The sequence below is a fragment of the Pinus tabuliformis genome, chromosome J (genome assembly GCF_031772625.1).
Source record: "Pinus tabuliformis cultivar Carrire ecotype Pingquan chromosome J, CPIR1, whole genome shotgun sequence".
Lineage (NCBI taxonomy): Eukaryota > Viridiplantae > Streptophyta > Pinopsida > Pinales > Pinaceae > Pinus > Pinus tabuliformis.
The window spans coordinates 178,802,563-178,874,651 of NC_142295.1; the positions used below are offsets into that span (position 1 = coordinate 178,802,563).

Below are 72,089 nucleotides of genomic sequence, written 5' to 3' on the forward strand. Positions count from 1 at the left end.
TTGAATGCTAAATGGAAATCTTTCAAAGATGAAATTCTTGAATGAGGCAGAGACCTGAACCAATCCCTAGCTTCTACGTCCAAAGAAAACATAAACAACTTCATCTTAACATCTTCATGAATGATGCCCTATTGTTCCATGCATTCATGAAACTCTTGGAGATGTTGAGCTAGATATTCATATTCCTTTCCACTGAATTTTGGAAGATACTCATCTCAGACATAATATGAAGGCATATCATGAGGATAGCCAGTGATCCTAGTAAAATCAAATGGATCAAATTTATGGGTTAATAATGCAAGGAGAGCCATTAAAACCCAGAAAATATAACTTTAAAGTACAGTGGAGTCACCAATCAATGTTGTAAGTGAGAATCATAGGTGTGAATGTACAACCAACTACTAAAACTTGTCACTCTTAGGGATCAACTTCAAACTTAATAAATCTATGAAAAAGTGTCCTATTCTATTACTTTGCAGACTGTGGTATTTGTTACAATGAAGTCACCTTTTATTTCTTTTATTCGAAACAGCCAAGTATTTCCTCCTCACTGAACAACCAGAGGAAAATATTGAAACCCGGGGAAAATTCTTATTGTCTTCTCTCCCTAGCAACAGTGTCAATTAATGTTGTTCCTTATGAAACCAATTTCCTAGCTATGGGTAAATTGTGCTTAATACATTAATAAATATTATTTACTGTCACTTATTGTTTGTTGTGTTCTCAAATGAAGGACCTGGACAACTTGGTCTTTAACTCTTAATACATGTATGACTAGAACATTTCAGAATGCCATTTGTTGCTAGATGTAAATGATGAATGAAGAAAGTTAGAAGGAGAAGCTAAAGATCATATGTTGATCTTTCACAAAAACTATTATCTGTAACTTAGAGGAACTATGATAATGAGAACTAAATCATAGACAATATGCTGGTATTTGATAGAAACTATTATCTATAACTCAAAAAGGAAGTGAGGACTTATAGGAGTGCTCTTTTAAGGAATTTCAATTTTATCTACATAAGCAAATAAAGACCTGCAGCTTCATTACTATACTTGAAAATAAGAAAATATAGCATGACACATAATAGAGAAGCTTACAAAATTATATGCAACAACTCATGGAAACTTCTGATTCTTTCATTAACCAACGATGATATTAGGAATACAATGGCCTAGTCTCCGGGTTCTCCAAAATTCCAACCACCAACCCTTTCTCTGTAAATTTTCCTCCTTTTATACATTTGTGAAATAGTTGTGAAACTGTCGAACTACTAAACTATTTCCCTAATTATCTGAATTAAAAATTATTACATAATTCTACAGAGGTTTAAAGACACCTCAAAGAACATGAAATAACAAAAAACCACTGAATTTAGAAGGGGAAAATAATTGCTGACTTGCTCTATAATCCTAGGCTTATACATATATCGGATGCATTTTAATTGGCCAAAACTCCAAGAAACCCAACCAATTTCCTTTTCTTCAAATTCGGCTTTAACATTGATTTTTTTACTTACACAGCAAAACCGACACAAAACATGCCAAGCGAAACTGAAAGGAATTAATTCTTTTCAATAAATCAATCGGATATGCCTTTTCAACAGTTTTGGCTTCCCATCGCATATCGCAATCAGCGAATGAACTAATCACATATGCATTCAGCGTTTTCCACTATAATTTTGGACTTACACATAATTCCTTTATATACACGCCTTTCTATTAATAATGAAAATATACCATAAAGCATGCTTTTTTTGCTTCAAATGCAGGCTCTGCACAACTGTCGAGGCATACTTTATCACAATCTCAATCAGCACTTTAAGTGGTGTATTAACCCAATCATAACAATCTGTGATATGGCAGACCTGATGATAGTATAAAACATGGTGTACATAATATCGGGTCCAACCATCGCATATCGCAATCGGCGCTTTCCCTATATACATATATATATATATATATATATATATATATATATATTATATATATATATATATATATATATATATATATATATAATATGTTACTGCTATGACAGACCCGCCACAATTATAAAACGCAATATATATTATATCGGGTCCGGCCATCACAATTGCAATCGGTGGAACCAACCTCTATATGCATAAAGGCTTTGCGGACCCGACGCAATTATAAAACGCAATATATATTATATCGGGTCCGGCTTACCCATATCGCAATCAGCGCTTATTTCTATTATAATCCCTTTATAATAGAAATATATAAAAATGCGTAATCATAATGTATATGAAGGACTTTTTGATATGGCAGACCCGTCGGGCTTTTAAATATAACATAGATATGTTTCGGGTCCGATGTTAACTCTTTAACACTTGTTTCCTTTGTTATTTCTTTATTTCAATATGCACATATATATATATATATATATATATATATATATAGATATATATAGATATATCAGTTATGGCTCCATTTATGTTGCTATTTAACATTATCACATGGGGCAGTTCCTTTATGCTTGTTCCTTTTGCAATTTTGATATATTATAATGAATAAATACCGCATTAATTTTAGACTTTGCGCATTCATTGAGGTTGAACCCCCTTAATGATTTTAGGCCACACATTGTGATAAAATTGATAAATAAGGCTTAAGTCACAATATAAGCGACAACAATACCTATGGTCTATCACACCATCCATTACTTTGTTTTTGGGTCAATGATGCCAATTCATTCAGTGTTGTTGATATGTTCAAGAGAAGTCATTCAGTTCAAACTTCATCCTTTGCAATACCGTAAACCTTCATTTTCATGACTACCATTCCTGAACCTTCTGTCGTCAGTCGATTTTCATCTCCAAAATCATTTACCTCCTTTCCTGTCGTTGATGTGGGATACATCAAGCCCTCCTTTGATGAGTCTCTTCTTGTCGACATCAGCACATTATCCAAGAAGTTGACTTAGAAACACCCCTTTAGTACCTTGAGGCTTGCATACATCAATGGCAGGCTTCTCACTTCCGACGATAGGTTGACATCATTGGCCTTTGACTGAAAGACTTTATATGGTGTTCGACATCAAGTCATTTATTCACACCATGTGAAATGTACTATAGTACCTTGAGGGTCATCATCATTATCAGTGGTTCCTCTCATGTCTGTTAACGGCTTACATCATTGGCTGGTAATCAGACAATGTCTTCCCATGTTTGACTTCAGATCTTCTATTCACATGGTTAGACTTGTACTTGAGAAAAAGATTGAACAAGAATGAAGACCTCGGATCTAGTTTCATCCATCCGAGCTGCGATATCTGTAGATGACTATATTTGTAAATATAATGAAATTTTATAAGTTGAGCATGGGTATGCCTTCCTCAGCGAGTTCATGAGAAAAAATCAAATTATCATGATATACGTATTGTAATTGATGCGGGTGACCTTCTACTTCGAAACCTCCTCTCCACATAGTAAATCATTTCACTCGACATACATATTTACGACTTCATGCTTTAGGGGGAAACTGTTACAGATCCATTTGGGCACATCAACCTCGACTTACAGATCAGTACTATTAGAGACAATAAAACCCTATTTCAGTTGTTACATGCCCTAATGAAGTCAACCATCAAGAATGCCTCCTTCCCAATAGATTCCATGACTGAAATCATCCAAAAACTACCTCTAAGAAGATCAACGTAGGAAGGCCTTTATCAGGATGCACTGCAGTGCATCCCAGTACAATGCCAAGGTGCATTGTAGCGCACTTAAGCCCTCTTTGCGTTGCACTAGGCGAATTTGAGTGAAATCTGCATTGGGGTTTGGAATATTCTTATCCATAGGATGCCTCTAGAAGTTTCCTAAGGCTATCCACTCCTTTGGGCTCGAAATTGGATAAGGGAGGGAGTTAAGGAACATCAATCCCTTTATCCCTTCCCCCATGGAACTAAATCCTAAGTTTGGGAGGGCATTCATTATCACCATTTATGGCATAACTTCCTTCATTCACCTATTAAAAGACCACTCATCTAAGTGATCAAGGGCTGGAAATCATTAAGTTATAGGGAGATGTTGTTAGTATGAGACTTGAGTTGGTTACAAGTATTGTAATGATGTCAAAATGTGTTTCTTGTTATGAGGAGAGGATGGGATTGAACTAGAGGAGTGACATTAAATCAGGTAAATTGGGTTGTAACTCTTCCTTTTACTGATAAAGTGTTCAAAGCTTTTTCCATATGTTTGTATTATTCATTGATGCTTTCATATGTGTATTATGAACTTGATTCCATTTTATGTTTAATCAATAGTTCATTATCATATGATCTGATCGGTTTTTGTCTTCGATCTGTGTCAGGTACTTTTCAAGTGGATTAAGTATGGAAAGGAGCGACAGAATTGGTCAAGGGAGATAATGAGTAAGCGAAAGCTTCGGATAGGATTCTTTACTGTCTTATTTAATCTATTGGTTATAGAAAAAGTAGAGAATGCTTTGCACTATTTTTCTAGACATAGCTACTAGTCTAAGGGTTTAAGAGTTTATCCGCGGACACTAAAACTTCCCAAAACATCCTCGGTTAACTAGGACTGCTAATCGTGGAAAGAATATAACACAACCCAACAATTCCTTTTTGATAAGAGGAAAACCAAAACCAATTTTTCTAGACAAATAATGACATTACAGTTGAAAATAACAGTAAGGAAAGGTTGTCAGGTTTATATGGTGCATGTGGAAGAAGACAGACAACAGACATAAGTTGAAATGATAGACCATTTACCTGTAATAAGAGTGTTCAAGGATGTATTTCCTGAAGAAATTCCCAAGTTAACCCCTTGAATAAACATAGATTTCTCGATTGACTTAGTGTTAGGTGATGCACCTGTGTCGAGAGCCATGTATCAAATGAGTACCCAAAAGATGTTAGAATTGAAAATGCATCTACAAGAGATGCTAGATAAAGGTTATATCAGACCGATTGTGTCACCGCGGGGAGCCCCAATACTATTTGTTAAGAAAAATAATGACACATTTATAATGTGTATTGATTATAGGCATCTAAATAAATTAACCATTAAAAACATATATCCCCTACCTCAAATGGACAATCTCTTTGATCAAGTGAGGGGGGAAATTGTCTTTTTAAGATTAATCTATGAACTGGATATCATCAATTATGCATAAAGGACAAAGATATACATAAGGCATGTTTTTGAACAAGATATGGTCATTATGCGTTCATGGTATTACCTTGCAATCTCACCAATGCACTTGTGACTTTCATGTGCCTCATGAATAGTGTGCTTCATAAGTACTTTGACCAGTTTGTGTTAGTCTTCATTAATTAAATCCTAGTGTACTCTAAAAATGAGGAGGAACACCAAGAACATCTTAGATTGGTCTTTAAAACACTAATGGAGCATAGTCTTTATGCACAGATCAGTAGGTGCGAGTTCTATAAACCAAAAATCTAATATTTAGGACACATCATCTCCAAAGAGGGATTTGCAGAATACCTAAGAAAATTAAATCCATTACGAATTGGCCAATGTCAACATATGTATCAGTATTTCATTCCTTCATGTGGATTTTTTGGTACTACTAAGGATTTGTATAGGGGTTTTCAAAGAAAGAAGGGGGTGAATTTTGAATGGATGGGAAAATATCAAGAGATGTTCAATAGACAAAAGAAAATGAGGAAAAAAACTGCTATCTTAAAGATATAAGACCGAAATAAGCAGTTTACAGTGTGCAAAAATTCTTTTCTAGAAGGAATAGGGGGTATGCTACTGTAAGATAATGTTGCCATAGCCTATGAGTCATGAAAACTGAAAAAAGCATGAACACAATTATATTGTTTATGACCTAGAGCTAGTTGCAGTAATTCATGCCTCGAAAATGTGGAGGCATTATTTGCTGGGAAAGAAGTTTTTGTTAGTCACTGATCATATTAGCTCAAAGTATTTCTTTAGTCAACCTGGTCTAAATGCCAGACAGGAATGGTGGTTAGCATTCCTTGGCAAGTCTAAAATGGAAATCAAACACATTAAGGGAAAACAGAACAAAATTTCTAATGGACTAAGTAGATATTTTAATTCTCTTATTGTAAGTGCAGAAAGAAGTGTGATTTTTTTTTGAAGAAAAAATATAGTTAATAGTGCGACAAGACCCGGGTTATGAAGAAATGAAAATGAAATTATAGCAGGAAGAAATCTTGGGTTATGCTCGAAACTCAGGAGGTTTAATTACATATCGAAATATGTTGCATATCACGGATGTAGTTGTATTAAAAGAAATGATTCTAGATGAGTTTAATAAGAGACCATACATTGGTCATCAGGGGTATCAAAAAATGGTAACAACCTAAAGAAAAAGATTTTTTTTGCCAAGAATGAAGAAAGAGGTGGAAGTCTATTTAACAAAATGCCCGGAGTGCCAGTAGGTGAAATTGGAACACCATCATACAACAAGATTACTAAATCCATTGTCGATACCAGAATGGAAGTGGGAGGTGATATCCATGGAGTTTATAACAGGGTTACAAAGGACCAAGCTTCAACATGACTTAATTATGGTGGTAGTTGATACATTGAGTAAAGCAGTGCACTTTATCCTACTACAATCCACTTTTGGCATGTCACAAATTGTTAATATCTTCATGAAGGATATTCTCTGATTTCATTAGGTATCAAAGATGATAATTTTGGATAGGGATGCAATATTTACCTTACCTCCAACTTCTGGAAGGCCTTGGTCGGGGGTTTGGGAACTAAGTTGGACTTCAGTATTGCATAACATTTGTAGATGGATGGGCAAACTAAAAGAACAAATCAGACTCTAGAGGATATGCTCTGAATGTATGTGATGGACAGGCCCACAAAGTGGGAATAGTTTTGACATCTAGTTGAGTTTTCCTATAATAACAGCTACCAAGCTACAATCAAGATGAACCCCTTCAAATCTATATATTGCAGGAAATGCCATACCCCACTCAGTTGGAGCCAACCTGAGGATAGGTTGATTCTTGGAGTCAAGGTTCTACAGGAAACAGAACGTACAGTGCGAGAAATTCAACATAATATTAAGACTGCCCAAGACTGACAAAGAGTTATGCAGAAAGAAAAAAGACTCATAAGGAGTTCCAAGTAGGAGAGCATGTATATTTGAGGGTTAAGCCCTAGAAAATAAATCTCAGAACCGAAGGATGTGTTAAATTAGCACGATGATTCCGCGGGTCATTTGAAATTCTGGATCGAGTGGGTCCGGTACCATACTAGTTTGTTATGCCTAGTCATGTTAAATTTCATAATATATTTCATGTATCATTACTGAAAAATATGTTCATGGTCCTTCTCATATTATTGACTGGAATGTGTTATAGGTGGAGCCCGAAGGATACTTTCTACCAAAGCCACTCTGTACCTTGGAGTGGAAAGAGAACGTTCTCTGTAATCAGGTCATGGCATAGCTTAAATTGTAGTGGAGGCACTTTACTCCTCAGGACAGAACTTAGGAATTGGAAGACAAAATGAAAACTAGTTATCCAACTTTGTTTGACAAAGAAATGCCTGAGTAATAAACACTAAGGCCGATGTTCTTTATTTTAGGGGCGAGACTTAATTCCCTTCTATTTATGAAATTATTATAGTTAAGATGATGTTATTTAATAGTTGAAGTATTGTTAGTAATGGCATGATGGCCGATAATTGATTTGCAGAGGAAAAACTATGATAATGTAATTATTTGAATTTGAAATAAATTAAATATAGCATTTGAAGAAACGAATTGGAAAGAAAAATAAATGAATGAGATAATTATCCTAATCCATAGTCTACGATGGATAGATTGGATCAAAGGAAAAAAAATATTCTTTCCCAAATCACTTCAAAAATCCCTCGAGTCAAATCATGTGATTTACTAGATAAGAAGAGAAAAATATGGGAAAATCATCCAGTGTGGGGGAAACAACAATGGAATGGGTAAGTAAGCACCGCAGTAGAAAAATATGAGCTTTAAAGGATGAAAATTAATACTTAAAAAAAAAATAAAAAATAAAAACATAAAAACATAAAAACATAAAAAGCCTGGGATATAGGGATTGGCAAAACCCAAAAGAATAGGATGCCATTATAGAAAGTATTCTAGGGAAAGTAAGGAATAAGAATGCCTTCACCATGACATCAAATGTTGTTGATTCTTGGGGAAAAGAAAAGGGATATCTTAGCACTAGGGAGAATAAGTAGAGAAGGTTCAAGGTTGGGAGGCAGAAATTGTTCTTTTCAAGTTATTTTCATCTAATACTGTAAGATGTTTTTTTTCTGTTTCTATGATTCTGTACTAGAGAGGAATGTTTCGATTTACTTGGACGAAATGATGTATATGATTTTAATTCATTGGCTGAAGTTACATGTTTGAATCAATTATGGTAATGAGATCATAGTTTATTTGGATCGAAGTACTTATGGTGTATTACTAATTAAAATAAAAATATACAGATAAGTTAGAGGAAGTTAATTACTAGTTGAATGTATGACAAATGAAAAAATGATAGTAGCAAACTAAGTATAATGTATTTTTTCAAGTATTCTATATGTCAGTTTTATTTCTTATAAATTAGTTAGCTTTTAGTAAAAACTATAATGTAAGTATCGTATTAAAAAGAAGATATGGTTGAGAGAAGGGCCTAAATGATGTGTGTAGATATATTCAAGAGAATTATCAATGAAGAGAGAAAACCTCAGAATATATAATTGATAAAATATCCCTTATAATGTAGGGACTGGTTTCCTAAAGTAGAACAACCTCCTAGTTTGCTGAACAAAATCCTATAAACAACCATAATAAATCTTCATAACTGGAAATGTGTTCATATACTGAGGCACTAAATAAGCGTAAATAGACCAAGAAATTTAATTCGAATTTAGTTAGCATGGAGAGACTGTTGAAAGCGTCCATTCCAAGCAGGCTTGGAAATGTCACGCTCACAAGCTATGCCTGGGAAAAACCTAACAAAGAATTGTAGGAACGGTTTTGAAAAATAAATAAATATAAAAGAACCATTAACAGAGATCACCGTAACCATTTTTATTTACAGCTTATGGTACAAATAAAAACAAAAAATATGTTGGAATTCCATTGGGTTATGTCTGATCCAAGTACAAGTCTAGAATAAAAAATAAAAAAATAACTCTCTGCTCAATACCATATTTGTGATTTAATCCCTATATAATCAAGAAATTAATGGAAATAAATCTCTCAAAATGACATTAAAACAACAAGCCAATTTCTCATAGTAAAATAGATAAATTATAAGTGTGTTCAGGTATAACTGGAAATCCCAGAAATTTAACGTTTGATACTTATGGATACATAAAATTATATACATAGGACATACATGTCACCATTTTAAATCCAGCGAACTTGTTTAACCTCTAACATCAATCGAGTTCACCATCCATGCAAAGTGGGTAGACTAGTAATAAATAAAAAGAAAAAATATGTATCTCGAAATGTACAGTCCTTCGTGAAATGGAAAACTTGACCCTACAATAATACACTTAGTCTCTGTTGTTTATCACAGAGGACAAGAAAAAAAACAGTACCATGTGACATCACAAAGCACAGGAGTTGTGTGCCACTAGCATTTTTGAATTATGCCTTGATAATTCCTGTCCAACCCTAGAATTAGGGGCAACAACCAACCTAGACGGTCCACATAAATGTTTGTGTGCCATACCATTACTTCTTCCAAGGAAGACCCAATGAAATTAGAATGTGGGTATTGGCACCTACACACACCATTAACCAAATTAGAAAACACATGATGTATTCTGGGTTGAATAGAATTGATGCCAAGCAATTAGAAAGGTAAGAGAGGAAAAATGTACTCAACTTATCTGGGCGACTTGAGAACTATATATGGAAGGCTAGGAAGGAGTTGACCTGTGCCACCTTACCCAATACATACTCTGCCACAGCGGAATCAGAATTTACCCTTAAGAATAGGAGCAAAAGAGAGGAATTACGAACAGGAAGGGGGGAGATTAGTCTAGTAAATCCCCTTTGGAATTCTACAGCCACAGAGGACAAGCATCTGAAAGTAGGACTACACAGTGAGATGAAGGGGGCTATGTAGGTATGTACCTGGGTGTAGCATGCATGGTGTTTTCCAGAGAATGGAGTCCATAGCTAGGGAAGTAGTGTATCATGCCCCGTACACAACTAAGAGGAGAGTGATGATAACCGTAGTATCTTATATGCTCAACCCAAGTAAAAATCACAGATTATACCTAGAAAATGTGAACAAAAAATCCATAAGAAAATCTAATAAGTTTTAAGAAATTGTAAGCAGTAAAGCGAAATGCAATTAGAACAAAATATTATCAACAAGTTACTTGTTTCTCAGAACAACTCGTGTGCGAAGAAAAGTTAAGCATCATTTATGTTGACTAACTAAAGCTATGTCAAAAGCAACCAAAACCCTCATAGCAGCATCGTGAACTATCATTGTGGGCTGCCCAAAATTAGAAATTTCAGAGAATTCAAGGCATCGGGTGTAAACTTGAAGACCAACCATCTCTGTGCTAAGGAACCAAAAGAAATGGTGGAGAAGGAATGACATTAAAACCAAACAGAACATGATGGGAACACCAAAAGAAAAAACTTACCTACTAAACCTGCTTTGGGATGTTGAGACTGTGAGAGAAATAACCTCAAACAGGTAGAACCATTCCTCCATTCACATTCCTTGGGGAGATAAACTGAGAGGAAAATTACTATGGAATAATAATTATACAAGCCAAACACCCGAAACCTTGTAACCAGGGACAATAGGGAAGAAATATAAACAACCTATATATGTAGAGGCAACCTCAATAACCAAGCCAAGTAATCCACACTTTTCCCCACGACACTGGAGAATTGCTAAGAAGATGATCACAACTGGTAAGGAAGTTCCATGGTACTATTAATATTGTTACATCTGTGTGAGCACTACAGTCTAGGGAGTGTTTAGAGTGAGCTAGGATGTAACTGGGAGGCTATGATGGTGGGCATAACAACAACCACCTTGCCTCAGGGAGACGCCTCCTTATAGTCTTGAATATTCAGAGAAAATTTGAGCGAGACTTGGCACATGGACCTTAGGGTTTGTGAGGAGAAGGCACCACCATCGATCTAAACCAAAGTAATGACGGCCATCAATCTCATACAAATAATTGAGGTGTACGTTGGGTAGAGGAGAAGCGCAGGACTTCACATGGGAGAGAAGATGTGGATGAACCGAATTGGGGGTTTATTTGTCAATGTTACACGAGGCACTTTGACAGACAGTTCACACAGTCACCCTAAGTAAAAAGGGATACCCAAAGAACTTATAGTACCTCCATGAGTAGGAATATTGGACACCAAGTTTAATATTCACATCAAGCTTAATAATGATACATTCAACCCCATTCTATAAAGCACGTGAGAATGAAATTTTACCATTCAATAATTCCAGTGGTAATCATATATCACACCAATACTGTAGGAAGATTTATAAAGCGCCCAAGGCCTTGATTAGAGAACATTTACACCTTGATAAGAGATCATTAATATAGGTCTGCTTGCATATTAAATAATTCAACAATAAGTGTTTTGGTTAAAAAACTGTGTGGCAATGGTCCAGTAAACCTAGTTGGTTACCAAAATTGTAAATGTAATACAAGAATAAGTTTTTGTTAATGGAACTTGGGAGTTCGTGACAAGAGATGCTTTATGTTTGTAGTTCTTATCTTAGTTCCTTTTCAAGTATTGTTAATTTTTGGACCAAAATGCTTTTATTTTTCCACAAGTCTATCATCTCTACTTGTATATCATGGAAATAAAATGTGTTACATGGATGTAGACTGTGGTTTATGTTAATATAAGGAAAGTAAAATTAGAAAAAAAAATAATATTTCACAAATTAATATTAACATATATGCTTAGATGAAAAGTCGCATTATAGACAACTCCCATATGATATCCTACAAGGAAGCACATGAAGCACATGTTCATAACTATTAATCCCAATGAGGCTTTATAATTTTATTTGCAACTTATCATAATAGGATTAACCATAAGACCAAATCAATCCCTTGGAGGACCTAAAGATTTAGCAACATTGATATATACTGGTAACATAAAATTTTAGGGGCTAATTTTTAAAGGTGAGCAATTTTCCATATATTTTTCCCAAAAAATAATGTCCATTTTCCATTTTTACTAAAATTGATTCGCCCAAATTTTGTATTATATATTTTTTGACGTTAAAATTCATTAGAAATTTGAATATTTTTGAAAAAATATAGCCAACCATTTTAACTTATAATATTTTCACAAAAATGCAATCAAAGTGTTTCAATTATAATAAATCTTTTAGTTTATATTTTATTATATACATAAAATTGAAATTAAAGTGATTTAATGAAAATGGTTATTTGGAAATATTATATTGATGGATGACATTGAAATATTAATATATTATTTTTAAAAGTTAAGCCTCTATTTACACATCTCCTTCATATTAGAGTTTGATACCTCCACTTAGTATATGGAATAAGAGTTTTTTTCATTCAATTACTTTATATCTATATATAATTAATTGATATTAATATTTTATTCAAAAAATTGTTTAGTTCTTAAATTTTTTTTGTAACGCTAAATATCAATATTATGTTAAGTATTTAAAGGAATTACGGATGTTAGGATGTAAAAAGTAAAAAGCATTAACAGATGGAATAAAGTATTTTTATTATATCAAATTTGAATTTGAACTTTTGTTTCTTTTCTATAAATTGTTTTATTTAATTGGATGAATAGACAAATAATTGTTTTATGTATAGCCACATTGATACCAAGTTAAATGAATTAGGATCTAGAAGTTATATATATATATATATATATATACACTTTTTTATTTATGGTAGACATTGAAATAATTTTTTGTTATTAATAATATTTTTAATATTATATCACAGTTCCATTTTCAGCATGATAATAATTAAATGTCTCCCTTATACTAAGAAATGAAATGTTTTCTAAATTACAAATGAAATTGGAAAAATAATGAAGGAAATTATATAAATATAAAAGATCATTAAACAAAAAAGAAACCTTAAAGACTTAAAGAAAATTTCAATAACATATTTTACATATTAGGAAAATCTTAAAGTGAAAGTAGTTTCCCAATATCTATCATGGATCATTTTCTTGAGGTGAAAACTTGTTTTTCAATGAAAAAATTGAAAAATGATTTTCGCTAGTGAGATTTTATGCTCTCAACACTTCATAGATTTAGGGTTAATGTGGATCTACACTACTTCTTTATTACACTAATGGGAATGTAACTTTAGAATACAATTTTAAAACATTAATTCAACTATCAATAATTATTAGATGGGTGATAGGAATTCAACCACCACAGAATATCCATGAAATATTATTAATAACATTGAACGATAGAAGGTTGATATTTATCTGGAGCTATGATTTTGGTCACTATGCACTTTTTTATTTTCAATTTAATTTAAAAAAATATCATGTGCACAATATTCTAATATAATTTCCATTTAGCTTCAAATTCATTGAGGGAATTTCAAGAACATAATTAAGGATCTCTTCCCATCTTACAACTATGATGGAATTGCTTACAATATCAACAACTACACATTTGTTTTTATTTAAGTGAATATTACATTACAATGTGAATTTGTGTTTATACCTCATGAACACAAATATATTGAGTGTGACTAAGGTGAAGCAAAAAAGGGTCCTAAAACATATATATGATACAAAAAAATGTTGTAGAGGATTCCATGGGCCATTAGTTGCAATATTGTTCCAATAGAGTCCCTCCAACTAGAATTTTATGTATCCACACACGAGTCCCTCCACACTTTGTCCTTTATGCTTCGTACCCAATTCCATAATTGCAGCAATTCATAGCCTCATGGTGGAGAAAGTTTATAATGAAAAATTTATGTATTGGGTTTATATTTAGACTCTAGAGAATGTAGGTTTCCTAGTCACTAACCTCACAGAGTACTTCAATACTTGCCTTGTGCTAATGAATTCAATTCACCTTCCTTCCCATATTCTTCTATGTTAGGAGGGAAAGGGTAGGGGTAGAGATAAATACCTAACCCAATAATCGACAAAGTATCCCCATAACTTCTTTAATGATGATGAAAATAACAATAATGAGGGCTAAGATCTCTGTTTTGAGGATTCTCAGAGCCCATCCATTACATTTTGTTCTAGGAATGATGGAGTATCCATTATGTTGGTGCAACTATTGGGGTTATGTTCCTCTTTGTTGTTATCTATTTAATATAATTTTTTGTAACTAATATAGCCCAACAATGCTTTATAATTTTTTTTATCTAATGATCTCTCAGAAATTCATGAAGAGTGCTTATATAAAAGTTGAGCTAGGTAAACATACTAAGACAAGTTTATTTAGACTTACATTAAACCTCAAAAAAACATTATTGTGTCTTAATATTCCACACATGAATTATTGGCATCCAACATCATAATTTTACTAGTAAATGGTTTGGTTTTCTTATCATATAGATGATGTTTTCCTTCTATTTTTCACTAATATCATGAAAATTTTATTCCATGTGTTAATTGAACTGAATGTATCCATAAATATATTCGATATGACCAAGTTTATCTGTAGTATGTTACCTGGTTTTGAAAAATGAACTTAGCACTATAGAAAACCTCACTAACGGATTGTTGCCTACTAACATTTACAATACATTTAATTTATGTGGTTATGATATAATATATGTATGTGTATTGATGTCATGCATAAATTCCATAGTGATAATGGAAAGAAATATAGACTTTCTACATTTTGAGTAAAGCACTCATAAAATGTTTTAACCATAAGAAAAAATTATTCTTGTATGTTTTATGTAACATATACATACATGACCATGAGATGTTTTACTAAACATGGATATTGAATTTTTTTTTATGGTCCATATTTTCCACATTAATTTATTTTTTGTTTAAAGAAAAAGAGAAAGAGATATTATATCTAAATTAGTGTACACATGTAAATGTATGTATCAAATGATGTATATTGTATGGCATTCAATAAGTAACAAAAAATAATATTTCACAAATTTGTATTACCATATATATTATGATATTATATTATGTGTGACATCTTACAAAGAAGCACATGTTATATACCTTAAATCTCACTAATTTTATAAAAGTTTTTCTTCGCAACTCATTTCTATTATCATAATGGAATTAGACCATCAAATCAAATCATGTGAGAACCTAGGAGGATTTCATCTATGATAAAGATAAACAAAAATTTAAGAGGAATATGTGATAATCATATAAGGAATTACATATTATCACAATGAAAAAAATATATATATATGTGTGTGTGTATGTGCACACACAACTCATCTGCAAACTCCATGTTCAACAGGAAGAGACTTACCCATCATTTTGCTCTTGACAAATCGAACCAATATGCTTTGATTTCGACAAATATTTTACTTTCAGTTGTATAATACATATATATAGCCAATATTGAAGTGATTTAATTAATCTAAAAATTGAAATATTATATTTATGAATGAAATTATTAATTTTTACTTATTTTTTTTTTAAATGTCACACTCCCACTTATACATTTCCCTCATATTATAATGTCACACCTCCACTTAGCATTGGAATAAGAATATTTTTCGTTATTTATATATAATCCATATCACATTTTTTTACTCAACAATGAAATATTTAATTTATAATTTATATTGATTTTTTTGTTCTTAATATTATTTTTTAATGTTAAATATTTGCCCAAAGATATTGCATTTATTGGGGAGATTTAAGATTTTTTAATGTTGGGCAAGGTTCAATTTCCATGAGTGCCTTCCTCAAGCAATGGGGTACTTGTAGTGGTAAAATGTGTAATTGCACCTAATGTGATTATATTGAATGGTCTTACAACCTGTGCATACATAAGTTGATCAAAGTCAAGCCGAATGATCTTCAATTAATAAATTCCCACAGGGATATCTCGATTGGTAATAATTATGATATCAAGTCTTTTTAGACGATGTGGTTTAAGTTTCAAATCTACTTATCTACCATTGTGTGCCCTATTTTTGGGCCTGCATGGTTTGAGATAGAGTTTTAGTGGTAATGATCATAATCAACCTTGTGTCAAGCAAGTCTTAGACAAAAAAAAAAAAATCCTAAAGATTAATTCCATGTTAAGCACTAAATAAGTTACAGATATTGTAGGTAGAGGTTTAGTAGTAATGATCATAATCAACCTTGTGTCAAACAAATCTCAAACAAAAAAAAATCCTAAACATTAATTACATATTAAGCACTAAATATGTTAGACATATTGTGATGCATGGTTTAAGGTAGAGGTTTAATGGTAATGATCACAATCAACCTTGTTTCAAACAAGTCTTAAACAAAAAAAACCCTAAACATTAATTCCATGTTAAGCACTAAATAAGTTAAGTTACGCATATTGTTATATCAAAGAACCATTAGGTGAAAGACTAAGTTTTTATTTTATCATATTTGGATGTCAAAACTGCATATAGATAAAATGATGTTCCATTCTTAGCTTTGAAATATTTTATTTAAATAAATGAATATATAAATAAGAAACTAAATTAGTATGTCAATGAGGGTGAAACAATAAAACAATTATACATCTAAATCATTCTTAAAATTAAAAATATAAAAAATTACTTTCATAATTTTCAAATTTGATATATAGATAAAGTCTCTAGCTAAAGTAGCATTTTTTAATAAATCTAGCAATTTACAAAAACACATCCCTATACAGCTCCTCATAATAGCTTAATACACCATAGAGTTCCTCTGGACAAAACATTTGTATAATTGAAAGCCTCTATCTTTAGACTTGCTGTCACTCCGTTACTAAAGAATCTTGTGATCTTCATAATTTCAATGGGTAACAGAGATTCAACTTTTGTAGGTTGACTTATCCTGATTAAGAATCTTAGAGTTTGGGCAGTAGGGTATGCTATAGACGTCAGTGAACGTGCTTAGTGATGCGGAGGATTAAAATTAATTAGAAACACCAATTTCCTGGGCACTTGTCGCTACGACACTTCATTGCCATTACGCGGCTTTGTTGAAACCCTAGTTGGCGTTACGCATAACAATTAATTAAGAAACGTCCATCTAATGTAAACGAAAGGAATCTTTCAATCCATGCGACGATTCAGAACGAATATTGAATGACGTTTGAGAGATCTAGAGTCAAAGTTTCATGTGCATAACCTATAACTAATATACCATAAAATACTGAAATGAGCTGTCCACCCTCAAAATCAGTTATCGAAAAACTTAAAAGAGAATTTAATATAAAGCAAGATAGATTAATGGTTAACCATTTCTTATATCCATCAAATTGTCTTAGTTCTCTTTTTAAAATAGACAAAGCGGTGGATCCACTGACCCATTCGAGCTATTGGAACGAATAATTTTTATAAGTTACCAAATTCGAATGGTTGATTTATTTTATCAAAGTTTAAGTTTTTGTGATAAATTACATTGGTAAATTTAGGTCAAAGCTTTTTGTTAAAATTAGAAAGATAGATTAATGGTTAACCATTTCTTATATCCATCAAATTGTCTTAGTTCTCTTTTTAAAATAGACAAAGCGGTGGATCCACTGACCCATTCGAGCTATTGGAACGAATAATTTTTATAAGTTACCAAATTCGAATGGTTGATTTATTTTATCAAAGTTTAAGTTTTTGTGATAAATTACATTGGTAAATTTAGGTCAAAGCTTTTTGTTAAAATTAGAATTCTATAAAATTCAACAGGGTCAAAAATTGGAGAATGCCTATTTTACCATTCCAATTTTTTATAAATAAAATTTATTATCCTCAGTAATACTTTCATATGAACCTGAAATTTATTATTTTCTGTAATATTTTAATATTCCCGTATGGAATTTATTGTTTTTAGCAATTGCATTTTTATTTTTTTAAGGTTTTATTGTTTTTATATTTTTTTAATATAAAAATGACTATTTTTTTAATTTTTAATATGTAATTTTTAGTAAATTTATCGAATTCAAATAACCAAATTGATACATCAAAGTTGGTAATTATGGACTAAATGGCCGCATTCAGCAAATCGCAAATTTATTTATCATGTCAATTTCAAGGGTTAGCTTCATTTGACTTTTTCACGATAGGAAAGTTTAAATTTTTTGTTTTTATGAGAATGAAAAATAATTTTAAATTTATATACTTTACACGTCATATTTTTTATATTTTTATTGACTAAAGTTGTGTATATTTTAAATTAATAATTTTATCTACAAAAAGATACACTTGTCACGTAGACAGAGATGATATTGGTTCATTAGCATGATATTTTACATAAAAATTATACGGGGGAATTTAATAAGACAGTTTACTTATATTCTACATATGTTTTATATAGCCCCCATAAAGAGGGAATTTAATTGGAGCATTTATTTCTAATTTATATGTGAATCATATGTAGGAAATTTAATAAAAGCATTTGCTTTTATCTTATATTTTCACATAAAATGAAATTGTTTTACACTGAATGTGTTATTTTTCTTATAGAGTAACTATCGAGATTGCTCAAAGAATTTCAATTTTTATTTTAAAGGTTATGAAAATCTATCATTATTTTATGTATATCATTGAAATTTCCAATAAAGTAAAAACATAAAAAAATTTATTTAAAACTTCCAATAACATAATTTTCCCTGTATTAAATATAACTTGCAACATTTTTTCAATAAGAATTATAACACTAATAATTCATGCACATATGCTAGACACCAATCGCAAAAGAACATAAAAATAAAATATTTTTTTTGTCACTAAAAATGAACTTATTTAGCATTAATGTTATACTTTGGAGCCACACTTACATCTGTTCAATTTTGATCCCTATTGCATATTTTGGCTTCTTTATAATAAGTGAGTAATAAAAGTGCAGAAGGAAATAAGGAAATTAAGTAGGCAATAAAAGTGGAGAAAGAAATAAGAAAATATGCGGGTGCCCTCATGGAGGATTGGTAGGTAACATTTGTAAGCCCAGGGAGCACTAGTACGGTAATTTGATTCAATTTAATGTTGATTTCAATTGAGCTTATTCATCCTATATGAACATCAAAAGAATCTACAAAAACCAAAGCTTTTAATTTTCAATGTTCACTTTTAAAATATTGTTTCAATAAATAAGTGCTACATATATACACTAGTTACATAACAATATGATTCTAATGTATAAAAATGATTATAGTTGTTTCTTTGAACTATCATTATATGAAGAATTTGTATTTTCCTTTTTTCTATTACTGTAATGATGTATAGAAAAATAACTAATAAAAAAAAATAATTACAAAGTAAAATGAAAATTTAGAAGAAAAAATAAAAAACAATTATTATTTCAAATTTGACCAATAATTCTTTTTTAAATATTGATCTGTATGAAAATAATTAAACTACAAAACTAATAAACTACACTAACATCTTCAAATTCAAACCCCTTCTGATGAGTTCAATTGCAATAAGAAAGGACAACAATAAATACATACATAATATTAAAACACTTTAGTGCAATTTCTGCCCATACTGAAATGGTGGACCAGAAGGCATTAACACATTTATCTGTTTTTCATTCACTTTAATAACGGTAATTATTGGATGAGTATCGGTCTGAAAACGTTGAAGATTTCAAAATCTACAAAAATTTTCTTCGAAAACAACTCAAGTAACAAGAAACTAGATCTTATCATTACTACCTCCCTCCTTCAAATCTCAAGACTGTAAATACTATTCGACTGGACGAGTATATGACATCAAAATCTCAGCTACCAAAATCCCATAGAAAATTGGAGATTTACCAGATCAGATATAAGAAAAGCAACATTTTACGGACAAAGCAATAACTTCAGCCTTCTCCTCGTGAAAAGTGTACTTTATTTTATATATTGTCAACTTAAACTTCATCCTTATCATTGTTAAAGAGTATGATTTGTCGGGCTTTTTCAAATGGAGTGGCCGTGTAGGTTGTTGAGAGGGACTTAGAACGGGGAATCCGAGAAACAGCGGGGCGTGAAGGGTGGTGGGGAACACACAAGCCCCACGCATTCAATTGCATTGAAAAAGTCACCCTGAATTCCGTTTCAACTCTAAAGATTCTCAAGTATTAAACCATATTTTTGATTTCCGGACAAGCTTTCGCTATCTGACCGTTCTTAGAATTGGTGCAATGTAACTGGCGTCTTCGGTATTTTGAAGAAATGGTAAGCAGGGTCATTGGTATTTTGAAAAAAACATTGCATAGGGCACTTTGGTGGCCATGGATGGGAGTAATATTATGCTGAGGAGACCCAAAACTATGGAAAGCTGTGATATATACAAGCTCTTTGGCTTTGATCAATCCAGAATCATTGAGAGCTCGGAGACGATTGAAGAATTTAATGAGGATGAAATATGGGGCGGTGCTCTTGATGCAGAGACCACGCAGGAGGGCTTTCAGGAGAATGCGTGTAACGGTTTGGAAGAGAATGTAGTAGGAAAGGAGGGGAGATGGCAGATTCCTAAATCTCATGGAGGCAATAATAAGAGGAGAAAGCATTGTTCTTCGGCTCCTGTGAATATCCCTGACGTGTGTGAGATGATATGGGAAGAGAGGAAGGACATTGGCAACTTCTGGAGGAAAACGCATGGAATGATATCTGATATAGGTAACAGTAGCGATGATGAGAATGGAGATTTTAATGGGAATATGATCATTCCACCCCATGAACTCATTGCCATGCAGCTTGGCCGGAACGAAATAACTCCGTTGTCAGAATTTGAAGGCGTTGGGAACACTCTTAAATGCAGAGATGCGATCTGGACGATGACAGGTTTTATTGCTTGAAAGTCTTCCTTTTTATCGGACATTGGACAATCTGTGCTTCTTTCTTCTTGTTGTGGATGATGAGCTGTAATGTAGGAAGTCAAACTGTAATAGTGTTTGAATTGTTCTTTCGGATGATTTTAGTGATGCGTAGGGTTTGCTTTTCTGATAAACTGAAGAGTATGATTTTAGTGAGGCCTAGGGTTTGCTTTTCTGTTAAACAGAAAGCTATAGGTTTTCGACAATATTTTAAACCAAAAAAGAAACAGATGAAAGGAAAGGAGGGAACAATGTGGAGGGTAATCTATGTTTTTTATTTATTTCGTAAAATAAATAAAATAAAATAGTTTACTTTCAAGACAAAATAAATAAAAACATAGATTACTCTTCAATTTTTTTGCAAAATAAATAAAAAATAAATATTTCTGGTTTAGAAATTTTGAAATAAAGATTTTGAAGATAGAGATTAATTTAACATCCTTAAAAACCTTAGAATACCTAAAATTCTATAATTTTATAACTGTAACCTGAACTTCGACCTATTTCAAATAGATTTTTCCACAACCTGAGGTAATTTTTCCAAAACATGAGGTACACGTAATGAGACTACTCTGTTAAAAATAAATTAAACAATCAGAAACTGGTTTACTACACATGCGTAAATACAAATACAGTTGTAGATTCTCAATGCTTTCTTACCGAAAGTTGCAAAAGCAAAATGTTTAATCGCATATTTACGACGTATATGATTATGTAAAAAATTATAAAAGAAATTTCATTCAGAATTTTAATTCTATGTTTTACGTCTTCATATATAATGCAGTATTTATTTTTAATAGAAAACTTGTTACTGTTATTGACCATGGCCTTTTATCTGTGTGACATAAAATTTTCTCATCATATTGGGTTCATAATGCAACGTTTAATATTTATAATCTTCAAATAAAATAAAAATATATAGAAATGTTTCTCAGTTATATATTGTATATACTCTTTTGTACTAAAAATATGTTTTTGATATTGACGTTCATTCCAGAAGTATCATTTAATTATGAATTACTTTACTACACTTATAATTGTATATTTTTAATTATTACGTTCATTCCAACAGTATCATTAAATTATGAATTACTTTACAGCACTTATAATTGTAGATGAGTTTCGTAATAATAAATTTAATATAATGTGTCGATTTTTTTTTTATAATTTTTTTAATAATTTAGAACAAATTAAAGTGCTTTTGAAATTGAGAGTTATCTTTTTTTTGGTATATATATTTAGAGACCAGATTATTGTTTTGAAGAACAAGTTGTATCAACACAATTTTTAATAGGACAATTATCATTCTTTTTCATTCTAATCATGTTGCTTTTGTGAAAAAGACGGTTAATAATCTTCGCAAAAAAGTACAGAGAGAAATATATATATATATATAGATATATATATATATATATAAAACAATTTATTAATATTTTTATTATTAGGTATTAATTATAAAAAAAATGATAATAATTAAATTTAATAAGATCATCTATTATACCATGGTATATAACAATTACAATTTGGGGAAGTTTATTTATACAAATATCTCAAGTTGATATCCATCGCAGGCTAAAGTAGATTAAAGCATTGAGAAAAGGGTAAATGGATAGTGAAAGATTATTATGGGACTTGAAAACAGTTTTGAATTGGTGGATTTTTGGATATGGTATAATAAAAAGATTATCTTTGTTACTTTCATTAATCATGTTATTTTATATGGATGAATTGTGGAGAAAGACACAAAAAAAAATACATATAACTTACAATCTCAAAATTAAAGGAAACACATCTTATTTTACCTTCCTAATAGAAGCAATTCTTTCCCACATTGAGAACATAGCTATGACTTAGGTGCCTATGTGTAAGAATAGAATAAATAACATGGCAGGAAGGAAACACTCTAAAATTGTTTTGAGATTAATGAAAACCTATCTTTGACTCAAGGTGGAATGGTATAAGGATTCCCACTCTTGAAAAAAGCATTGGAAATAAGGAAGAGATTATTCTATAAAATAAGCATATTGTGAAAAGTATTATTATATGATAAATTGAGATAATGCAATGCAATAAAGAGTTTTATTGAAGAATAAAATTAATATATATTAAGGAGTTGGTGAACTCCAAACTAAATCATCAAAAGGAACCCTCTCTTTATGAAACAATTCTCATGGGTACCATAGTGAAAATGGAAGTTGGTAAATTCCATAAATACCTTGGGATGAAAGAGACTATCACCTTTCTGATACTAAGAGAATTGGAGATGAAAATTACATTTTGGAGATGAAAATTACATTTTGTTAGAATATATTTTGTATAATAAAATTAGATATAATTTTCAGAAGATTTTCTACACAACTAATCTTCATAATATTTTAACCCGACAAAACTATATTGACCTTTGAATACTGCACTAATTTTTTTAATAAAAAAAATATTATAAACAATTCGAAATAATCCTTTACCTTCTTAAGATAACATAAAACAATTTAATATTAGTTATGATTATCATCATAAACAATAAACTCCTAACTTACCTAAAAATAATATAACCTTATTTTAGAGGTAAATTTTCTATATAACTACGAGTAAGGATTTAATAAATTAATAAATTAAAAGCATATTTTGTTATAAGTAGTGCAAATAAGGAAACCAATATTATTGAAACAAGAAAAAAAATCTCACTAATATCATAATTAAATCTGGTATTGTATGGTTTCGAGAACTCGTTAGCATGAAAGATTTTTTTCATATTTATGATACTATAAATATTTGAAACGAAAATAACTTTATTATGGAATATTTTATGTAATATTAGATTAGGCATATATGGAAATCATAAGCATATCAGGATCAAATATCAATTTCTAAAAATCGATAAGGCTACAAATATTTCTAAATTAGTAAAATAATATTTGATTACCTTTCTCACTAATTGCGAACCATGGAAATAAATTTAAAATAAATCTAAATCACCCCTTATTTTCATAAAGTATAATAAACCAATTTTAATTGCAATATATATTAATCACCATCACCATAATATACATAAAACTAAATATTATAAAAATATTAAATATATATATATATATATATATATATATATATATATATATATATATATATATCTCGTTCGAAATTCTATGGGAAAAATTTAGTCATGCTAAGGGCTAATGTGGTGCAAAGAATGTGCGATCCTTGGGTGACTTTTATGGTTTATATGCCCCTAGGTCATGACTACTCAAAACATATATTATGCATGTCAATCATCTTAGGACTCACATTACCTAGCAACCAATATGTGTGTGTGTGTACACACCTTGCAATATTATATTTTTATTTGTCATACAAAAAGGTCTAACCCATCAATACTAATAATTATAAGGTTAAAAAAAACATCTCATTCCTCGTATTTACCTCTAGCTTGGGTTGTTATCTTGAGGTTAATTTTACTTGCTATGTCCTTTGTTCTAGTAGGTAGGGGAACCCTTTCTAAGGCAATGTTGTCGAGGATTCTTTTACCCTAACTCCCACTTATTCCTCTTCTTCTATTTCTACTAAATTTTGATAGCATATCAACATGCGACTCTGAGTGAAGATATGTCTAGGAAATCTATCTATGTTTCAATGTAACTATGTATGACACTATAGTACTTTAGAACTAGGTGCTTCTTGAATTTTTTGTGATCATGTTGGATCATTGTATTGTCCTTCATCGATATCAATGCTTTCAAGATAAAAAAACAAGGAACTATGTTACAATATTAGTTTTAATAGTGGGACACAGTTTGGAGAATCGAGATCAAAAACCTTTTGGGGCTAGTTTTAGGCCTTAGGTGATGTTATTTCATGGTAAATTTTTCATCTTAAGAATCACATACATTAGCTCTATTATTTACATATATATCTTTCCAACATTCCAAGAAAGACATCAATAGGAGTTTAGATGAAAACGTTATGACTATTGGAAGTTGACCTATCATCATTGAGCAAGATAATTCAAGAGTGTGCCATGCATGGTGCCATGTCAACCAATGTTACTTATAAAAAATGTCTAGCCACGTGGATATCATAAATAAGACTCTCTAAATTCCAATTTATAACTCATATTTAGGGTCCAATGGGTCGAATTTAACTTCTAGTTATTTGTGAAGTTGTGTTATATCTAGACACTAAAAGGAAGGGGGTTCCATTATATTTTCTTGCAGGTTTTTCCATAGTAGATAAGAGTAGCTTTTTGTAGATAGGGAGAGATCATAACAAATGGAGTTTGTGTTTTATAATAGCCCATGATCCACGAGTCCTAAGAAAATCCATAGGAACTCCATAGTCCTTTGTATTTTCATTATTTCAATTTGGAAAAAAAGAGTAAAAAATCCTCATGATCAACACTAGTTTCCTCCTGAGATGGTTTCCTAGATCATATCGTGGTGTTCATTTTTTATTGGTGTTCCATTGTAATCCATTTTCTTTTATTTTCCACATTTAATCTATTACATGCATAAACAACTAAAATAGGTAATAAGAAGTTGAAATTTAAAGGAATTAACCCTTCATAGTATATATTTCAGCTTATTTTAATGAATCTATTATGACATGGATTTTACAAAGAAGAGGCATGCATTTCTCGAAGCATCAATTTCAAATTATAAATCATAATTTCAATCTCCGCATGACAACCATAACCGATAATATTGGGTTTTTCAAATATGATGGATTTTCCAACATAGAGATTAAATCAAAGGAGAAATTGAAACATTAGAAAGAACTAGAGAAGGAATTCGAGATGTGGAAAAAATGAAATAGTTGAGTTTGAGTTCCATGAACCATTCACAATTTCTCTTCAATATGGGAGAAAAGGAGGATATCAAATCATGTCAAGGTCAAGTAAATTCTTCAAATTTAAATCACTAGTTGCAGCAATTAGAGTGTTCCTTCACTATTCACCACATCAATGAGGAGCAAGAATTTTCATTTTGTCATATGCAATTAGAAGGGTATTCCTTGAATTGGTGGAAAAATAACATGGAAAAAATGAGGCTAGAGGTTAGGATTATAAAACTATCACAAATTAACAATTTCATCTTATTGGTTATGTGAAGGACTAGTGGATCTCATGGGATTAGTTCAGATAAAGAAGGGGTAGAGTCTATAGGAGTTCACCATATAATTCATAAGGATGGAAATAATTTTGGGTATTTTTCCCAAAACCTCGACATACTCCTCAAGTATCTATGAGGTCTACCAAGTGATGTTATTCAAATCTAGAGTAGTGAATGAGGCTTTTTTGAAGTGAATACATGGAAAATATAGGACAAAATAAAGGGCATTCGAGTGTTTCAAAGTAAAAGGAACATGAAGGAACTTTAGAATAAGGGAGAAGGAAGAATAAGGGTGGGGAGCAAAATAATAGATAAATAATGGCACACTAGTGCAACGATCGTAGTTAGAATTTCAACCTTTATAATAGTCATAGTAACATAAAGGAGCAGTGTTAACAATTACATGTAGAACTTAACTCGAAGAACTATAAGAAGTATGGGAGTAAGAATAATGTCATAGTAAAATATTTGAGAAATCAAGTGGAAAGAATAATGTATGTGGATAACAATATTTTCTATACATTAGTACATAATGGGGTGAATCAAATTATCCTTTAGCAGCAAGAAGAGAAGGAGATGGCTAGATTATCCCATATAATGATATAGATCAACACAAAAATTTATGATCTATTCAACCCAATATCACAAGAGAATATAATTAAAGAAAGGATAATAAAAAAATTAAGGTTAGATGATCAAGATCATCCTACACCACATCCATTGTGATAAGTAGACAAGAGTGTAGAAATAAAGGGATCAAAATAGTGTGAAATTAAAGTTGTTATCAATGTTGAATTTAATAATGAAGTAGAATTGGATGTCAACCTACTTGATGTATGTGGAATTGTGTTTGGGGTTCCCTATATATACATGCTAGATGAAATATTTGTGTTGATAGCTAACCAATAATTCTTGCTGAAGGATGTAAAGTCCTTCATAATTAATTTGGATAAGGGAACGTGAAATTTTGTTGGTAAGTGCAAACCAAGCCAAGAAATTGATTAGTTATAAAAATAATTATGTTGTATTTTTTTAATAGAGAAAATTACATTGTATATGAGTTAACAATAGTTAAGACATCCTTGGAAGGGTGTACAAACTAACAAATATAATAACTATAAGAGTTAATATAAACATATATGGGAGTCTTCTACATGCCTAAAGGGGTACCACACAAGAGTGAAGTGGATGATCCAAATTTTTGGATCATTGTATTGTTTTAATTCATATAAATTATTTTAGAGTGGAAAACATGGATGAATCAACTCATTTGACCATTTTTACCAGTGGCACCCAATTGAAAAATTGGGGTCTGAAACCATCTCAAAGAATTTGTAGGTATGAAATGACATTATTTTGTGGTAAAATGATAGCACTTTAGATCCACACATTTTCCCCATTCAATAGATAGAGACTTTTATAATGGTGCAAGAATCACCTCATTCAAAATGTGTATGAAAAAATTATACTACTTGGATGTTGACCTTCCTAATTTGTCCACCATTATTTGAAAGGATGTCACATCAACACCCATTACAAAAGAAAAATGGGCTATCCACGTTATCAAGATAAGGAAGACTATAGAAAATTCCATATTGTAACTATGGTTAAGAGTTGAGGGAGTCAAACCTAACCACTAGTAGGCTATCGAGTTTTGTTATAACCGAGCCACAAGGGGGAAATGGGGTTCCATTATTTTTGCGTTCACTTGTTCCATAGACAAGAAGAATAGACGAGAGTGATAGGGAGGTAACACTAGAGAAAATTTGTTCATTTGAGTAGCCCAAGGGTCATAGGACTTACTTATTTGTACTTGTAGCTATTGTTTATTTAGAGGAGACCAAAGTGATGCCATCTTTGAGTTGCGTTTTCTCCCGAAAGGATTCCTTAATTTATGTTGTGTGAAATCGTGGTTTGTGAGTTTTTTATTTTGTTGTTCTATATTTTATGCATAATAATAATGTACATGAGTATGAAATAGATAGTAATTTAAACATCCATAATTCTAAAGATAAATAAAACCTAATTGTGTATATTCTGGGTTTTTAAGTATAGTTTACCAAATCTTTTGCGATAAATTGTGGCGGTGAATATTCACAATAGTTTATCAATGGAAAAGTACTAGATGCTTCCAAAATATCCATTTTGAAACATCCATTTATACAGGAACCCCATTCTAGAATAAAACAAGGTGAAGAAGAAGTGACAACGATAGTGAGCGTAGGATGTTATTTAACCAAGTACCTTACGCATGGATCATCCATTATAATTTTTCAAATGAAGAATGATACATGGAAAATGTGAATTGATTATAGGGAAGCAAAATAAATACACAAGAAGAGGTGTTCCCCACCTAGGATTGATGAATTTTTGGACCAATTGCAACATGGAAAAAATTCACCAAGCGAGATTTAAAACTATCATATCACCAAGTTCGAGTAAAAGAAGAATATACCTGGAAGATTGCTTCAAAATCATGTAAGGTTTGTATGATTTGTTATCCATGCCATTTGGTATATATAATGCCCCACCTATTTTCATGGGATTTTTGAATAATATAATACACCCATATCTAGATTCATTTATTATTGTTTACTTAGTGATGTAATGGTATACATTTCCACCTAGGAGGAGCACATAACATATTTTATGCAGGTGCTAGGTACAATGAATATGTACTAACTCATGAAAAATCTCAAGAACTTTGATTTTTCACAACAATATTCATAATACTTAGGCTATGATATTGGTGGAGAAGATGGAGTCCATCATGAAGTCGAGTATTACTATGATTCCTTTAAAGGTTAGGCATAATTTTTTTTGACATCAAAATATCTCAAAAAAACATAGCTTCATTATTATAAGTAGACAGGCCACTACATGCCATAACAGTGAGTTGCAATATCTTTTAGTGGGGTAAGGGTCAAAAAAGGGCCTTCGAAGAGTTAAAGAAGAAAATCATTCAAGCACTATTCCTTGCATTACCACACTTGGAAGAACCCTTTCAAATGGAGGATGGTTCAAGTGGGCATGTTAAGTTAATGGCATTGATGTAAGGAGAAAGGTTTGTATGCCACCATTCTAAAGTATTTCATGGGTCAATTATAAATTAGCCTACCTATTACAAGGAGCTTTGTGCCTTCATGAAATCTATCAAAAATTAAAAACACCACTGAATGTGAAAGGAGATAGTCACCCACATTGATCCCTATCCACTAAAGAACCTATAAAACCATACTAGGTTACAATATACTAGTCATTGAAAGTGGACCAAGTATTGATAGTAGTTTCATTTATTGATTAAGAGGAATAAGGGATGAATAAATAAGTTGAAAAATGTGCTTCCAATGGCACTCACATAAAAAATTATATCTTTGGGAAATATGAAAAAAATGGGAAATTTCACCATTGATGTATATAGAGAGGCATGTACATAGTAACAAGACATCAAGTAGGTGTTTCAAAAGTTATAGAGCTAAAATATTGAAGACAATGTAGATAGTGGAGATGACTGTAATATCTAGAATGGGTTACTCTACAGGTTGGATATGCCATTCTTTCTTAAATTTGAGTGATTATAGCTACTAATATAGGTTCTAACTTCTAAGTTTGTAGGGATTTTTAGTGTAGGGAAGACAATTGTCAATTTGTATAGGTATGTGTACTAGCATAAAGTGGAAGAAATTTTACCTAGGTTCATAAGGGAATGTATGATATATCATACCAACAAGCCTAGTAAAAGGAAATAAGTTCTATACCATCCCTTACCTATACCCACTAATACTTGGGAAATAATTTATATAGATATTGTTCGAAGTTTACTAACATCCAAGAAGGGACATGACAACCTATCCATTAAAGCTAAAAGATTCAGCAAGATATACATTCTCATGTCCTATAAAATTAGCTTCAATGGGAAATAAGAATAAAAATTGTTCTTTGGATAGGTATACGTGGACCTTTAGATTGTAGGTTTTAACCTCGTACAGAAATTACCTGCATATGAATTCTAAAAACAAAAAATAGACAATGGCAAGAGCTTAACACATAAAACAAATATACACAGATATTTTCCCTTGGATCCCAAAACCGGGACTACCAGATTGATTTTTCATTATGTTCCTTTCAATCTTACAATACATATATATACATGCTGAGGCATCCATAAACACCAATACATTAACCCTGGATTAGAACATAACCGTAGTTCCCTTGACTGGAACTACAAAATGCCATGGACCAATAACCATCGTGCCCAAAACCATGTGCGAAATCCATGCACAAAACCATAGGTAGGTCTACCCACCTAATATAGGGTTGAAAAAAAAATAATTCCCAAGGTGGTGCCCCGGATCCCGTAGAGGGGGGCTACCCCCCCCCCCCCCCCACCCCACAAACCTCTAGACAAGGGGAGTTGTCACCCCCCTCTAAGCCCCCGGTTTAACTACTGGGGCTAGATGTGGAAGGAATATTAATATAATATAACCCAACATAGATACCTAGGACCATCATTCTAAATAGGGAAACTATATTTATTAGTGTATTTTTACTACATTTCTTTTAGGTTCCCAACCTTCCTAATCCCATCTTAAGGGTGTGTGGTTTATCTAGACCTACACTTAAATATTAATTATGAAGATGAGACTAGAAAAAATTCCTCTTTCTAAGACCACCTCTAAATTGATTTTTGATAGCTCGATCACATTTAACTTATCAAGAATTTTCTAACAATGTAAACCCCATCCAAAAAAAGTCTTGTACGAGTTATGCCCTTTTGAAAGGTTTCTCTTTATGCCACCCTAAGTCAATACTTCCATGCGGCCCCACCTTTCTAAGCATTATGGAAGGCGTAGCCAACATAACAACTTGACTATTAACACTTAGACCATCATATTTCATGCTTATCCTAACCTCTCTTTTCCTTAACCTGATAGAAACCATTATTTGATAGGCCCTAACTTCATTGGTTTTTTTCCATATATTTTCTCACTAATCCTTTCCTAGGTATACCAAAATTGGCTATATGAAAATGGTTCATGGATGATATCCAATAGGTCTATGACCCAATGCATAATATAATGATGATCGATGTCCCATTATTTGACATAATAATGGGTCGATGGATCGAGATATTTCATATGCTATGGAGTCGATGGCCCAATAGACACATCATTTCTAGCATAGTTTCTGCCCAGAAACCTGCATGGTGTCATATCAATGCCATAATGGTGTCATGACAACACCGTGTTAGAACCTGAACTCTTAGTTACTTTCCAAGTGGAATTTCCACAACACATCCACATACAAATGTGATATCATCAATAGGTTATTCCATGCCATGCCATCATGACATGTTATCATGACCTGTCCTTCCCTATTAGTGCCACATCAAAAAGATATTCATGCCACATGGCTAACATGGAAATACCATGTTTTATTCTACCATATTAGATCCCTTATTGAGGTCAATAATATTTGGAATAAATTCCTGATAGACGGTCCTTAGTAACCTAATAAATATTACACAACGTATCTCTTCATAGTTCCTAAACTTCTCATTAACAAATGGAAGTGTGGGTTCTATTTACATTAAGAGGTGTTTCCATGTAATAATCTCCATCTCATTCCCTCGATAGTTGAATGTAGAAAGTTTCATATATATTAGGTGAAGGCCTAATATCCCTTTTAGATAGGCTCTTTATCATGACCCTAAGTTGCATAATATGACTAGGGGTTAGGGCTAAATATCATGAACTCCAAATTCCATAACCTCATGGTACCTTTGTGAATTTGAATACCACTCGATGATAGACAAAAAGTGATGGAACTATCCCAATCAATCAACAAAATAATTGGGGTATATTCATATAAAAGAGTTTGTTATAGGTCTAGTTCAAAAAAATCGTGATACCGTAAGGCTCAATAGACTGATAACACAATACGTATGGCTTGAAAACTCGATAGATCCTTTTATGCCAACTTTTGTTCCCATATTCTTATGGGCATGAGACTAGGGAAAAAGCTAAATAATTATGGCCTCAATATCGCAAACTTTAGCCATATAATCTTATAATCGTATAGGTATTAATCCTTATATTTATATAAGATACGATAAGGTCTCCTTACATATTTTAAAGGTATGCAGAGATGAATATCACACGTTTGAAAAATACCTTAAATACTTTTGAAGGCATAGAAAGCTTAACCATCTCTAAGAGCCCCCTTATATAAAGAAAATTCATCTAGGATTCTTTTAGAAAAGGATAGGAAGAAGGCCAATGGGAAAAGTCTTAACATCACCCAACTAAAGAGCTCCTTCTTGATCCCTTAGGATTGCAACTTTGCACCCCAAACATCTATTAATTTCACATAGAGAAGACAATAACCTAGCTCATCTCTAATGAGATAAAGTTCCTTCAAACAAATAAGTACATCCTTTTCCTCTCACCATAACAGGGTCACAATCATAATTATTTCATCCCATAACTAGCTTGAGAAATACTAACTAATCTAAAAAAAAACAAGAGGATCCTTATGATCAGATCATCATATGCATTCCACTCAAAATTATATGTCTCACAAATTTCTCTAGATACCCACTTTAGAGGACTACCTTTGCATAACATATTTATTTATCAAGAGAGTATTGGTTATTAAATAAGAAAAAAATGTGTTTGTTCATCTCATCATTACAACACATATAGGAAACCACCACAATAGTTCAGATCATCATTACACTATCGATAAATTAAGTATAACATCATTCAACTTACTACTTTTACACATTCATTAAATCATCACAATCAATTTCGAAATATATTATTTATAACTAGGTTTAATAATATAGTGATGCCACTTCCAAGGAAGTATGGGCCTACAACAATCATTACAACCAATTGTAGTCTTTTCATTTCATGAAATGGTAACACCTATTTATCACAAGAAACATATGTCAAATATTAAGTTAACATATAACATCATTTCCTGAATGAAGTGTTAGTTATCCTTCAGGTACCATATAAATACACCTATCTCTTTACTATTACATATACAGTAAAACATCACAACATTTTTTTTATTATCACTACAACGTTCATAGTAGTCCAACGTTATAGAAAACAATGATTAATCCATAAATAGGGAATTTAGGAAAAATTATATGAATCACTTAAATAGAATAGAAACTAAAGAAGGAAAAACCAATATCCACCCTATTATATGTACAGCCATAGAAAAGTTTCTTGTAGATGGGCACCCCCAAGCCAGAATTAATGCCTTAAGGGAAACTTTACTCAATTTTCAATAGAGTTCACCATAGAGTATGTGAATATCAGTCTCCTTCACATATGTGGTTGTAGGATCTTCTTTCATCCCCCTCTCCCTTTTCACATATGTCAATGATGAATTTGTATTTTTTCTATGCCCTTTGAACTCATGTTTGAAAAAAATGATTTTTTATCTCATTTCCATCAATATTTGTGTCTCTTTTGTCTCTTATATTATATGATTCACACTACACTCTATCTTTTGCAAGATTTTTATCTTGTCTACAAATACTCCTTCCCTTGCTACTTTTCCTTCTTTTTTTTTTAATTTCACATGTTAGAATATTTTGAAGACTCTATTGATGATTTTCCATCAAGTTAGATTAGAAGTTTCTAATTAAATTAAAACAATATTCTATTGGGAAGCTTCCCACACCTTTGAGAAGTTTGGTATCACTCTCCACATCCCTTCTTAACTATTAGCATTTTATGTAGTTTAGGTATAACATCAAGCGTTTATTTAGATAATCAATTATATAGGAATTCCATATAATCCCCCTCACAGTTTTCACCTTAGTTATGTTTCCCTCCTAGGCATCATGATCCATGTAGGTTGTCCCTTCCTTTAGCTCTGAAAATATATAATTGTAATCAAAATAATAACTTTGTGATAATGATGTTTAGCATAATATTCATGTTAATTATCCAATTTTAACAATCTTAATTACCTTTGCAAAATCTAGGGCTTGAGAAGGGGCCTTGCAATTGATGGTTAAGATGAACAAAAATGTGAAGAGTTCTAAAACATTCCATCCATATACGGATGGATAAATAAGATTATTCAATAGGACTTTGGTAAAACAATTAAGGAGTTACAATTAAAATGATCCAAAAACTTGGGATGAAACTTCGGTAAATAAATAACACTTTTATAACAAAGCACACCACACTTCTACTAGTAAGTCCCCATTTTTTTTTTTGGATACTAACCACTTTCGCCTTGGGATATTTCATATGGAAAGGAAGGAGTGAATAATTAGGATCTTATAAGTGATGCTTTAGTGGAGGATAAATTGGTTAAGAAGACCAGTAAGATCCACATGCAAGTATAGCATACACTAAAATGGTCATAGTAAAAGTACAAGGCTAGGAATGATCAACATAGAAAGGATAAGTTATTTAAAATGAGTGATAAAGCATGTGTAAATTTGAACATGGAGACGATATATATTCCTAGTAGAAAAATGAATGATCGATGATATGGTCATTTCAAGATACTATAAAAAGTGGTAGATAATCCCTATATACTTATTCTACCTCGATATATGAGGATTTACTAGGTGGGGAATGTAGAAAATATCAAAATCTATTATCGTTCGATGTTGAACCAAGAGGAGTAGTAGATTCTAACATCCATTGAGGATTTAGAACTATATTCTTAGGAAAGGTTAACAAAGGATGTAGTTTGTAGAAGAGGTCAAGAACTGAAATATAAGACAACTTATAGGAAAGGCTAAATGGTACCAAAATCCTCCCAAAATGGGAAGTTATTATCAATATTGAATAATTATATTATTTTCATCCATCTTGAAATTTTTTTTGGTGGAAACATTAAAGAAATTAGATTGTAGGAGTAGTTTTAGTGGTGGAATTGAGTTTGTAGAAATGGGGTCAAAAACCCTCCAAGGCCTTCAGGCATTGATTTTTTTTTTTTTGGGAGACAAAATTTTAATATCAAGCATCACACCATGTGCTATTATTACAAACATAGATACCTTTCCAATAGTCTAAAGAATATTCCAATTAGACATCGAATGCAAAAGTTATGCCTCCAAAAAAATCATCTATCATGGTTGACAATATAATTCAAGAGGATGCCACATAATAACTGATTACACATGGAAATGGAGTTAGCCATGTTCGTACTAGGAATAATACATTATAATTATTTATTTGTAACTAATGTTTATCATTGAATGGGTCAAATTTATCTACTAGTTTGCTACCTGTTTGTGCTAAAACTAGGCCACAATGAGGAAAATAGGTTCAATTATGTCTTCTTACATTTTACTCCATACTAGATAAAATCATCTCAGTGTGAATATGGATGGAGCATAGTCAAATGGTTTTGTGTTCTATACCAACCCACAAGATCCAAAACACATATACCTCGAGAGAAAGTGCTTTCTGCTTTGTATTTTTATCCTTTCCATTTAGTCAGAAGAGAGTAGAGAAACATCACATTCCAAATGGATTTTCAACTAAAAGGGTTTCTAAAATCACATTTTGGCGTTCATTGTGATTTCCATGTGATTGTCATCCAGTGCTATCTATTTTCCACATTTAATAAATTACATGCATAAACAATAAAAGTTAGTAATAATGAAACTAAGATGTAAAGGAATTAACCTTCCATACTATAGATTTTGGTTTATTTTAATTAATATCTCATAATGAAATATCTAGTATAATATCCATGGAAGTTTATACATCACTCTTATACCTATCTTTGGTTGAAATAGAAGCAATGTACTAGCGTGATTCATTATTTTCTAGTCTCTATTTTCTCGTCGACTTATTGAATTCATGTACTAGTAATCATACTACTCCATAGAATAGAACACCTTCTAGAGGGCTTAAACAAAACATATGCATGTGGTTCCTACATTGAATATTATATAATTATCTTCATTCTGGCTCTAACAATAATTCTCGCATTAAAATTTGACACGGGGATTGGGTTTAAAGAGTGCAAAGGTGATCTTTTAATTCTTGGAGAAAAAATTCATATAGTAACAACCCTCTAATAGGTTTAACCATTTCCCAAAAGAGTCCACGACTATTTGGACTTTAAATAAGTGGATATCAAAGCTAAATTATACCTTGAAGGGTGCCACGCCAGCAAAATTGCTACTTTTTGAATCTTCCTTCGCCACTATTAGTAGTCTTTGAAGGATCTCGGTAAAATTGTCCATCGTTTCATTATGTTATCATGCAAGTGCTTCCTCAAGACACAAGTTTATATGATTTCCCTCTCTATGCTTTATATTTTTTCTCAACCTAGGAAGTCACTTGGGATGCTGAGAGGGATTCTCCTTACGTGAAACTAGCTTGATATCCAACTTTCTATACCCTAACTTCGTTAAGCCCATACACTAAGAAACGACCAGGAATAAAATTTTATGATACCATTAATCTAAGTTTCATGAAGAATGAGATTAGGTATCAATTAAATGATACATATCAAGTGCATACAAAATAATGGAGAATAAATCATATGAAAAATAACTTAATTATTTTATTAAATGGTAAAATATAAAATGTATACAACATGAGAGACTTCAATTTATTTTACAATGGTGAAGGCCCATTATTTATATTATTTATCATGCCTCCTTACCTTGATTCATATCTTTTCATTTATTTATTTTATTGTTAAATACCTTGGGTAAATAACCCAATGAATCCCATGGGTGGATACCATGGGTAATTACCATGGCTAATACGATGGTTTAATCCCATAGTTTGTTAAAACCATGGGCTTGTAACACATAAATGGTAAAATAAAAGATCTACTATGTTGATTAAATGGAAGAGGTTAACAACCACTATTTTTCATTTGAATCACATTGCACTATAAGAGTGAATTCATTCATTAGTATATACTTATGTAATGGTAAAGTGTGGTAACTCAAACACAACACAATGTAACCACCCTAGTTAAAATTGCATGTAAAAAATATTATAAGACCAAGGTCATGGGACACGTATTCCAAGTTGAATGGTGGGAAAAAACCATCCTAGGGGGTATTCATTTGGGTTAGTATGCCTAAGGAAATGGAAAAGGCTTTCGAAAGGCATGAGACATTTATTTGGAATTTTATTTATGAAAATATTGGAAATTAGCAAAAAAGCAAGGTGAAAGGTCAGAGGTTGCATGTGAGGAGGAAAATGAAGGAAAATAATGGAAAATGAAACAAATAGAAGCCTCATTGATAAAATTCCTTTTAAGGATCAGTTGAAAAGCTTCTGATAATTTGTTGTGGAGCTCTCTTCTATTCTCTCTCTCTCTCTCTCATACTCTTGGACACTTGGAGTTTTCATGGAGCACTCTTGGAGGAGTGTGGCATACTTGGAGTTTTGGAGCAAGAACACAAAACAAAAGCAGGAAAGCTTAAGAGGACATCTGGATCAACAACTATAATGTGTTTTTCTTGAAAGTACCAAGTTGCATGTATGTATTCCTCACCAGTTTCAATGCATGGCACATGCATGTGGTTTCTTGTTTATGATCTATCATTGGCATGGAGGATTGCCTAAAATGATAGTGAATTTGTCTAGCCTTCCCATTTCCTGGATAGCCACTATGTTGTAGGTTCATTTATTTTTTTTTTAGTTGGTTCCCATGTTTCCTTTAGCTTGGGTTGAATTATTAGTTCCTCGAACCTTTTTTTGGACGAAATATCTCAAAGCTCTATAACGACTTCGGTTAAATTATTAGTCTTGGATCTTCGGTTGGAAAAATGATCTGGAAGACCTATAATAGCTTGGGTTGAATTACTAGTCCTGGAATATTTGGTTGGAAAAACATTATTGAAGCCCTTGGCGGGAAGAGTTGCTAGACCTAGAAGCCCTAGTTGGACTAATGCTCTAGAAGCTCGGAAAAGATGTGGGTTGAGTTACTAGTCCTCCAGCCTTGGTTGGATAAATGCTCTAAAGCCCAACAACAGTTGTGGGTTGAGTTACTAGTCTTGGGAGATGGGTTGGAACAAATACTTTGGAGCCCTTGAGGGCTTAGGTAGACACCACTCTGATGATGGTTTTATGATGTTCGACCATGAGGTGGAATCACTCCCTTTTGGGTTGAGGTGGTTTGGCCTCTGGAAGCCCTAGATGGTATGATCGATGTGTTTTATGAGATCTCACATTAATTCTCGGAACATCACATGGGGGTGATTGGCTGAATATACATCTAGCTCAGGCAATCTACAGTCGGGTGGAACGTGCTAGTCACATACCGAGTTGGCATTTACATCATTAATATGAGATTATTTCTCCTTGTTATCATAAGAGTTATAATGGTTTATATGTGGATGATATGGTTGTTGTTTCCTTGGTATTTATATTGGTAATATGCATGTTATGAACATGTATTATGATAATATGTTATGAAACAAACCCACAAAAAGATAGAAAAGATAGATCAATGCCTTATAATTCAGCCTCTTCGAGGGGGCAACCTCCTTTACATTACACAAATGAACAATAATTGGATGATACAAATGAAAAAAAATCCTTTCTATACATAGGAGTCTAAGGGGTCACAATATAACCAAGCCGACCTAACAATAATAATATAAAGGCACAAAAAATAACAATAGTGGGATTCGATGGGGCACAATAATAACAATAAGGGATACAATGACAATAATAATGGGGGAATCAGTAGTATTATAGTGACCTAAAATGCCCCTCTTCTTTAAAAAAGTGTTGTCCTCAATGCTTGAGTAATTTTGGATGCTTCTGTATAAAATTCTCATCCTCCCATGTGGAATCTTCAACGGGTAAGTTCTTCCACTTGATGAGATACTCTAAAATTGATCGATTTCGTAGCTGTCAAGTTCTTGTTTCTTTGACTGCTTCAAGTTCCAATATGATTTTTCCTTCCTCATCGAGTTTTGGCAATATTGTTTGAAATGGAATCTTGTCACCTATAACCTTCTTTAAGCATCAAACATGGAAAATTGGGTGCACTCGGGAAGCTGCAGGAAGCTCCAATTTGTATGCCATAATACCTATCTTTTGCAACACTGTGCAGGGACAATAGTAATTTGGTGATAATCTATTATCCTTCTTAGCCTACTTGAGGGGAATTTGTTTATGTGGTTGTAGCTATCGGAATACCCAATCACCTACATCAAAACATCTTTCACTGTGATGTTGATCTGCCTGCTATTTCATTCTATTCTGCGCCAAGGTGAGGTTATCCTTTAAGAGTTGGAGAACTTGTTGTTGATGCTCGATGTGATCTTCCACTGCTTGAACCTTGTAATTTTTATCTTAAATATGATGTGATGGATGGTGGATGATATCCATAAAGTGCCATAAATGGGGTCATTTTTGTTGCAGTATGGAAGAAAGAGTTATACCACCATTTAGCTAGAGGCAACCATTTGACCCATTGTGTCTGTTTATCAGATATAAAGCAACGAAGATATCCTTCCAAACATTTGTTTACTATCTCATTTTTCCCATCAAATTGAGGATGATAAGATGATCTATGATATAATTGAGTACCAATACAAGAAAATAATTATGTCCAAAAATTTCAAGTGAAAATGGGATCTCTGTCGCTTACAATAATCTCTCGATTTCCATGTAGTTTTTGAATTGTTTCCATAAATGCAGTAGAAACTATACTCACTTTAAATGGATGATATAATGTACAAAAGTGTGCATACGTGGTAAGTCTTTCAACTATCGCCATGATTGTTGGAAATAATACTGAGAGGGGGGGTGAATCAGTATTATCTAGCAATTTAATAAATCTTCCTTATTTGATCTTTGAATTATTTTTGCATGTCAGTACCATAAAATAATGAGCATGAACAAAGAAAACAGATAGTCACACCAAAGAACACAAGATGTAAGGTGGAAACCCAATGTGGGTGAAAACCACCTGCTGCAATATGTCTCTATCTTCTTTCAAATTAGAAACTCCTTTTACAATGATTTTGTACTGGTGCAGTCCTTTACCAGTACGCAGGCTGCAACCTACAGAGAGCTACAACTCTCTCTCTCGTTTTCCAGTCTTCTCCTGAAAGGGAGCTACAACCCCCTACTTCTTTTCATAAAGCATCAAATGATCATCAAGTACATAACAGTTACAGTCCACTACAGTTATCAAATCAGTAATAACAGAACTAACCCAGAACACCTTATTAACAGAGAAATTCAATCAATAGAACATCTTAAGACAGAGACGCAGTTTTCCCTTCTGTGGCCTACGACCAGACGCAGTTAACCTTCTGCTCCCCTGCGTCCACACACAGAGATCCTTCTGCTGCGCTGCGTGCCCACGCACTGTTCCTTGAACTGCACTGCGTCCTGTTGCTGCAGGGACGCACCCAGAAACACTATCGCGCCGCGTACTTTGCTGCAGGGACGCACCCAGAAATGCTATCGCGCTGTGTCCTTTTGCTCCAGGGACGCACCTGAACCTTAGTCGCTCTGTGTCCCCACGCAGATCTCCTGTTACTGCACTGCGTCCCGGACGCACCTGAACCCTTCTGCGCCTGCGTCCCGGCGCACCTGAACCCTTACTGCACCTGCGTACCTCCAGGCATAAATGATCTCAAGACTTCAAGAGTAACCCAAACAGTTAGATCTACAGATCTGATCATGCGCCAAAGAGATCTCAGTCTTTCAGAAGATTCGCCTTTTTAGATCTAGACCAGATCTAGCCTCATAAGATATTCAACCAAAGACATACACCAACCAAATGATCTCCTTTGCTTTATATAGGCAAGCTCCTCCTCAAATCATGGAACAATACCACGAGCCGACACCATAGTAACACAATACCGTCGGCTAGATTACCAAGAGTAAAACACAAGAAACCCCCACGTGTGCTTTTATCTACCTTAAAATGTGTGCACTGGGTGGACGCACCTCCTGAACGGCTGGCCTGCGTCTCTGGACACGGCTTCTGCATGGTGTACCTGCGGGTACGCATCTTTTGAACTGATTTCCTGCGTCCTTCTTAATTTTTCAATAAATTGAGAGCCTTGTCATGGGAGTTGCCATCAAGTACAACATATGTAACATATAGCCATACCAGAGAACATAATGCCAACAATCTCCCCCTTTGGACTTGATGGCAACCTTACAATCTTCAGCTTCATTCTCCCCCTTTGACATCAAGGGCAAAGGGGTATGCTCCCCCTAAGATCATGCTCCCCCTGAAAAAGAACCAGATCTGTAACAAAGAACCATAATCCACCATGAAAGAGATAGAGACATATTGCAGCTATTTCCAAGATCTCCTTCTGACCATCCTCCATAATGCCAACAATGCATTATATGCTCCCCCTGAACCTGTACCATCAATCAGAAAAGATTCAACAATAAGATGATGCATCAACAACCCCCAGCTTTTGCCTGAGGTATTCAAAAGTGTCCCTGGGCAATGGTTTGGTGAGAATATCAGCAACTTGTTCCTTAGAAGGAACATACTCCAACTTGACCTTCTGTCCAAGCACTTGTTCCCGGAGAAAATGATACTTGATTGGTATGTGCTTGGTTTTTGAATGCATAACCGGATTCTTTGAGATGCTGATTGCACTTGTGTTATCACATAAGATGGGGATAGGTGGTGTACAAGTGATTTGAAAATCCTGCAAAGTCTGCATCATCCAAAGAAGTTGAGTGCAACAAGATGCAGCAGCAACATATTCCGCTTCAGCTGTAGACAAGGCAATTGAACTCTGTTTCTTGCTGAACCAAGATACCAGTCTGGAACCCATAAAGAACGCACCACCACTTGTGCTTTTCCTGTCATCCACGCTTCTGGCCCAATCTGCATCTGTATAAGCATGAAGTGTAAGATCCGTATCTCTAGGATACCATAAGCCATAATTTTGAGTCCCTTGAAGATATTTGAAAATTCTCTTCACTGCCTGAAGATGAGTCTCCTTCGGATTTTCCTGAAATCTTCCAACTATTCCAACTGGATGCATGATGTCCGGTCGGGTACCTGTCAAATATAGTAAACTTCCAATCATAGATCTGTAGGTTGGTTGATGTACTGCTGCAGATTCATCATTTGCACTGAGACTACATCCTGTGACCATGGGTGTACATACTGGTTTTGCATCTTCCATGCCATATTTCTTCAAAATCTGTTTGAGATACTTGGTTTGAGATAAAAATATTCCTCCTTCTTTTTGTTGGATTTGCAAACCAAGGAAATATGTCAGTTCTCCTAGCAAGGACATTTCAAATTCTTTCTGCATGACCGAGGCAAAGCTTTGACTCATAGCTTCTTCATTGCTGCCAAAAATAATGTCATCTACATACACAACAAGTATTAGCAATTTGTCATTTTCAGCTTTTATATAAAGATTGCTATCTGCTGAACCTTTTGAAAAACCTTATTGATGAAGATATTTGTCCAAACGGTAGTACCAAGCCCTTGGAGCTTGTTTGAGACCATAGAGAGCCTTTTTCAATCTGCATACAAGATTTGGATCATTTCCAAGAATGAACCCATCTGGCTGTTAAATGTACACTTCTTCTTCTATGTCTCCATTCAGAAAGGCTGATTTCACGTCCATTTGAAATACTTTGAAGTTTTGAAAACTTGAGAGAGCAAGGAACATTCGGATGGCCTCAAGTCTTGCAACAGGATCAAAGGTTTCTTCAAAGTCTATTCCTTCTTGCTGCGCATACCCTTTACAAACAAGTCTGGCTTTGTTTCTAATTACTTCTCCATTTTCATTCAATTTATTTTTGAAGATCCATTTTGTTCCGATAACATTCTTATCCTTTGGTCTAGGAACCAGCTCCCAAGTGTTGTTCTTTTTGATTTGCTCAAGTTCTTCATCCATTGCTTTCACCCAACATTCATCTTTGCATGCTTCTTTCACATTTTGTGGTTCAGTAGAGGAGAGTAATGCCAAATAGCTTGAGGCTTCTGCAACTGTTCTTCTTGTTTGTACACCTGCTTCTTTCTGCCCCACAATCTGAGATTCTGGATGATTCTTCTGAACATATCTGGATGGAGTCTTTTCTTCTATTCTTGTTTGTTCCTCTGGCTCTTCTTGAGGTTCTTCTTCTTCATCATTCTGTCTTTGAGGGTAGCCTTCATCTTCTTCAATGTCTTCATGATGGACTTGCCTAGGAATGTATCCCTTCTCATCAACCACTACATCAATGCTGTCAACAATTCTGCCAAGTCTTTTATTGTAGCACTTGTATGCTTTGCTATATGGAGAGTAACCAAGAAGAATGCCTTCATCTGCCCTAGGTTCAAGTTTGCCAAGCTGCTCATCAGTATTCTTGATATAGCATTTGCTCCCAAAGATTTTCAAGTGCTTTACCGAACGAGTCCTGCCACTCCAAAGCTCATGAGGAGTTTGACTGCTGTTCACCCGGACATTTGTTTTGTTGAGAATAACAATCGCAGCATGTGCAGCTTCACCCCAGAAAGTTGCGGGAGTTCCTGATTCATCAAGCATAGCACGAGCCATTTGTTGGATTGTTCTGTTCATTCTTTCAACAACTCCTTTTTGCTGAGGAGTTCTAGCTGTAGAGAATTCTCTCCTTATCCCATGTTCATCACAGAAATCGAAAAATTCATTTGAAGTAAATTCCCCACCTCTGTCGGATCTGAGGCACTTAATTTTGTGACCTGATTCATTTTCAACCAAGGCTTTGAAGGATTTGAATTTTTCGAATGCTTCATCTTTGTGCTTCATAAGTCCTAACCAGACAAACCTGGAGAAATCGTCAATAAATAATATCAAGTATTCCTCTCCTCTAGGTGTTCTTTTCCTAAATGGACCACATGTATCTGTATGTACTAGCTCAAGAGGCATGCTAGCTGATCCTTCTTTCTCTGGAAAGTTAGTTCTGGTTTGTTTTCCAAACTGACATGATTTGCATATGGTGTTGTCAGGAATTTTGATATCTGGAAGATCGCGAACTGCTTGATATTTGCATGCTTTCCTTATTTGTGAGAAGCTTAGATGTCCCAACCTTCGATGCCATAACCAGTGCTCTTCATCCTTGCTCAGATACCATTGGTTTTGTCCTTCTTCAAATATGTACAGATTATTTGGAGTTCTTTTGCCTTTGAGCACTGTTTTACCTGTATCAAGATCACGAACAAGACATCCATTTGATCTGAATATAACCTCGGTTCTTTGATCACACATCTGGCTGACACTTAGAAGATTATGCTTCAATCCATCAACATACAAAACATTTCTAGCCTTGACCTTTTCTTTTAACTGAGCAATGCCTTTTCCTTTTATAGTTGCAGGAGTATCATTTCCAAAAGAGACTTTCTCTCCCTTTTCTAGAGCAGAATAAGATTCAAGTTTTTCTTTATCACCTGTCATATGCTTCGAACATCCACTGTCAATGTACCATAGATTTTCCTGTCCCTCTGCATAAAATGTTATCCCACATCTTTCTGTTTGAGGTTCCTTTATTCTCCATGTTTTGGTGCTTGGGGCTTGTTCCTTTTTCTGCTGGAACCTGCTCCTGCATTCAGAATCTTCATGACCAAAGTTATTGCAAATAGAACATTCAACTTCATTTTCAAGAACCGAAAAGTTCTTATAGGTCCTTTTTGTAATCCCTGTCATACTTCTTTGTTTTTGAGCTTCCCTAGTCATGATTGTTTTATATGCAACACATTGAGCTGCTTTGTGACCAAAGTTATGGCAAGAAAAGCATTGTCCATTGAAGAAACTTCTGCGGTTATTAAATCTACCGGCCAAATGATTGTAACTTCTATTGTCATCCATTCTTGAACCAAATTGAGAAGATTTTACCTGTGGCTGGTTGTAGCTCTTGTTCTCCCTTAAGATGGATTGCCCCTGATAGTTTCTTTTTGTAATTCGTCCCTGCTTTACCTGATGATCTTCATTTTGCTTTTGCTCATTCCTTCTTGCTGCATCAAGATAACTTTTTGAGGTGGATGCTTGAGAAGTTTCTCCATTATAGCCCAGACCTGTCTTGTTTAGAGGAGATCGCTGCACATTGATAATCTCATCCAAAGTTTCAGATCCTTTGACAAACTTAAGATTAATAGATTTTGTTTTCTCAATCTCTTTTCTAAGACCAACAATTTCACCTTCTAATTTTTTAAGATGTTTTTCCTTTTCATCAATTTGAAATTGTAGAGTATCAATGATCATGTTCTTTTCTTCTATACATCTCTTGAGTTTAGTAATTTCATCATAAAGGTTATCCACATCTACAGCATCCATATAATCATCATCTTCAAATGCCATTAACAACTTATATTCATTACCTTGTTCATCTTCATCACTGTTTGATAGATCATCACTATCTTCATGGGTGTAGTAGCTTTTCTTATTTGCACTTTGTTTCTTGTTCCATCTAGCAGGTTCCTTTCCTTTATCCTTATAAGGACATTTTGCAGCATAATGACCTACTCTTCCACAAGCAAAGCATTTAAAAGGTAACTTGCCTCTGAACCTTCCAGAACCTCTTTGAAGATTTCTGACAAAATTTGATTCTTCTTCCTCTTCTTCTGGGACGTGGCTTGCTCCATAATAATCTTCTTTACCTGATGCCTTGAAAGCAGCTTCTCTTCTGTCTGATGGACCTCCCTTTCTCATTTCATAAGCAGATAGAATTCCATGTAGCTGAGACATAGTGAGAATTCGTAGATTTTCCTTTTCTTAAATAGCAGATACTTTAGATTCAAACTTCGGGGACAATGATCTTAGAACCTTTTCAACCACTATAGCCTCTCTTATTTCTTCACCCAAATTTTTCATACAATTAACAATCTCATCTACCCGAAGAAAATAGTTAGCCACACTTTCATCATTATACATCTTGAGAGTCTCATACTGAATCCTGAGAGTTTGAAGTTTAGCACGCTTTACCTGTTCATCTCCTTCATAGCTTGTGACAATTTTGTCCCATATCTCTTTTGCGGATTTGTAGTGCATTACCTTCATGAATTCCGTTTGGGATATACATCCTAACAGAGTACTGACTGCTTTTGCATTTGTTTCATACTTCTTTTTCTCTGCTGGATCTGTAGGAGTAGCTGAAGGAAAAGCGTAGCTTGTTTCTACAATGTCCCAAACTTCTGTACCAAGAGATTGAAGATATGCAGTAACTCTTACCTTCCAATAATTGAAGTTTGTCCCATCAAAAACCGGTGGCCTGATTGACGCTTCTCTCTCATAGTTGCTCATGATGAACGATCTACCTTCAAGCGATCAAGCTTCTCTGAAGGACCTGCTCTGATACCAATTGTTGGAAATAATACTGAGAGGGGGGGTGAATCAGTATTATCTAGCAATTTAATAAATCTTCCTTATTTGATCTTTGAATTATTTTTGCATGTCAGTACCATAAAATAATGAGCATGAACAAAGAAAACAGATAGTCACACCAAAGAACACAAGATGTAAGGTGGAAACCCAATGCGGGTGAAAACCACCTGCTGCAATATGTCTCTATCTTCTTTCAAATTAGAAACTCCTTTTACAATGATTTTGTACTGGTGCAGTCCTTTACCAGTACGCAGGCTGCAACCTGCAGAGAGCTACAACTCTCTCTCTCATTTTCCAGTCTTCTCCTGAAAGGGAGCTACAACCCCCTACTTCTTTTCATAAAGCATCAAATGATCATCAAGTACATAACAGTTACAGTCCACTACAGTTATCAGATCAGTAATAACAGAACTAACCCAGAACACCTTATCAACAGAGAAATTCAATCAATAGAACATCTTAAGACATAGACGCAGTTTTCCCTTCTGTGGCCTACGACCAGACGCAGTTAACCTTCTGCTCCCCTGTGTCCACACACAAAGATCCTTCTGCTGCGCTACGTGCCCACGCACTGTTCCTTGAACTGCACTGCGTCCTGTTGCTGCAGGGACACACCCAGAAACACTATCGCACCGCGTACTTTGCTGCAGGGACGCACCCAGAAATGCTATCGCGCCGCGTCCTTTTGCTCCAGGGACGCACCTGAACCTTAGTCGCTCTGCGTCCCCACGCAGATCTCCTGTTACTGCACTGCATCCCAGACGCACCTGAACCCTTCTGCGCCTGCGTCCCGGCGCACCTGAACCCTTACTGCACCTGCATACCTCTGGGCATAGATGATCTCAAGACTTTAAGAGTAACCCAAACAGTCAGATCTACAGATCTGATCATGCGCCAAAGAGATCTCAGTCTTTCAGAAGATTTGCCTTTTTAGATCTAGACCAGATCTAGCCTCATAAGATATTCAACCAAAGACATACACCAACCAAATGATCTCCTTTGCTTTATATAGGCAAGCTCCTCCTCAAATCATGGAACAATACCACGAGCCGACACCATAGTAACACAATACCGTCGGCTAGATTACCAAGAGTAAAACACAAGAAACCCCCACGTGTGCTTTTATCTACCTTAAAATGTGTGCACTGGGTGGATGCACCTCCTGAACGGCTGGCCTGCATCTCTGGACGCGGCTTCTGCATGGTGTACCTACGGGTACGCATCTTTTGAACTGATTTCCTGCGTCCTTCTTAATTTTTCAATAAATTGAGAGCCTTGTCATGGGAGTTGCCATCAAGTACAACATCTGTAACATATAGCCATACCAGAGAACATAATGCCAACAATGATAACACTCTTTCCTTTGGACTTGGGTAAACCTATAATAAAATCCATTGAAACCTCCTCCTAATGTTGGCTTGGAATCGACAAAGTTTGTGATATTCCTGGGGTCTTAATTGTTTCAACTTTATTTTGTTGGCAAACCAAACATTCGGCCATAAACTTTTGAATATTTGATTTAAGGCCATCCCAAAAAATCCTTCTTAACCCTGTGGTAGGTTTTTATAAATCTTGAGTGCACTCCTAAGGGAGAGGTGTGCAATTCCCTAAGAACCTTTTGTTTGAGTTGGGAATTCTTACATAGGTATAACTGATCGTTGTACCATAACGAATCATTTTTCCAGCTAAATGTATCAGATGTACTAGGATCTTGTTGTATCTTTTGAATGAGTGTCCACACTTCCTCATCATTCTTCCATTCATACCTTGCTTCATTTATCCAATCTGGTTGGATAATAGAAATGGCAGAAAGAAGAGTTTCCACATCCTCATCCTTTCTTGAGAGTGCATCTGCCACAAAATTTTGCTTCCCTTTTTTGTAGATGATTTCAAAGTCATAGCCCAACATATTTGTGACCCATTTTTGCTACTCTTATGAAGATAATATTTGTTCTAAATAGTATTTAAGACTATCATGATTTTTTTTTACCTTGAAGTGTCTTCCCATTAGGTAGTGTCATGATTTCTTAAGTGCCTATAGTATTGCCATCATTTTCTTCTTATAAATAGCTTTTTGTAAATACTTTCCTTTGATTTGAAAACTTTTGAAAGAAATGGGTCTTTCTTCTTGCATTAAAACAACACCAATTCCATTTATTGAGGCATCACATTCCATAATAAAGGTTTTTGTGAAGTCTGGTGTAGCTAAGATTGGTGCTTGGCGCATTGCCTCTTTAAGATGTTCAAAGGTCTTTGTTGCTTCTGGAGTCCATGAGAATGCATATTTCTTCAATAACGTTGTTAGAGGTGCTTCTATTCTCCCATAATTCTTAACAAACTTGTGGTAGTACCCTGTCAACCTGATAAATCCTCGTATATGCTTTATGGATGTGGGGATTTTCCATTCATTAATGGTTTTAATTTTGCTAGGGTCTACCTTAACACCTTCATGATATACAATATGACCCAGATATTCCACCTCTTGTACTCTAAAGAAACGTTTGGATATTTTTGCATATAATTGTTTCTCCTCCAATAGTTTGAGCACCATGTCAACATGTTGGACATGATCCTTCCGAGACTTGTTGTAGATTAGTATATCATCAAAAAATACTAATACAAATTTTCTAAGGAAAGGTTTGAAATGGAATTCATCAAACCTCGAAATGTAGATGGTGTATTAGTAATGCCAAAAGGCATGACCAAAAATTCATAATGACCCTCATGAGTTCTAAATTCTGTTTTTGGAATGTCTTCAGTCTTCAATCTCATTTGATGATATCCTGAATGAAGATCCAACTTGGTGAAGTAAATTGATCCATGCAACTCATCCAATAATTCATTAATGACAGGAATGGGAAATTTGTCCTTAATAGTGAGCTTGTTGAGCTCCCTATAATCTGGACGCATGCACCATGATCCATCCTTCTTGTGAACCAATACTACTGGAGCAGAGAAAGAACTTTAACTAGGTTGAATTATACCAGCCTCTAGAATTTCTACAACCATACGTTCAATTTCACTCTTTTGGACATAGGGATATCTGTAAGGCCTGATGTTTGGAGGAACTCTTCCTGGAATCAAATTGATAGCATGATCACGATCACGAATAGGTGGGAGGCCTTTGGGAGTCTCAAATACCTTGGAATGAGTGTGTTAGGCCCCTATACTACTAGTGTAATATTGTTGTGCCCCTATTACCCCAATATTGTTATTACTGTGCCCCATAGAATCCCTCTATTGTTATTTTTGTGGCTTTATATTATTATTGTTAGGTTGGCTAGATTATATTGTGACTCCTTAGACTCCTATATATAGAAAGGAGGTTTTGTCATTTGAATCATCCAAGAATTGTTCATTTATGTAATGTAAAGGAGGTTTCCCCCTCGAAGAGGCTGAATTCTAAGGCGTTGATTTATCATTTCTATCTTTTTCTTGAGCTGGTTTCATAACATTTGGTATTAGAGCTTGGATTCTAGGGTTTCGCTGCTCCAAACAGGTCATCGTGGAATTTTCACTATAACTTTTTTCTGTGACGTTTCAGAAGCCACAAAAAAAACCCATTTGAGAAGAAATTGCGCTGAACCTTAGGTCCGAATTTCAGAGCTTTTCGTACTATATTTGTGGAGATATGATCTCAGGAAGTTGGTCTTTTTGCAGACTCCTGAATTACATTCCAAACAGGTGACCTGGGGAAAATAGTCATAACTTTCTCTCTGGGGATCGGATTGAAATTTTGTAAGAAGGTACAGAAATAGGACGGACTTTAGTTTCTTGTATGCATTTTTCAGATCCAAAGGTCGAAACAGTGACTCGTGGCACGTCGTACAAGTTCGCTCTACTGAACTAGTCTATAATCAAGTCACTGTGGAAGATTTCGCATAACTCTTCCTTGGAGAATCCAATTTGGGTCAGATTTGTGGCATTGGAAAGAAGACATAGAGGGCTACTACAGGTCACAATTTCAGAACTTAAAGATCCGAAAGTACAGAGTTACAGTCGTTTCAAGATCGAGCTCCTAAAATCAAGAAAAAGCAAGATGAGGAAGTTCGATGGCAAGGATCCGGTAAGTTGGATACTTCAGATGGAGCAATATTTTGATCTATATGGTGTACCGCTATTACAAAAGGTACGTATTGCATCTTCATAGTTAGAACCAGATCAATTTTTATGGTATGAATGGCTTTGTTCTCGTAAACAACTTGTTACGTGGTCAATTTTCACGGAGGAAATGATAGCACATTATGAGGATACAAAGAGCAACACCTTCTTTAGAGCAACACCACAACAATTGGAAAGAGTAAAAGGGCTTTGTGACATAGTGGAAAGAAAAATTATGGCAACCACGAAGCATACCACTCACAACTATAAATATGGAAGTGTTGTTGCCCCTAGTCTTCCACAACATATAAGGTTGACACCACAACAATTGGAAGAAAAAAGAGCAAAAGGGCTTTGTTACAATTGTGATAGCAAATGCACTAAAGGTCATAAGTGTGCTGAGAAGAAATTATTTTACATAGAATATGAAGAGGAGGAAGAAAAGGATCAAGAAACATCAAAACAAGAAGATATATGCCAGGAACCCACCCCAGAGAAAGAAGAAATGAATCAGACCATATCTTGTAAAGAATTGGCAAGAATTACCACTCCTCAAACTGTCAAGATAGAAGGACATATCAAGAAGAAAAAGGTGCAAGAAGTGAAAGATCACATCGAGAAAGAAGAAATGAATCCAACCATATCTTGTAATTCATTGGTCGAAATTACCACTCTTCAATCTATCAAGATAGAAGGACATATCAAGAAGAAAAATTTTCAAGAAGTGAAAGATCACATCGAGCATCAAGAAATTAATCCGACCATATCTTGTAAAGGATGGGAAGAAATTACCACTCTTCAAACTCTAGAGATAGAAGGACATATCAAGAATAAAAAGGTTCAAGCAGTAAAACATCACATCAAGCAACAACAACAAGTTCTCCAAATTTTAAAGGATAACGCCACTTCGGTGCAAAATCAAATGAAACAACAGGTAGATAAGCATCATAGTGAAAAATGTTTTGATGTAGGTGATTGGGTATTTTTACTGCTACATCTCAGGCAAGCTATTTATGAGAAGGAAATGTTGGCAATACTACATGCACTTAAAAAATGGCAACCTTACCGAATGGGAAGACTCTCCAAGGATGAGGATGTGGAAGCATTTTTTTGTGCTATTTTTATTATCGAACCAGATTGGATAAACAAAGCAAGGGATGAATGGAAGAAGGATGAAGTATGGCCATTTATTCAAAAGTTACAAAAGATCCCAATTCAAACAATATTGCCAGAAATTGAAGAGGAAGGAAAAATCATATTGGAACCTAGAGCAGTCACAGAAACAAGAACTTGGTAGCTACAAAATCGATCAATTTCAGAGTATCTCATCAAGTGGAAGAACTTACGTATTGAATATTCCACATGGGAGGACAATAATTTTATACAGAAGCATCAAGAACTACTCAAGCGTTTAGGACAACGCTTTTTGAAGGAGAGGGGCATGTTAGGCCCCTATACTACTAGTGTAACCCCATTACTATTGTAATTATACCCCTTATTAATATTGTTGTGCCACTATTTCCCCCATATTGTTATTACTATGCCCCATAGAATCACTCTATTATTATTTTTGTGGCTTTATATTATTATTGTTAGGTTGGCTAGATTATATTGTGACTCCTTAGACTCCTATATATAGAAAGGAGCTTTTGTCATTTGAATCATCCAAGAATTGTTCATTTATGTAATGTAAAGGAGGTTGCCCCCTCGAAGAGGCTGAATTCTAAGGCGTTGATCTATATTTTCTATCTTTTTCTTGAGCTGGTTTCATAACAGAGTGTCCAAGACTTTTTGGAGATCTAGAGAAATGGATGATTTCGATGTGGGAACCTCTAGTGAACATAATTGTGCAATTATGCCGCATTGTTCTTTCTTTAGAAGCTTTGTCATTCTGTTACAGCTGATTATCTTTCTCGATTTCCCTGCGATACCCCCTAATTCAACTTCCTTTCCTTCTACAAAGAATTTCATGAAAGGTTCTTGAAAATTAAAAGCTATTGTACCCAAGGATTGTAGCCATTTGACTCCTAGTACAACATCAGCACCACCCATTGGAATGGAAAGCATTGGGCTATTCAATACATATTCTCCCATGGATAGCTTGATATTATGGCACTTTCCTGAGCAATTTATGGCTCCTTCACTTGCAACCATCACTTGACACTTTGGTGTTGGATATAGGAAGCAATTCAATTTCTTGCATATCTTACAATGAATAAAATTATGGGTACTTCCTGAATCAATCAACACTATTAACATTTTCTTCTTGATATGCCCTTCTATCTAGATAGTTTGAGGAGTAGTAATTCCAGCCAATGCATTACAAGATATGGTCGGATTCACTTCTTCCTTTTCTAGGGTTTGTTCCTGGTGTATATCCTCTTCCTTTGTTGTTTCTTGTTCCTTTTCTTCCTCCACTTCACAATCTTTGTAAAATAATTTCTTCTCGACACACTTATGACCTTTAGTGTATTTTCTATCACAACTGTAACAAAGCCCTTTTGCTCTATTTTATTCCAATTATTGTGGTATCAACCTTGTAGGTTGTGGATGGCTAGGGGCAAAAACATTCCATATTTATGATTGTGAGTGGTAGGCTTCCTTGTTGCCATAATTTTGCTTTCCATTTTTCTTGCCAACCTGAATGCCTTCTCCAATGAATCTGGTTCCCAAAGGCAAACATCATGTTGGATGTTATCTTTTAAAGTCCCTATGAACACATCCATCCTATGTTCCTCTGGAATATCTTTTACCCTTATATTCAATTTTTGGAAGTCCTCAATGTGCTCCATCATTGAACCCTTTTGTTTGAGATTTATCAATTGGCTAAAAAAAGTGTTTCTTTTTGTATCCTCATAACGTGCTATCATTTCATTCGTAAAAATAGCCCAGGTGACAATTTGTTTATGATAGAAAAGCCATCGAGCCCATACAAACTGATTTGGTTCCAAATATAAAGTTGCAATGCGTAAATTTTGTGTGTTTTGCACATTATGAAGATCGAAAAATTGCTCCATCTGTAGTATCCATGTTCTGGGATCCTTGCCATCAAACTTCCTCATATCAACCTTTGGAACAATGTGGTTCTTCGATCCAATGTTAGAGTCTATGAAATCATGAACAACATTTATTTTGTTCTCATCATGAGTTTCCTTTACTACCCTTTCGCCATTAGTAAGAATTTCTTGTAGAAACTTTGTCAAATCTGTCTTCAAATCCATCTTCAAATCTTCCATGCTTGTCTTCAAATTTGTCTTCAAATCATCCATCTTAGTTTCCACGCCATCCATCTTAGCTTCCATGTCGTCCATCTTAGCTTCCACGTCATTCATCTTAGATTCTATGCCTTTCTTTAAACCATCCATATTATCTTCCATGCCTTTCTTTAAACCATCCATCTTAGCTTCCACCCCATACATCTTAGTTTCTACGTCTTTCTTTAAACCATCCATCTTAGATTTTGTTACTTTTTGTGCAAGTGACATTTGTTGCACTTGGTCTTGTAATTTTGATATATCATGTTGCATTTCTTCCTATTCTTCATGAGTCATGCTAGAGCTTCCAGGTTGCTTATGAGGTGTTCCCATTTTCTTTCTTTGGGGCATCAATTACCGATAATAATGCTTTACTATGCCCTTTGAATTCCTTCAAACTAATTTTTCAAAGCAATCTTATGCAAAAATTAAAAAAAAACTACACACCATTTTCTTCACTTTGTAGGAGCTTGATATTGAATATGATGTATTTCTGTAATTTTGGATCCCCAAGGTTTGAAATTTCTTCCCGCGGTAACCCTCTGAGTAATATTTCAAACTCCACAAGTCTGATCAAAGATTGGATTCTCCAATGAGGAGTTATGCCAAATCTCCCACAATGACCTGAGTATAGACTTGTTCAGTAGAGTGAAATTGTACGACGTGCCGTGGGTCACTGTTTCAACCTTAGGTTTGGAAAATGGTACCCAAAAAACTACAGTCCATCCATTTTCTGCAAATTCTTACGAAAATTCAATCTGATGCTTAGAGGGAAGGTTATGATGATTTTCCCAAGGTGACCTATTTGGAATTTAATTCAAGGGTCTACAAAAACCCTAAATTCCTCAGATTATATCTCTGAAAATATAGCGAGACAGGATCTAAAATTTGGAGCCGAGGTTTAGATCGATTTCTTCTCAAATGGTTTTTTTTTAGCTTCAGAAACTTCATAGAGAAAATATTACAGCAAACATTCCACTATGACATGTTTTAGATGAAGTTCTAGAGCTTGCAAAAATCTTAACTTCCTCAGATCATATTGCCAAAAATGTAGCAAGAAAAGATATGAAATTTGGACACGAGGTTCAGCATGATTTCGTCTCAAATGGGTTTTTTTCGCTTCTGAAATGTTGGAAAAAAAATGTTATAGCGAAAATTCCACGATGACCTATTTGGAGCAGCAAAACCCTAGAATCCAAAGCTCTGATACCAAATGTTATGAAACTAGCTCACGAAAAGATAGAAAAGATAGATCAACGACTTAGAATTCAACTTATTCGATGGGGAAACCTCCTTTACATTACACAAATGAACAATTATTGGATGATACAAATGAGAAAACCTCCTTTCTATATATAGGAGTCTAAGGGATCACAATATAACCAAGCCAACCTAACAATAATAATATAAATGCACAAAAATAACAATAGTGGGATTCTATGGGGCACAAAAATAACAATAAGGGATACAATGACAATAGTAATGGGGAATCACTAGTATTATATGGACCTAATACAATAACTATGTGTGGCTCTCATCATGTTTTTACTTGTAAATGAATGAACATGTATCTATGATCTAATGGATGAAATTGTAGCTAATTTGTTGAGGCATCAATGCTTCTTAGCGATTCTCAGATGAGTACGAGACCCCTATGCTTCGATATGTTGTTTACACCTGTCGATTAAATATTTGTGATATGTTTGAGTAAATGTGTGTGATGTCTAGTAAGTGTCTAGTGAAGGGTTTTTTTAAGTCATTGCATTTGTAGCATCATTCTGTTGTTATCTTTCTATTTTGAAGGTATCATTGGATTTTGCATAGTGACTTGGGCTCTAAGCCTCAAAAGGTGACTCAAATCCGAGGGACACTAGCACAACACATAGAAAAATAGTCCCTAGATGCTGGCATACCATGTTGTGGAGCATCTAGATCCTTCTAGACATAGGAATTCCCATATCATGGGAGCATCCGGGGGTTAATTGGTCAAAAACTAAGTGGGACTCCAGGGCTGGTTACCTGAGAGGTTGGGTTGGTTCTTGAGGGTCTTGTTGCTAATGTGGAAGGTTTGTATGGTGTGTTTCCATCAGTTCCACTTCCTTAAGGTTACTTAGGAGGTTGAATCATATCATTGTAACTTTTCATCAAATGTTTACCCTGTTTGCTCGATTACTTCAGTAGATGTGGGAGGAGGGTGTTACAAAGTGGTATCAGAGTGGGTTGCACTCTCTTTGGGTCATATATGATACCACAGAGTGGTATCAGAACATGGTTCACCCCTTGTATTGGATGCATAGTGTGCTGGTCATGCATTCATGTTAGTTGCATATGTGTTTCTTATGGTTGTAGTCCATATTCGTGTTGCATTTACATGGTGTTGATCATGGTTGTAGTGATGTGGGCATGTGAATGTTTAGGGTGTTGTTGTGGGATGTATAGTCATGCGTGTATGGTTGTATATGATTTTTTTATGCATGTATGGTAGCTCAGACATGCATTGTGAGGTCACTGTATGAAATTAGGTCACCATGATGGTGTTGGTTGTTATGATGTTGATGTGTTGGCTGAGATAGTGCAGGAGATCTAGAATATTAAAGTGAATTTGTTGCATTGGACCTCAAGGAAAGAGCATGTCATCATATAGGTTTGGATGTTGGGCATGAAGGTCTACTAGTTGATGGATTGTTATATGCATTAGAGTTATATACATTAGGTTTATGTACATGTCTATTGATGTTATCTTTACATACATGATAGATGCTAGTTGATTGGTGTAGCCATATGCACATGCATCAGATAGTCATGAGTGTTAGTAACATGTAGTTGTATACATTTCTCTTGTTGTTTTATGTTAGATAACTTGATGATTATGTTATATATTTTTGGTGAGTATGTTATACGCTAACTTGTTGTTGTTCTATGTTAGTAACTTGATGATTAGGGTTATTACATTATGATCTTGATGTTATATGTACCATGCTAAATTGGATTGGCCTATGCAGATGATTAGGGTTATGACATACAGGTATGAACTAATATGTTGTGATATTATGTCATACTAATCTAGACTAACGTTGTGCATCAGATTATTATGTATGAAAGATAATTGTTTATGAGTTTACGATATGAACATGTTAACTAGTTATTGTTATGGATATAATGCTCTTATTTATGTTTGAGCTGATGTGTTGTTAAGTTATACCGTTCTAACTAGATTGATTGTGGTGACAGGACAGCCTCCCCTGATATACATTAAGGTATAAATTTACTTATGTCGTATACTTGGTGCTTTATTGTTTGATTATGTATTTTATCTGTTGTGTGAATGTTTGATTACTTGCATGATATGAGTATGTGTATGTAATATTTATTTAATGAACAATATTCTTTTAAGATGATTGTACTAACACATGTGTTGAGGTAGTTAACATGTACTTGAGTGTAATAGGTGACCATTGTAGTATTATGTCTAATGATTATGAGTTGACTATGAATTATGACATGCTTTCTAGTCTTAGTAAAGGTTGATTTCAAATTGATAGATATGATTGTCTTCATATTTGGAACATGTGTTTGACATGTGTAAACAATGTACGAAACATGCTTGGTATTAACATGACAAGGTAATAGTTGATGTCTCTATATAACTATTAGTTGGGTGATGTGACAGTGCATAGTAACACTTAATTGCAGCAAGGAAAAGGTCAAATAAGGGAATTGGGAAAGAATTCCTTTGGCTATGTTGGGAAACCCTAATTCCAAATGAATGAGTGCTTTACATAGAGGAAGTCTTCTTAACCTTAATGTTGTCTGATATTATGTGGATATGTGCTAGATTCATGAACTTGTACTTGATAGGTATAACAACTATTGTGTAGTTATAGCTAGATTTTCCAAGGGAATTGGAGTCCCTTGAGACATGGCACATATGTGTTCAGTTACATTGCAGCGTGCTTGCAACAACAAGATAAAGTAACTAGTTTATTGCTATGTTTATTTATTCGCTGAAAGTTATGTGTTTATCACAGTATGATGCAAGCGATTGCAAGGAAAAGGATATTGTCGTGAGGAAGGCTCAGGTTGAGCTTTCCCTTGGAGGCACTAGGAATCCATGGGGATTGAGTCATGGTGTTTGTTGTTAGGTCTTGTGCTTTTGGTATTTTTTTATTTGTTGAGATTTATTTACAGTTTTGTTTATGTCTAGTGAAATCCATTGCCACCTTGTTTGTGGCATCCTATTGTTATTGATTTTCATGGTTTGATTCTTGTCTTCTCCTGATTCTTGCCTTTTATGTTTTTAGAGTCTTGGGAATTGGTTGGGAAAAAGGAAACTTAGTGGAGCTCAGGGAGAGTTGAATGAAACAAAACATGAATTTAAGAATTGTGCATGTATAAGGAAAATTGAAGGTAAGAATATGACAATCGGTTGGATTGGTTCAATCCATTGGTGTAAATGGATAATGGCAGTACAGTAATGAGAAAGGTAATTGGAAAGATGAAGTAAATGGATCTGTGGCGTCAGATGCTTTGGCAATGTTGGGAACAATTGTTCTCAATGTTGTGCATGGTTTGAATGGATAAAGGGAGTTCTCTTAACCTTGAGCTTATGTTATCTGGTAATTATGTTATGATCATGATTATGCCAATGTCTATATATGTATACATGTATGTATGTATACATGTCATGTCTGACAGGTTAATCATGGATCATGGTTTTTTAATGCTTATGTTTATATGTATATATGTGTGTATGTGTGTTGTTGGTTGAAAATATCATGATTATTTTATGCTAATGTTTATGTATATGTATCTATGTATCCATGAATTTATTTCATTATCCGATAGGGTTTTTGGGGATCATTCTTATGGAGGAATGATTGCTTATGCAAGTGAATTGCATGAAGAGGTTCCTGGTTCATTAGGAATCAACTGAGAATAGTAGTCTTGAGAAATATATGGGGTTAGTGTCATGTGGATGTGAATTCATATTATGTTATTATAGCATGTTTGTGTTATGGACAGGTTAGGCTGAGGAATACATAAATGAAATGAAAGCAATGTGGTCTGCGGCATGATTGGAAAAGCATGGATAGGGCACTGGAAGCGAGGTTGCTTGGTAGAGACAGCATGGTTTTCGATGTGTGGTACTACTATTACGCATATGTTGCATATGTTGTACATGTTGCATCTGTGATGTTGTGCACATATGGTGTTGTGTATATATAGTGTGCGTACATGGTGTTATGCAATGTTATGTATAGGGTAGTACATATAGTGTTGTGTGAATATTGCATATGCAATGTTGGGCATAGATGGTGTTATGTACATGTTGGATATGCAGAGTTGTGTGCATATGGTGTTGTGAGCATGTGGTGTTATGTACATGTTGTACATATGGTGTTTTGTGCACGTGGTGTTGTGTATATGTCATGCATATGATGTTGTGTACATTTGGTCTCTTGTACATGTCATGGAAGTGGTGTTGTGTACGTAAGGTATTGTGTACACATTGTACACAATAGTACCAAGTACATGTGGGATTTTGTACACATTGTGCATGTGGTTTCATGTAAATCCGATGTTGTGTACACATTGCGGAGGTGGTTCTTTGTATAGATGGTATTATGTATATGTTGTAAATATGTTGCTGGTGTACATGTGTGATTGTGTGCATGACGTACATGTTGTGTTGTGGGCATGCGATACTATGGATGTGCATTGTGTAGCTGTGGTATCATGACATGTGTACTTATTTTATTGTACTTTGTGTACGTATATGTATTGTCTTGTACATCGATTGTACATCGAGTGTAGGTGTATGTATGGTGTGGTGGTGTACACAAGATGTAGGAGTATGTATTGTGTTGTATTCTATGGCAAGTGTAGGTACATTTATTTTTTGGCATTCTACATAAGGTATAGATGCATGTATTGTGTCGTACATCAGGTGTAGGTGGATGTATTGTGTGGCAATGTACAGTAGGTGTAGGTGTATGTCTAGTATGTTAGGTGTAGGTGCATCTATTTCATGGTGTTGTATGTAGTGTGTGGTTGTATGTGCGTGATGTACACTATGTGTATGTGCGCATGGTTGAGGAGAAGGCACTGAGTGTTTTTCAGGTGTCGTAATTGATTCATTGTGTGTACAAAATAAGGAAAAAGGTAGAAGCTAAGGATTGATTAAAGGATAAGTATCAAAATATTATTTTAGTTTTATTATGCATGTGAATTATGATTACGGTTTATGATGGTTACATGTGATTTAGGATTTTGATCTACGATAGTTGTGTTTTGAGCTAACCTTATGTGATATATTAATACATGCTAATTTGGTCAAATATGCTAGTTTCACTTGTTGCGACAGGAACTAAAAAATATTGTAAGTGTACCTTAATGATGGGCTACCGATGAGGTATGATGTGAATTTATTTGAATTTATTTTAAATCTAATGAAAGTTATGTTCTTGGTACAGGAAACATAGAAATGCCTGGTTTGCTGGCTTGAACTTGATGCAAGTATTAGCAGCAACAACAAAAGGAATTGGAACATGTAGTAGTATGTTGGTAAGCACTTCAGGAGTAGGGCCTCTGTGGGATACTAGTAACCAATAGTGTCCAACTTCCATGATCATGCTATGACCGTTATGATGGCTTTAAGGCAGGGATATGCCTTGTTTTTTGTATCTTGCAATGTGAGGAATCCTTGCCAAGGGATGTTTCAAGCCATAAAAGGGGTCTTTTTCACCTATAATTACCTCACATTAACTTGTCAATCCAGGAATGATTTGTTATCTCAAAGAGTGTACTCATTTTGAGGCTGTCATTTGTTAGAGTAATGCTAGTAGTATAGTGCTCAAGAAAATACAAGAGTAAACGGATGCTTGAAAGAAAATTTACTTACAGCAAAACACTTTAAAGCCTAAATCATGCATTTAGAATACTAAGCAATTTATCAGTCAAGGGTCCAGAAACAATAACTCATCCCTTTGGAAACTGGTGTAACTAAAGGTAATCAAGGAACATATCATCAATCTAGGGACTAGACAACAAATGCCAATGCCCACTACAGTTTCAGATCGTTTTGAACACCAAAGAAACAGTAACGCAAATAACAGGAAATGGAACAACAGTTAAGAAATGGAACAACAACTAGGAAATGTAATAGCAACTATGTCTGATGAACAGCAACACCTTAATCTACACGAACAAGTATAGTAATCTTATCCTACAGAAATCAAATGGAAATCTTTACTTAGAAGATAAATCAGACAACAAATACAAACGGAACGACAACTAATTACCAAGGAAATGTAGAACAACGCGTAGTACCAATGGTGAATATACAGTACCGAAATAAATATCACACACAACACATACATATATTAAGAGAAACAATAATCTGAGTCTGATACCACAAATATTAATCTCAGTTAGAAAGGATATGTTGGGTCCCTATAATACTAGTGATTACCCCATTACTATTGTAGTTATACCCCTTATTAATATTATTGTGCCCCTATTGCCCCCATATTTTTATTACTGTGCCCCATAGAATCCCCCTATTGTTGTTTTTGTGGCTTTATATTATTATTGTTAGGTCAGCTAGATTATATTGTGACTCCTTAGACTCCTATATATAGAAAGGAGGTTTTGTCATTTGTATCATCCAAGAATTGTTCATTTATGTAATGTAAAGGAGGTTGGCCCCTCGAAGAGGCTGAATTCTAAGGCGTTGATCTATATTTTCTATCTTTTCTTGAGCTAGTTTCATAACATTTGGTATTAGAGCTTTGGATTCTAGGATTTCGCTGCTCCAAATAGGTCATCGTGGCATTTTCGCTATAACTTTTTTCTGTGACATTTCAGAAGTTGCAAAAAACCCATTTGAGAAGAAATCATGCTGAACTTTGGGTCCGAATTTCAGAGCTTTTCTCATGATATTTGTGGAGATATGATCTGAGGAAGTTGGTCTTTTTGCAGACTCCTGAATTACATTCAAAACAGGTGACCTGGGGAAAATCATCATAACTTTCTCTCTGGGGATTAGATTGAAGTTTCATCAGAAGGTACAGAAAGAGGAGGGACTGTAGTTTCTTGTGGATGATTTTCAGATCCAAAGGTCGAAACACTGACTCGTGGCACATCGTACAAGTTCGCTCTACTGAAATAGTCTATAATCAAGTCACTGTGGGAGATTTTGCATAACTCTTCTTTGGAGAATCCAATTTGGGTCAGACTTGTGGCATTGGAAAGAGGACACAAAGGGCTACTACAGGTCACAAATTCAGAACTAGATAATCAGAAAGTACAGAGATACATCAGAGGCAATATCAAGCTCCTACAAAGTGAAAAAAGGTGTGTAGATTTTCTTTAATTTTTGCTTAAGCTTGGTTTGAAAATTTATTTTGAAGGAATTCAAAGGGCATATTAGAGAATTATTATCGGTAACTGATGCCCCGAGGAAAGAAAATGCAAACACCTAGTAAGGAACCTGAAAGCTCTAGCATGACTCATGAAGAAGAAGAAGAAATGTTATATGATATATCAAAATTACAAGCACAAGCGCAACAAGTGTCACTTGCACAAAAAGCAACAGAAACTAAGATGGATGGTTTAAGGAAAGATGTAGATGCTAAGATGGATGGTTTAAAGAAGGGTGTAGAAGCTAAGATGGATTGTTTAAAGAAAGGCGTAGAAGCTAAGATGGATGGCATGGAAGCTAAGGTGAATGGCATGGACGCTAAAATTGATGGCATGGATGATAAGATGGAAGAATTGAAGATAAATATGAATAAGTTGCTACAAGAAATGGTCACTAAGGGTGAAAGGGTACTAAAGGAAACTCATGATGAGAACAAAAGAAATGTTAATCATGATTCCATAGACTCTAATGTTGGATCGAAGACTCACCATATTCCAAAAATCGATATGAGGAAGTTTGATGGCAGGGATCCCGCCACATGGATATTACAGATGGAGCAATTCTTTGATCTCAATAATGTGCAAAACACACAAAAGGTACGTATGGAAACTTTATATTTGGAACCAAATCATTTTGTATGGTATCAATGGCTTTGCTCTCGTAAACAATTTATCACTTGGGCAATTTTTACGGAAGAATTGATAGCACATTATGAGGATACAAAAAGCAACACTTTTTTTAGCCAATTGATAAGTCTCAAACAAAAGGGTTCAATAATGGAGCACATTGAGGAGTTCCAAAAATTGAACATAAGGGTAAAAGATATTCCAGAGGAGCATAGGATTGATGTGTTCATAGGGTCTTTAAAGGATAATATCCAACATGATGTTCGCCTTTGGGAACCTGATTCATTAGAGAAGGCATTCAGGTTAGCAAGAAAAATGGAAAGCAAAATTATGGCAACCAGGAAGCATACCACTCACAACTATAAAGACGGAAGTGTTGTTGCCGCTAGTCTTCCACAACCTATAAGGTTGACACCACAACAATTGGAAGAAAAAAGAGCAAAAGGGCTTTGTTACAGTTGTGATAGCAAATACACTAAAGGTCATAAGTGTGCTGAGAAGAAATTATTCTACATAGATTGTGAAGAGGAAGAAGAAAAGGAGCAAGAAAGGTCAAAAGAAGAGGATATAATCCAGGAACAAAGCCTAGATAAAGAAGAAATGAATCCGACCATATCTTGTAATGCATTGGCGGGAATTACCACTCCTCAAACCATCAAGATAGAAGGACAAATCAAGAAGAAAAAGGTAATAGTGTTGATTGATTCAGGAAGTACCCACAATTTTATTCATTGTAAGGTAGCAAAAGAATTGAATTGCTTCTTATATCCAGCACCAGAGTGTCAAGTGATGGTTGCAAATGGAGGAACAATAAATTGCTCTGGAAAGTGCCATAATATCAAGCTATCCATGGGAGAATATGTATTGACTAGCCCAATGCTTTCCATTCCAATGGGAGGTGCTGATGTTGTACTAGGAGTCCAATGGCTACAATCCTTGGGTACAATAGCTTTTAATTTTCAAGAACTTTTCATGAAATTTTATGTGGAAGGAAAGGAAGTTGAATTAAGGGGTATTGCAGGGAAACTGGGAAAGATAATCAGCTCTAACGGTATGACAAAGCTTCTAAAAAAGGAACAAAGAGGTGTAATTGCACAATTATGTTCGCTAGATGTTTCCACATTGGAATCATCTATTTCTCCAGATCTCCAAAAAGTCTTGGACAATCATTCCAAGGTATTTGAGACTCCCAAAGGTCTCCCACCTATTCGTGATCATGATCATGCTATTCATCTGATTCCAGGAAGTGTTCCTCCAAACATCAGGCCGTACAGATATCCCTATGCCCAAAAGAGTGAAATTGAACGTATGGTTGCAGAAATGCTAGAGGCTGGTATAATTCAACCAAGTCAAAGTTCTTTCTCTGCTCCAGTAGTATTGGTGCACAAGAAGGATGGATCATGGCGCATGTGTCCAGATTATAGGGAGCTCAACAAGCTCACTATTAAAGATAAGTTTCCCATTCCTGTCATTGATGAATTACTGGATGAATTGCATGGATCAATTTACTTCACCAAGTTGGATCTTCGTTCGGGATATCATCAAATCAGAATGAAGATTGAAGACATTCCGAAAATAGCATTTAGAACTCATGAGGGTCATTATGAATTTTTGGTCATGCCTTTTGGCCTTACCAATGCACCTTCAACATTTCAAGGTTTGATGAATTCAATTTTCAAACCATTCCTTAGAAAATTTGTGTTAGTATTTTTTGATGATATACTAATCTACAACAAGTCTTGGAAGGATCATGTTGAACATGTTGACAGGGTGTTACAACTATTGGAGGAGAAACAATTATATGCAAAAAGATCCAAATGTTTCTTTGGAGTACAAGAGGTGGAATATTTGGGTCATATTGTATCTCATGAAGGAGTTAAGGTAGACCCTAGCAAAATTAAAGCCATTAAGGAATGGAAAATTCCCACATCCATAAAGCATCTGCGAGGATTTCTCGGGTTGACAGGGTATTATCGCAAGTTTGTTAAGAATTATGGGAGAATAGCAGCACCTCTAACAACATTATTGAAGAAAAATGCATTTTCATGGAGCCCAGAAGCAACAAAGGCCTTCGAACATCTTAAAGAGGCAATGTGCCAAGCACTGGTCTTAGCTACACCGGACTTCACAAAAACCTTTATTGTGGAATGTGATGCTTCAGGAAATGGAATTGGTGCTGTTTTAATGCAAGATGAAAGACCCATTGCTTTTGAAAGTCGTCCAATCAAGGGAAAGTTTTTACACAAAGCTATTTATGAGAAGGAAATGTTGGCAATACTCCATGCACTTAAGAAATGGCGACCCTACCTAATGGGAAGACACTTCAAGGTAAAAACGGATCATGATAGCCTTAAATACTTTTTAGAACAAAGATTATCCTCTGAAGAGCAACAAAAGTGGGTCACAAAGATGTTGGGTTATGACTTTGAAATCATCTACAAAAAAGGGAAGAAAAATGTGGTGGCAGATGCACTCTCAAGAAAGGATGAGGATGTGGAAGCATTGTTGTGCGCCATTTCTATTATCCAACCAGATTGGATAAACGAAGCAAGGGAGGAATGGAAGAATGACGAAGAAGTGTGGGAACTTATTCGAAAGTTACAACAAGATTCCAGTATGTCTGATACATTTAGCTGGAAAAATGATTCGTTATGGTACAAAGATCGCTTATACCTTTGTAAGAATTCCTAGCTAAAAAAAAAGATTCTTATGGAATTGCACACTTATCCCTTAGGAGGGCACTCAGGATTTTTAAAAACTTACCACAGGGTTAAGAAGGAATTTTTTTGGGATGGCCTTAAATCAGATATTCAAAAATTTGTGGTGGAATGTTTGGTTTGCCAACAAAATAAAGTTGAAACAATTAAGACACCAGGTCTATTACAACCTTTATCCATTCCAAGCCAACGTTGGGAGGAGGTTTCAATGGATTTTATCACAGGTTTACCAAAGTCTGAGGGAAAGAGTGTCATCATGGTGGTAGTTGACAGACTTACCAAGTATGCACACTTTTGTGCATTATCACATCCATTTAAAGCCAGTAAAGTTTCTACTGCATTTATGGAAACAATTCAAAAGCTACATGGAAACCCAAAGATTATTGTAAGTGACAAAGATCCCATTTTCACTGGAAATTTTTGGACAGAATTATTTTCTTGTCTTGGTACTCAGTTAGCTCATAGCTCATCTTATCATCCTCAATTTGATGGGCAAACTGAGATCTTAAACAAATGTTTGGAAGGATATCTTCGTTGCTTTGTATCTGATAAACAAACACAATGGGTCAAATGGTTGCCTTTGGCTGAATGGTGGTATAACACTTCCTTCCATACAACAACAAAAATGACGCCATTTATGGCACTTTATGGGTATCAACCACCATCCATCACATCATATTTAAGAGAAAATTCTAAGGTTCAGGAAGTGGAACATCACATCGAACATCAACAACAAGTCCTCCAACTCTTAAAGGATAACCTCGTGTTGGCACATAATAGAATGAAACAACAGGCAGATCAACGTCACAGTGAAAAAAGTTTTGATGTAGGTGATTGGGTATTCCTACGGCTACAACCATATAAGCAAATGTCCCTCAAGCAAGCTAAGAAGGATAATAAATTATCACCAAAGTATTATGGTCCGTACAAGGTGTTGCAAAAGATTGGTACTATGGCATACAAATTGGAGCTTCCTGCAGCTTCTCGATTGCACCCAGTTTTCCATGTTTCATGTTTAAGGAAGGTTATAGGCGACAAGCTCCCAGTTCAAACAATATTGCAAGAACTTGATGAGGAAGGAAAAATTATATTGGAACCAGAAGCAGTCATAGAAACAAGAACTCGATAGCTACGAAATCGATTAATTTCAGAGTATCTTATCAAGTGGAAGAACTTATCCGCTGAAGATTCCACATGGGAGGATGAGAATTTTATGCAGAAGTATCCAAAACTACTCAAGCATTGAGGACAACACTTTTTTGAAGGAGAGGGGCATGTTGGGTCCCTATAATACTAGTGATTACCCCATTACTATTGTAGTTATACCCCTTATTAATATTGTTGTGCCCCTATTGCCCCCATATTGTTATTACTGTGCCCCATAGAATCCCCCTATTGTTGTTTTTGTGGCTTTATATTATTATTGTTAGGTCGGTTAGATTATATTGTGACTCCTTAGACTCCTATATATAGAAAGGAGGTTTTGTCATTTGTATCATCCAAGAATTGTTCATTTATGTAATGTAAAGGAGGTTGCCCCCTCGAAGAGGCTGAATTCTAAGGCGTTGATCTATATTTTCTATCTTTTCTTGAGCTAGTTTCATAACAGGTTAACAATCAAAATTCATAATGGAACAACAATGTTGATTGAACAGCAATCGTAATGAAGTATCAACCATAGACGAATACAGTAATACCACTTAAGAATATTATAGCTCAGTTATTCTACAATTGAACAACAATAGCATTCTGTAAAGAACAATAGTGTTACAATAATGACTTAAAGGAACAACATTATGTTATAAGGTCAGAATGCACAATACAACTTTCTTGTTGCAGAGAACGATATTGTAAATATAATAGAGTTGTGATATAAAATAGAAAAACACACTAGATTACTGATCAAAGTTGATAATACAAGCCACACACGATCTAAAGATAATGATACAGGAGCAAGTGTTTCACCAGGGCCGGTCCCTTAACCTCCAGGGACACACTACTTGAGATTATTCCAGAATCACAGATCGAACAACAACCAGACTTGTATTAAAGCATTAAAACAGAGTTACAGTGGATCACTTCTCAACGAGAGTCGATGATCAAAGTTTCAAATACAGAACAAAACTACCTGAAAATTAATAGTCTTCTCCCCCCCCCCCCCTGGGCTAGCAGTGTTGCCCCTACTTATAACAGCTGAAGCAGAGATATCAAGGATGCAAAAATAGTTAAAGAAACAATCCCTCAAGATCAAAGGATCCTGAGGGATTCGTCAAGCTGTTAATCCTCAGTTATCCAGTCGTTTTCTTGCGCCGAGTCGATATATCCTTTTCCTTTCCTTGGCTGAGATGTTTTAATTTAGATCGTCTTGTTTGCATATGGTTCCCCACCAAAGGGACAATGGTTAGCTTAGCCCTGTCTTTTTCTTTGGAGCGGAAATCTTTAGTTTTTCCCTTTTCTTGCATAAGAAATGGCAATTATTAATGTTTTCATGTTGCATATAAAGCTTTATAGATTTGTCATGATTTCCCATTATCTACCTAGTTCATGATGCAAAGATGTTACGAGTTCTAAAGAAAAGATGAAAAAATAGTCAATGAAAACATACCTTCTTTAGTACTCCACACACCCCCCTGCTTACCCTTTTTCATGCCCTCATGAAAACATTGTAGTTGACATGTAAGGCAATGAGAGAGTAGGCTGGAGATGGGATCTCATGTGGTGGTCTACAGCCATGATGCCTAACTAAGTGTTCAAAAAGATGGCCTGTCTGACCCTTAGGCATTTCATACAGGGCTTGGTATCTAGGTGCAGGATGCCAAATAATCGGACTTCGAAACCTATATCCTAACCAAGATGGCCTTGACCTCAGGATAACTTTTCCATAGAGGTTCAAACGATCAGCGGCTAACTTAAAGTTCTCGTAATTAAATGGTTCCCTGAGTTGGATGTTCGGATTAGAGGTCTAATATCAAAATTTAGTAGCTTCAATGGCAAGGTCCTTAATGGTAAAGAAGTATTCTATCCCTTGCTGATTGATTGCTATATGAATGGGTTTTAACACGTCAATCACGCCTGAAGTCCTCATGAGGCTCCTGTGTTTATTCCATAACTGTAATGGATCTCTAGGCTCAGCTCTTATCCATAAGTCTAATCTGTTTTCTTGTCTTTGGAAGGCATTATAGGCTTTAAGCCATTTGATTTGATTAACTCCAAAAGAAATAAATGCCTGCAGTTGGATATCCCCAACAAAAGGGCCAGGGTTCTGCTCTGTGTCCTGATCTAGCACAAGGTTATGTAGATAGAATTCACACAGTAGTCTTTAAACCTTTACTCCATAGTGCTTACAACAATTTATAAAATCATCAATGGTATTAATTTCTATAGGGGCTCTTTCTTTGATGGCCTTAATTTTCAATTGAAAATATCATTCCATTAAAAAAAGGCATAATTCTTGGTAGGGGCTCTACATGCTAGGAAGTCAGTGTACAAAGAGCATAAGGTATCCATCTGTCTGATAACTACATCTAATCTATGAGTTACCTTTGCAACTTTTTCTTGTTCTTTTCGCCATCCTTCAAAGGCCTGGCTTTCGGATAAATTGACATTCCTTAGCTGTTGTTGTAATTCATCATACTTTTCTCGAGAAACCGTTTGTTCCGTGAGTTTTTCAACTGCTTGTTGAGCTTGCATCAAACCCTCTCGTAGGGTTACTGTCCTCGGATCGCTGTCCCACACAGTAGTGGCTAGTGGAAGATTTACTTGAATCTTCCTATTGCGTCGCCTTGTGTTTATAGTCTGTATCCTTTCAGAGGATTGTGCCTCTGTCTGAACTTCCTTGTCACAGGCCGATATATCGTCCGTTTGCACTTCAACATGAGCAACAGTGGAATGCTGTTCCTTTTGCTTTTGAACGACAGTATGAACTTTAACAAGAGTTTGAACAACAAACTATTCTTCAACGGCAGTTTGAATAACAGACCATTCATCGACAGTGGTTTGAACAACAGATTGTTCTTCGATAGCGGTTTGAACAGCAAACTGTGCTTCAGCAGACTGTTCTTCGACAGGGTTTTGAACAATAGGCTGAATAGCAGTCTTTCGAACCTTTTTCTTGGGGGGTCTCACTGGAGTAGCTGCATGTCTTTCCCCTCAAATTCTTTTTGCTCTCTTTCTCATTCTCAAAACTCTGATTTGCTGTCGAAGTCGAGCTATTACATTTAGTAACCTTTGCTGTTCTTTTCGTAATCATTTGATTTCTTCTGTTTCCTTAGAAGGAATAGTTGTCTGTTTACTCGGGCTTGGGCTGTTATCCTAGCCAATTCCCTGGTTTTCCTCTTGGGGTTCTCCTTCGATGTTTTGTTCAGGTTACTCAGTAGTAGAAACCCTAGCTGGCTCTGTTACTTCCTGGGTAACTTCCTTGTCCACCCCTTCTTCTTCATGCAATTCTTTTGGTGTAGTTTGGCTGGGAGCGGATTGTTCCCCTTCTATATTTTCATCATTTTCTTCTCCTGTCATACTTGTAGAATGATTCTCTTCGTTTTCTTCCCCGTCACGCAATTCCTTGGGTGCATTTTTATCCTGAGAAGAATGCTCTTTTCGTTCTTCCTCAATCTGGAGACCTGGCGAGCTGAGAGGCTGGCCATAGTTGCCCATATTGGCCAGACATTTGGCTAATTCATCGTCTTGCAATGGATTTTGCAATGGACTCTCTTCGTGTTGTTCTTCCTTCGCCTCCACCTGCTTAGGTTGTCCGGTCTCTTCCTCTGTTTCTCCTTCCTCGTTTCCTTCCACTTATTTCTCATTCTCTTCTCCTTCCAATTGCAGGGGTTGCTCGTCCCCTAAGTCGTCTATCTCCACAAGCTGGCTGGTACTCCCTTGGGGATTTTCCAACCTCCCTCTAATCCGTGCCAATCTAACTGATTTTCTCCATTTTGACGGTCTATTTGGTGTACTGGCAGTATGTTTGTGTTTTGGGGCTGGTGGATTCGGTGCCCCATCTATTATAGAAATTAGATCTTCCCAGCTGCTATGTTGCTGAGCCAGACTGTGGCTAACTATCATCCGTATCAGTCCATGGTGACTTTCTATCGATTCCACATGTTGTGACTTTTTCATGCTTCAGACAACATCATGCAGTAATGAATTTAAAAATGCAGGTAGGTTCACAGAGCATTTCTCTTTTAATACAGCTAAGAGTTTAAGGTGTCGTGGTCTTACCACATATTTTTTGCCTTCACAGGTGATGTAGCTCTGGATGATCCTCGCCAATTCTACCCACGGCTCTCCTAATGCTACTGGTAGGACTCCCTTTCCTTTGACTGTCAGGTTCTGGCCATTATCCTAGAAGATCTTCATGATCTTTTGCAGTCTTTCCTTCTTCAGATTCCACACAGGTCTAGTGGTTGGCAGTCCTGAGACCTCTGCAATTACGTCATCGGTGGCTGCTATATGTTTTCCCCTTACTGTTGAGTGATTTTCCTGTAAATTATGCAAGAATTCTATTGCCACAGTCTCGTTGGATTCTTGTAAACGATTAAGATAGACTAACCATCCTGCCCTTGCCAACATTTCTTGTGCAGCGTCAGAAACTATCAATACCTATGGTTCTCTTCAAATTGACCTTCCTCCCATGCTTTTAGCTCACTGTAAAAATGCAGAGACAACAATGGAACAACAGGTTGTTCAAACTATTAGAAACACAGAGAAAATAGCAAAATCGCAAGGCTCGTTCAAATCTTACTAATTCTTGCAAACTATGATACAGAAATATCTTAGGAATAGCAATGCATGCAAATTGAAAAATGAGATACCGTTAAGTCTTGTTATTCCCAAGTAAGAGTTTGCCGAATAATGGCCTGACACGTATGTCAGCAAATTATGAAGTCAGCCCCCCCCGGGAATGTGATAGGCCATCCTTGGCCATAAAATGAAGGAGTGGCGGGCCGATCTGTTCTGGTACAAGGTCATAAAGAAACATCGTACGCCACAATGCCATGTTTACAAAAGGAGCAGGTTACCGAAATTGAGGTGTATAATAGGATCGCTTAATAAATAAGAAAATGCGATTACATGATGCGAGGCTGGGAGGATAGGACAACTGACGTGCACAACGAGTGTAATGCGATCATTGTCTACTTTTTCCGTCATGATTGGTTATAATGGATTTTCATGTTTTTAATGGTTCGGGTAAGTGACATGCATAATCCTATTTGACAGATTACAAAGGTGTAAGACAGAGAAGGGTATTAATGATTACTATTGGTGTATAAGAAATGTGACTTCAATACCATTAAAAGAGCTTTGCTGCTGACAGGTGTCCATAACCTTGGAAGAGTTGTTTGTTTCACCCATGGAACCATGATCCCTTTTGTATGCGTAGGAAGTTCTGTTCAGTGTCAAAATGGAGGTCATTATGCTAGCTTGGTAACCAGTTAAATCATAATGCCATTCACCAGGAAGGAGTGAAAGGTGGGTAGGTCGGCTCGTGATGAGACCTCCTGTTCCGAGGACTCTTTATTTTTTCTGATGTGCCTCTTGGACCACATCCCTGATGTGGTGGCCATAGTGGGAATACCACTTCACTTTC

General features: G+C 34.8%; 1 protein-coding gene across 1 annotated transcript; it reads left to right on the forward strand.

Moving 5' to 3' along the window:
- The first annotated feature begins 20,385 nt into the window (after positions 1-20,385).
- LOC149226253 (protein S40-6-like) lies at positions 20,386-20,952 on the forward strand. Its single transcript, XM_089380149.1, has one exon. The coding sequence runs from the start codon at positions 20,386-20,388 to the stop codon at positions 20,950-20,952; it is 567 nt and encodes a 188-aa protein (XP_089236275.1).
- Positions 20,953-72,089: the final 51,137 nt, after the last annotated feature.

Bases quoted from the DNA above. Each gene is read 5' to 3' on its own strand.
- LOC149226253 (XM_089380149.1), top strand. From the start codon at position 20,386: ATGGATGGGAGTAATATTATGCTGAGGAGACCCAAAACTATGGAAAGC.